The sequence below is a fragment of the Papaver somniferum genome, chromosome 6 (assembly GCF_003573695.1).
Source record: "Papaver somniferum cultivar HN1 chromosome 6, ASM357369v1, whole genome shotgun sequence".
NCBI classification, from domain to species: Eukaryota; Viridiplantae; Streptophyta; class Magnoliopsida; order Ranunculales; family Papaveraceae; genus Papaver; species Papaver somniferum.
In genome coordinates, this window is record NC_039363.1 from 156,157,358 (window position 1) to 156,229,446 (window position 72,089).

The window sequence follows — 72,089 nt, forward strand, 5'->3', positions numbered from 1 at the left end:
ACTACCTTAAAGATGTGATATAATCACTTGCAAAAATGGATGAATTAACCTCAGCTGACTTGTGAATCTCTAGCATTACCTATCTGGCTAAAGCATAAATAATCACAAATTGAACTTAATATTTTCATATAGCCTTGAATACATAACAAAGAATTGTGTTAACTACCATGGATGCTTCACATACAAGGTGATAGTAAATTTCTAGTATTCAGAGATTAAATCATGCTTTTCGTTCAAAACCCCATGAAAAACAAGTAATCAAACCAAGAAATCCTAATTATTAAAGGGTTTCATCTCTGTGCTAGCAGAGATTTTTAGATAGTGAGTAAAATTAAAATAAAACTTAAACCTAATAACAACACATTGCACCGGCTAACCCAGGCTTTAGTTTTCATTCACAACCTTGATTTCCGTTTATACAAAACTATCCCCTAATTGTTCAATTCTACTGACAACCAAAAGTACATATAAAATTAGGGAATAAATGTCGTACCACTTGCTATCACTCACCACGCAAATTCAGAGAACCATGCCTTCATTTATGTGTTTTTGTTTCCAATAGGGTGCTTGCAGGGAATATAAATCAACAATTTCTTCTCTTTTATACTCAAACTAAGCCTCCTACCTATTGCTAGGTTATTGTAAAGACAATGGCAGTATGGATGATTTGACGAGTGAGGGAGAAACAGGTTTAGACATTACAGAATGGAGAAAACAGCTCAATAGAGGGAGGAGATGTCGGGTAGAATAAGGAGCACACAGTAGATAGGAATGGGTTTTGCATAGAAGAAGGGGAAAGTGAATGTGGTCAGTGATTTCTATATGATAGAAATGTATTCGTTAAATATGATAAATAACTTGTGTTAGGTGTTAGAAAGGAATACCTAGCTTAGATGTACAAGAGTATAACTGGCTAGAGTCACATCATGACCACAGGTTCAGCTTTGTTTTACACTTCACGAACGACAGATGTTAATTCTGCAATTCCAAACACATATCGGCTTCCTTCTCTTGCTGCAATCTAATTATTTATTCTCCTACAAATGCAAAACAAACACAAATTATCAGTATTTATAACCACTAATATTATTAATGCCTCGATACGCAAGATGCATAATTTGACTTAAAATAAGACATTAAAACACTTGAGATGTGATAAAGGATAACAAAATGATCTAGAAATATGCATAATTAGGCACCGATCAAAGCACAATAAACGTAAACAGAAAAGTTAAGATATTTTTTGTTTTTGTGAAAAGGTAAGGTTAAGATGTGTTATTAAGGAAAAAAAGATATAATAAAGTCAACGACCCCTATTTTGATATTACAACTCACAACCTTCTAATAAGTGGCTAAATCTCTAATAAAATTAGTTCTGAATCAATTCTCTGATGAGCCCTTCATTTATCAATGTTGACTTAATTGTTTGTGCTTTGTACGCCATGTTCTTCGATCTCTTTCTCACCATACAATCCAACTTATAACAAAGATCATCAGAGGCCTCAGAGGACACATCTTCCTTCCTATGTTTCTTTCTCTTCTATATTTCCAAGCTTCAAGTTGCGCAACATAGATCCCATTGCACCCACCTAACATTGTATCCTCTAAGAAAATAAGACCACATCTTATGTGCATCACTGTTATGGAGTAACATATGACTGACTGTTTCTGGACGTTGGTTGTAGAGAGAGCAACTGACATTCTATAACTCAGAACTTATAAACAACATATTCTCAACTATAAACAGATCCGATCTTGAATTTGAAGGTCCCTGTACTAACTCAATTATAATGTCTATTTTCTTCCAATAATATCGTAACAATAATTTAAAAAAAATGTTCTTGTATCGATTAAGAATAAGGAAAATCTAAAAAACATAGTCAAGGATTGCACCATAATGGTCACATCATGACTTGTTTTTATAGTCAAATCCTGTATATTATACATAACAAGAAAAATAAAATTTGAAATATTTATTTTGAAGCATAATAAAAGATTAATTAAATATAAAAAGAACAAATTTGCATAATTACTAATTTAGATATCTTATATAAGTAATGCATTTACTCTATGTCTCATAGGAATCTGCAGTGTATCGGTAAAGTTCATTGGTTTCTACGCTGGAAATTAAATTTCGTTTCAGTCCTGTTGGCTCCTCTTATTTTTATATATAATTTTTAGACGAAAAGGCCGTGTATGGGCTTTGATTAGGTTTTCTTGATTAAAAAAAAAGCCATATTGCTAAAAAAAGAAAAAAAAAGGAAAGAAAAAATGACTTAGAGAGAGTCAGGCCCTATGTGTCGCACCTGCTGCAGTGCCTCAGGCCCGACTCTGATTATAGGTATAACACTTTGAGCAACTGTCCACATGAAAATATGAACCTAGGAGGGACAAATTGTACCCATATATATTGAAACGGAAACGCCACCTGCACTGCAGGATGTTGCTCGACTAACCAGTTATAGCAAGATTTAGAAGAGAATCCTCCTGTCACTATACACCACAGGTCATCTAGGATGCTATTAGTCCATGTCTCTGCTGCTGAAGTGACCGAATAATTTGCAACTCTAATTTGGAGGGGGGTCAGCTGCTTAATTTCCTTCTATGTGGGGTAAGTGACCTTGGTGAGGCATTTGTTTGAGCATGGAAATGGATTCTTCTATCATGGGTTGCAATGGCCATGGGTAAGTATCAAAATCCAAAAGTTTGGACAACCAACTCACAACCACCTGAGAGTCTTAACTCCACCATTACATGTGTTGTCCGCAGCATAAGTACCTCATTGAGTCCTCCATGAACGACTTCTGATTTTTTATTAACTGTCATCGTAATATCAACTGGAACCGCGTCTGATAAGATGTTTTGACCGGAAGAGTCAGAGAAAGCAATCAACACTTGCAAACCCTGGTGTCCCTCGTGATAGAACCACAATTAGTTTAGAATCAATGTTTATTGATGAATTCGACAATGTTTCAAGGTTTGGATATAGCTCCGATACAAAACATCGTCATGTTTTCTGTGGCTTTGCAAGGCGGACAACAAAAGAGGCCACCTAATGCAGACGACGGTAATTAAATGCGTTTTATATGATTGATTGATTCTCATGATTCAATTTAATCCAATGGTGACCCCAACCGTAAAAAGCATTGCGAGAACTACTATCACACCCATTTTTCAGTTTTTGTTCACCTTTAAACCCACGGGCGGAAAAACTCATGCGCGCACCCATTTTTTTTGAACAAATTTCTCACATGCCCGTATTTTCTAAAATTAAGTTTTTGGGAGATCTTAATTCTTTCGATGGGAAAAAATACCATTTGTTTTGATGGGAAAGATGCCGATAAATATTTGAAAAATAAGAGATCGAGTGTTGAAGAAGAGACCTGAGAGCTCGAGATCGAGATCGAGATCTTTATGTATTTTCTTTTGAATTCTCGTTTGGTAAGTTTCTACTATTTTTTTTTGTTTGTTTTTTTTTTGATTTCATTACTGATTACAGTGACATTATTACAATCGCAGTTTCACTCTAAGAGATTTTTCCTTTTACCTTATTTTCTTTTCTTTTTCATCAATTTTTAGCCGAAATTAGAAGAAGAACAAGAAAAATGAGAGGTATGTATTTATTAATCGTCAATTTTGTATTCCTTTTGTGGTTTTTTTTGCTTATGTCTATTTTCCTATTTGTGAAATAATCATAGATTTTTCTGATAATAGAGAAAAGCCTGAATGAACTTGAAAGTGAAAACCGTTTAATTAGTTGTCAGCGAGTTTCCTTGATCTTAATTTATGCTTTATTTGAAGAAGAAGAAAACGAGACAAGATGGGGAAAATGAAAATTTTTGATTGGTATATAAAATTTTGTCCCGCAAAACTACCACAGACATAGTAATATCCTAAAGAACAACAGTGGGTAAGGATAAACTCCCGATATATATTTCGTGCGAAACTTGTCAAATTTTTAGTGGAGATTATTGATACAATTGATATTTTCATTTATTTTCCTTCTCATGCTATCCTTCATTTGTTGTCCATTGGATTTAATTCTTTCCTTATTGCTCATTTCTTAGGTTTCTGTAGGGAAAGTCATGTTAGTGTTTGAGGTTATAATTTTTGGTATTATTTGTTGTGTACAAATTTGTGCTAGACAACAAATTGGAAAAAAGATTTAGTGATGATAGAGGCAAAAATGGATTATTTTATTTAGAAGCAACGAAAGATCTTTTGCTCTCCAGGAGCTGGAGGAGGAGGAGTATGTACATACGGTGAACATGCTTATTGTTCTTTGTAATTGAGAGAATATTGTAAGTTTATCTTTACATAGTAGCTACAAAATTTCTGCATAACTAGTTATGCTGTTTGCATAACGCAATCATTTTTTTTGTTAACAATGAAATAAAAAATGGTTGCATAATCTATTATGCATCTATAAAAATGATTGCATAACCTATTATGCATCCGAAAAAATGGTTGCGTAAAACATTACATGTCATCTTTTTTTTAGCACTGGAATCAATCAAAAAGTTGTTATGCAACTACACAAATGTTTGAACAACCTATTATGCAGTCGAGAAAATGGATGCATAAGCATTATACGACATCTTTTTTATACCTGTGAAATACAAAATTGTTGCATAATCTTTTGTGCATCGAGAAAATGGATGCATAACTTGATATGCATTCGAAAATATGGCTGCGTAATGCATCACACATCATTTTTTTGTGTATGCACTAAAATCAACCAAAACAATGGCTATGTAACTTGTTATAGATTCATAACTTGTTATGCAGTCGAGAAAATGGTTGCCTAATTCGTTATGCATCTGTTTTTTCTGTTGGATTCAGGCATATACAACGTTTTAGTGGCTGCATAACCAAAATAATAGATGCATGAACAAAAATATGGTTGCATAACCTGTTATGCATCTTTTGTGGTGTATGGATATTGTGTTATGCATCTTTTTTGGAGGCTACATAATGAGTATGTAGTCAGTTTACGAATTTTTTTCCTAAAATGATGATCACCTCAGATTTTTTCGTGAAAAACAAAAATTAGATATTGTTGTTTGTACTCGTTGTCTATATCAAGTCCAAATTTGTGCATCCCTAAAAACGTGCACAATCCGGCTCTTCTTATTGGAGTTTTGTTCGACCAAAACCACTTTCGTTTTTTTTTTCTTTTTAACCTTTCTACTTTTTTTTTTCCAAAGTTAATAATGAAAACTAAACGGATAATACAGTGCATAAAACACATTTCATCATTCATAGTTTCTTTTTTTTCTTTCCCTAAATCATGACCATCATCATAATATTTTTTTTTAAATCATCAGCTAATCATAAAGAAACTAGTCTATGGAACTAGCGAGGCAAATCTTTGTGATATAGAAGTTCAGGGTATTTCTAGCAGAGAAGACTTGTGTCAGATTTATGTTATAGGATAAATTCTGAGATTAGACTGTGGATCTAAACGTAAGCATTTGAACATAAGCATGCCCAAGTGTGTTGCTGGGTATCTGAAGATGAGTGGGGAATAGACGGGTGGGAATCGTTCAATGAGAAATTCATCAACAGTTGGTATCAGAGCACGGTTCCGATTTACTTGGACTGTGCGTATGGACTTACCCGTTTTTGAAAGTTTATTTTATGGATAAAAAATGATGATGATTTTGTTTTGGTATTGTAAATAATCAAAATTGTTTTCAAAGTTTTAAATCGTTGTCTTTACATATCGGTTTTATCTTGATTCAACAAAGTTTTGCTTTATTTAACATCCGCTTATTTTGGGATTGGGGCAAATAAATATAATACCTAGCAAAAATTTAAAATTGTTTGTATTTGTGGTTTTTTAAAATAGAACACTTAACAAGATAAATTTTTAGAAAATAGAATATATATATATTTTTTTTTTGTTTTGAATTTCGGGACGAAATTCATTTTAAAGTGTTAATAGTGTAACACCCGATATTTTAGGTTTTGAATTTCGGGACGAAATTCTCTTTAAGATGTTTAAAGTGTAACACCCGGTATTTTGGGTTTTGAATTTTGGGACGAAATTCTTTTTCAGCGGTAAATAGTGTAAAACCCCGTATTTTCCTTAATATGATTTTCACGCCAAAAAGAAAACGTCCATATTATTTTATTTGGATCTTGATCTAAAATCTAATTACATAATTTTTTATTAGCTTTAAAAATATTTATGGTTGCAAAATTAATATATAATTATAAAGGTGATTTTTAATTGTGGCAAGTGTGCAATGTGGAGTGTGTATATATATAGATATTTATATCTTTGCTAAATTTGTGTCACTACCAATATTTATTAATTAATTGTATGATTCGGTGCATGTAGTTTAATAGTTGGATGTGTTTATAAAATACTGTGTCCCTTATCAAAACTTGAGTGGTAAATAATACTTGGCTAGAGTTTTTATTCACAAATACGTATATAGAAAAGAAAAGGAAAAAAAAACCCTAAAGGAGGCGTCACTTTCTTCTCTCTAACTTTCTTCTTCTCTTTTGTCTCCTAGAACAAAAACCCAAAACACTCATTTTCTCTCTCATTCTCTTTTTGTTTTTCCCATATGCTTTCTTTTACTTCCATAAAACAACAAAGAAAATCAAACTCCTTTTTACCTATCACTTTCACTACATTCTTCTCATGATTTTATTCATATTATACAAGAATATAAAAATTGAAGCATATGATTATTATTCTTGGAAAAAGGAGTTTCACTTGAATAAGGTGTTTGGAAAGATATTTGAGATTGGGGGTTTCTACCTAATATCAAAATTAAAACCTATTTTAGCATTAAAATCATATTGATTTATTAATCTTATTTTATTCTGATAATCATGAATTTTGTTTTAAAGTTATTGTGTTGTTTTTATATGAATGAGTTTATTTATGAAATTTTATATATTGATTACAAATCGTTATTGATTTATTTATTATTCTAAAGTTTTATTTTAAACTTTGGTCTAGGTAGTATTGTTTTTCTCTATTATTATATAATTATATTAATGCATAATAATTGAGATTTGGTTTGTGGAAGTGAATTTATTGTATTAGATTATTAGTATTGAAAATGAGTTTGATGTTTGTACGCGGATAAACTACACTGATTATAATTGGAATATACACATATATATCTCTCTGCCGCTGCTGAAATGTCAGGCCTTTATGGCATCCCACCACTGGTGGCTACCCTGTTCGGGGAACAATAATGGTTTGTTACCGGAATAACTCTGACAACTATATTAAGAATCATTTGAAGAAAGAAAAATAAGACTATTCGGGTAACAGTAGTGGTTTGTTTACCGGAATAACTCTGACAACTAGATTAAGGATCTGGAAATTTAAGTCTCAAGATTGTGAATAAGAAAAGTGGTTTGTTTACCGGAATAACTCTGACAACTAGATTAAGGATCTAGAATTTAAGTCTCAAGATTGTGAATAAGAAAAATGGTTTGTTTACCGGAATAACTTTTGCAATTTTAAATTAAGAAGCTAGAATTAAAGGTTGAAGGTTATGAATAAGAAAAAGGTTAGTTATTTTTGATTGAGAATGGCATAAGTATTATTTTGAATTTGTATGCATGGTTTTAATTACCGTATCGTCTGCATGTTTTTGATTATCGATGCACTCTATTATTTTTGGAGACTTCCTACTGGGTCGTGGTTTGCTCACCCCTTTTTACTCCGTTTCCACAGAAAATAAAGAAAGACTACTCGTAAAAGAAATTACTATATATTATGGGGATTTGGGCTTCGCGTATTTTGAGTTAATCCGGAATGTTCTTTTGTTTTAATTTGGTACTTTTGAGTTTTTAATTATTATTTACAGTTTTGTAATTTTGAAAGTAATATTACGTTTCATTTAATAAATTTCATTTGAGTTGAGTTTTATATTTTATTAAAATTTTTTGGAATGAAAAATATGGTCCTACACGAGTGGCGGTCGGGAAATTTGGACTTGCTAGCTGGATCAGACTCGACCCACAAGGTCGAATCTGTATCCGCTGGAAGTCCGAAAATCCGATTGTCACATTAATCAACCTCAGGTAATTCACATCATTTAAAGTGGAATTCATCATCGCAAAATAAATTATGAAAGTGGGTCTCAAGGAAATGTTCTTAATATGTTAGCAGTCGGTTTTTTACTTTAGTTTTTGAAAATTTTCTCAAACAAAGCTCTTTCTCCTTATAAGATTGTTAATGGCTATTGATTTAAATCACAACATCAGTTAAAAAAAATGAATTTTTTCTCAACAAAGCTATTTCTTTCAGTGAAATGAGTAACGGGTATACAACGTAAGTTCAAAGAGAAATTGATTTTTTTCTCTCAAACAAAGCTCTTTCTTATGGTAATGGATATTAATCTAAATTCCAACCTAAAAATATTTTTTTAACCGTCCACGGAGGAAGAAGGATTCATGTATAAATATTTTTTCTACTAGATTTGTGATTGATGGGTTAATCATCTGTCTCTATGTTTTATTGATGATTGCAGTTGGTTGATCAAACTAAATCCATCAATCACTGATTCTGATTTCGATTGTGAAATCAAAGAGTGGGAAACTTGTATTTAAACGGAAGATGTTTTTATTGGAAACCAAAACCTGGTTTTGACCGAATAAAACTCCTATAAGAAGAGCCGGAATGTGCACTCCGGTTTTGAGGGGGTGCACAAATTTGGACTCGTATAGATTTTCTTAAAAGCTTTCCAACGATATAAAATTTGTAAAAAACCAAGGTGCGGTTTTTTAGATATGTTATATTTAAGTTTCCTTATCAATTATACCCCTAAAAAAATAGGATGCATAACGAGTTATGTAGCGATTTTTAATAATTTCTGATAATTTTAGGTGTCATGGAAACTGAAAAACATCTTGGGCCTGACAACAATTTTTTGGGTCTTAGCCTAATTTCCCCAAAAGCATATCAGTGTTGGGCTTGGATCAATTTGGAGCACGTTCCAAATTCCGCTGCATATAATATGTAACCTGTTATAGGGGCTGAAGGAATCATTAGAGGGGCTGAACCATGATAATAATGTCCTTTTAGTTGGTTAGGGGTTGTCCTATTGGTACTGTAAATCCACTAGATTATCCTTTTATCTTTAAATGGACTAATTTACCCTTCCTTTTTTAGTTAAAAAGGCTTAATTTTCCTCCCCTATTTCTAAACCTAATGAATCAGAAGAAAACCAAATCAGTTTTCTTCATCTTCTCTTCTCCTCCTCCCATCAGCCGTAACCTCCATTAGAACTGAAAATTTCATCGCCTTCGATTAATCGACCATTCGAAAATTAATAATCATTAATTGAAATCTACATTAGAGATGCCGAAGAAGAAGAAAGTTAACGAAGATTGTAGCCATTCTAATCAACCACATCCTATAATAGGTCAAGAAAAAAAATTTCAAACCCCACAACCGTTAAATTCAAGTGTAATGACTTATATGAGGCATGTTTTGAAAAACCCAGTTAGGGTTTCGTTTATTGTGTTCGATTTAAGTTAAATTTCCATCAAAATGTAGGGTTTTAGATGAAAATTGAAATTAAAATTTTTGGGTTCATGTGAGCTACGGTTGATTTTAACTCAATTACGAACCGTAATCAGAGATTTTGATGTTTTTACGGTTGGTAATAGTTCAATTACCAACCGTATGTTCTTAGATCTGAGAATTTTGTTCAGTTATGTATTTTTTTCAACCATAAATTCACTTACGGTTGATGTCGATACCAGAATTACGAACAATAATTCTTCCTGCATGTCTCCAATTTGTTTCACGGTTTCTATTTGTATCTTTCTTATCAACCGTAATTGAGTTACGGTTTGTATGTTTAACATCCTTATCAACCATAAATCTTCCTGTGTCTCAACACTTAAGTTTCAAATAAATATTTACGGTTCAAAAGTTTAGTTGATATACCAACCGTAGTTTACTTACGGTTGGTCTCGATCCTCTACTTACAAACCGTAAGTAGTTACGGTTTATATTTATTGTCACCTTTCAAACCGTAAATCATTTTTTTCACCAATTTTTTTTATTTGTTGTTTTCTATTTTGTTTGTTGAACGCTTCGTAAATCAATCAATTGTATTGCTTGAGTAGGAATCCTGATAGGGTGAAGAATGAGAGAGGGAATAACTTAACTCCGATTGATCATACGCCCATCCCTTGCGGTGACAAGCATTTAGGGGTAGATAATAAAGGTATCCACATGAATAAGAATTAGAAGAATTAATTTGAAATTAGGTTGAGATAACTACCTGTTGATGAATCTGGAGTTGATTTAGAAGGAGTGGAAACTAATTATCAAGAAATTGAATAGGTAGGAATGGAAATTAACCATGAAGGCAAAGGAAAACAAATTGTAGTGGAAGAATCTAATGATGAAGAAGAGGAAGAAAATTCTAATGAATCCGATGATGATGAAGAGGAGAAAGAGGAAGAAAATGATGAAGAGGAGAAAGAGGAAGAAAATGATGAAGAGGGAGAAACAAACAAGGGAAAAGAGATTGTTGTAGCTGCACCTGCAGTGAAAGAAAAGAATCCGAGAAAGGAACCCGCACCGAAAGGGATGCATATTCCTAAAGGGAAAGAGTTGTTGTTGCCACCGAAGAAGAATAGAAGACCTTGGGGCGAGGCCCCAGATAAGTCTTCAATCTTATTTGGTTATACTAATTCCTGGCCGCAAAAGTCTGTGAGACTAGGGTATGATTTTCCTTAAAACATTGAATTTATAACTTATTTCGATTCATTTTGTTAGATTATCTCAGTTTAACAAAATATGTTTGTATTTTTGTATATTTTTTAAAACTATGTAAGGGCGAACAAATTTCTCAAGCGTCAAAGGGCTCAATTTTGGCCATTAGGTGAAGAATGTGCTGTTGTTCGTAATCTAGTGGTTAGTACAGGATTAGGGCCTGGAATTCTGAATAACCAAGTGGAGTATGATAGTATTGTGTCTCTGCCTTCAGGGAACGATATTGGATTGAAACCGATATGTTTTATCTTGGAGAGTTGACAATAATACCGGACGATGTGAAGCAAATTCTTGACCTATAAGTTGAAGGAAAATCTGTGGCAGAAGGTTTCGACAACATCATGTCTTGGACTGACCTTTACAGCCTTGTTGAAGAAACACTTGGGTGGGACAAAGACGAAACCGAGATGGAGTTTTAGTTGGCTGCTGGTTATGACCCAAAAGAACCACATAAGCTACCTATCATCAGAAAGCTATTGTTGAAGAATTTGAAGACGAAGTTTGGAGGAACGCTCGTAAAGGAATTGGCAGGTGAGGTGATAGAGGAAACAAGAGCTATGCGTACAGCCACAACATATTTATTATATTCTCTTGGGACCGTATTCCTTCCTGTTAACTCGGGAAATAGGGTGAATGTTCATTACCTACAATTGTTGAATTATTTGAACAAGACCATAGAGTATTTGTGGGGCATTGCCACCCTAAGAAAGGCCTCGAGGGTTGGAGTTACTGAAATTGCCGGGAATGTCGCACTTCTAATGGTAAGTTTGGTTGCATTTTTATTATATGATAGTTTGTTATATTTATTATTTTGAGTCATGTGCCAATTGTTTAAATTAATTTTTTTTAGGCATGGATGTATGACCACTTTCCGATCCTGAGACATTCTACTGAATAAGAAGAAGATGATTATGTCCCTACAAAAAAGAAGTTCAAGTTCACTGGTAGACAACAAAGGAACAAAGAGGCGAAGCTCGTTCGAGTGAGGTAGGAAATAGATGCTTTCACTGTTGAAGATGTTATCTTTGACCTTTATTTGAGGATCCAAAATGTAGTTGATGTTCGTCAGTTCACACAGACCGCAGGTTACAACAGACCATTGTATCATCCCACAGGTTACGTTATGACCAATCCTCGTCGAACACTACGCCAAATTGGTCATTTTCAAGAAAAATTTATCAAGGAAAACTTAAAATTATACAAGGAAGGATCGGAGAAAAAAGTCCCCACCATTGTACTCAACTACCGCCCAACTCTGACGGTTGATGCTTGGAACAACCGCCATCAAGAAAGATACCAACTCGCAGCGGGAGAGGCAATGGCTTGTAACAACACGAAAGAAGCCACTGATGATTACATTGATTGGTATTATCATTTTGGTCATCCACATGTGATCAATAATGATCCCGAGGCCCAGGTATATATTCAAAAGGATTAAGCACAAAGGAAGGTTGTCGACGAGACCAAAGAGAAAAAAGGGTCTATTTGGTTTGACTTGGAAGAAACTATATTTCATGTCGGTATGTAACTTTGTTATCCTCATGACTTTGGATTTTAAAAATTAATTTATATTATGAAATAATCTCTTAACACTCTTTTTGACATGTGAATAGAAAGAGCGAGGAAAAGCTTTGGCAAATAGTATGACTTCATGTATCCGTGGTAATGGTGTGATTAGAGCTCCTCAACAAAGGACCTTACAAGAGAAAACAAGGAACATGCATGATCCAACCAAGACAGAATTATATGAGGGGTTGGTCACGGAAGAAAGAGGCTTAAAGAGGAGCAGAAACACTCTTGGAGGTGCGAGTACTAGCCATAGTCAACCGTCACCTAGAAGCGAAGAGACAAATTTTAAAGAGGAGGTGCATGGTGTGGGTACTAGCCAAAGAGGTGGTCGTGGTCGTGGTGGTCTTCGTGATGGTCCTCGCACTCGTGGTGGTGGTAGCACCAACAAAAGAGGTCGTGCTGGACGTCGTGGTTAGTTATGGTTGTATGTCATTCGATAGGAGAACACCCATTTTATTTCTTTTGTTTGTGTGGTTAGTTATGAATTTGAACTTATGGATATTATGACGAACTAATAGTTGTGTGTTGGTTATGGATTTTATCTTATGGATATTATCTATGAATTTGGACTTATGGATATTATGATGAACTAATAGTTTTGTGTTACTTATGGATTTGAAGACATACAGAGAAAATTACGGTTCATAACTAAAATTTAAAATGAACCGTAAATAGAGTTACGGTTGGTAACGATTTTAGTTTACCAACCGTAAATAACCCTGGAACCCAGAGTTTATAGACGTCACCAATTACGGATCATAACTAAAATTTAAAATGAACCGTAATTAGAGCTACGGTTGGTAACTATTTTTGTTTACCAACCGTAAATAACCCTGGAATCAGAGTTTAAAGAGGTCACAAATAACGATTGGTGTGGAATTTTTTTAATAAACCGTAACTCTGTAGCCAAATTATTTTGCAGAGTTATGGTTGGTAATCTTATCCAACCAAGTAACCGTAACTCTGGAATTGAAATTTCTGCAGATTTACGGTTCGTATGTTGTAACTTCATACCAGCCGTAACTCTGTAGAAATTTCATAGAGAATAGTTACGGTTCGTCCCGATATTCGAGTTACCAACCATAACTGTGTTTTTCAAAAAAAAAATAAAAAATGTTTTGCATGACATGTCCTTGTTTGATTTGAAAATACAGACGTTTTATTTTCAAAAATTATATCCGTTACATAGTACAATTTTTTTCTGTTATATATATGGCTAATGCTATCCCGCGCGGCACCTTAGGATAACATTATAAGCTAGCAAGTTTATATCCGTCTGATCATGAGATAATACCATCTCATATATGGATGCAACAGACAGATAAAAATTAATTGCAAAAAAATCCTTAAACATTCATAAACTTAAAGAAAACTTTCTCCTTGGATCTTTGTTCTTCCCATCTTTTTTCAACAACTTGAATTCGAACCAAAAAACTGAACCTTTGAAAACGGAAAATTATCATTACAACTTGATTTGGTAGGTGAATCGAGATTGAAATCATTTTAATCTTCAATCACCACATGCAACACTAATGCGCAAAATTTATTTTTCGTCAATCTTACTTATACATATCAACATGGGTATTTTTATCTTCCTTCACTATCATTAAAAAATTAGGATATGATAATTCATGTTAGATAATCATGCCCTAATTAAAGATCTCCTACAATTGTAATGCTTAATTGAATTTACAAGTTTTAATGCCAATGATCAATTTGTGGTGCTGATTTTGTTTAAGAGAAGAATTCTATATATCCGCTCCTCTAAACCTAGCTAATTTTTTTGATCTTGTCTGTTATGTGTATCACTGGGTATGTGTTAAGACTATATTGCTCAGAAGTTAATTTCCAATTAACTAATTGGTTGCAAAGGTGGTGTATTATTTATGGCTAGTGTTGTTAGCATGTAAAAGAATCTGAGATCAGACAAGACAATGGAGTATGTTACAGGACCTGCAATTAGAGTTAAAATAATTGAAAGGAGTTGTTTACAATTAGTTATTTACTTAACAGCTGGCTCTTTAATCTAAAACATAATCTAGTGCTTGATAAGTTAATCCAACGGTGTGAAGGTTGTTAGCTTACAATTGAATTATGCGTGACCGTGAGGGACATCACAACCATATATATATATATATATATATATATATATATGATTATCCACCTTACTTAGAATTTACACCTCCACATGAATAATTTCCTACTAAACTATCTTAAACTAGATTATGGCTCAAGTTCCTGATTTTACTTTAGAGGAAGATTTATATATTTGTTGCAACTATGTTCTATGCTATCCAAAAATAGGAAAAGAACGACGTCGAGATGGTTTTGTGAGTACAAGTTATTTGAGAACCATTTATGAAATTTTTTGTTCCGAAACAGGTAAACCTTATAACCGCGATGGAATTATGTTGTTCGATATGAAGCTATTCAGGATAAAGTTAAAAAATTTATGGCATTAGTTCGTATTATGGGTCAAATACGACTAAGGGGTGAAATTGACGCTGAAGTTTTAAAGAGATCTATTCAAGAATGGAGACAATGGAAAAGGTCAAAATTTTCAATACTTACCTCATTTCAACATCCTTGAAGACTTCTATCGCACTCGTAAACCTGAATATTAGTATTATTTTAAGTCGCATGAATGAATGAGTTGAAATGTCATTTATATTTGTAATGGTTTAATGGTTATAATATTGGTTTAGTATTGAAAATGGTTTAGTAATGAAGATGGTTTAATGGTTGTAAACTCTATTTCTTAGTTTTTAGTTCTAGTTACGGTTCGTAACTAGATAATAGTTACCAATTGTAAATAACCCTGAGAGCTGAAATAAGTTTCTTATGTTAGTTAGATTCATAATTAGATTATCATTACCAACCGTAAATAACCCTGGGAGAAGGAATAAGTTTTTTTATATTAGTTACGGTTCGTAACGGAATGAACATTACCAACCGTAAATAACCATGAAAGATGAAATTGTTATCAAATTAGATCAACCTGCTTGGATTTTTTGTTAAGAACAATATAACATTATAAAATGAACAAAATACTTCATTCATAACGTGAATCAAATGTATAGATATGATATTGTCACTTTTAATCACATCACATTTAGTCAAAATACCAAAATACAAAATATATAATGTAATTCACCATCCTTCACAACATTTACGCATCCTCATCATCAGTCATAACTATGAACTGGGTTGGCCTCGACAATAGTATGGTATCCACAATTCAATTCTTTCCTCAAATCAATTGCACCAAGTCTTGGGGAGTTCAACGTCACAATCAAATCCCATCCTCAATGGAGGTAATGAGCTTCCTTCTTTCAATCGGAGGCCGATGTAATGATTTCCTTGCATGTGCCCAATGATAACTGTTTTTTTTGTTGACAAATCTTCGTCAAACGGTATTCTTGTTGGTGCAAATGTATGGCTCATATCTCTGGAGATTATATGAATGACGCAATTGAATGTGTTGGCAAGTAGTTGGTCACATATTGGCATGTGCATCCAATATTCGCTTGTCAAACATTTATTGCCGACTAACCTCGATTCCCATTCTGCAAATCTCTCGTTTAACACCGCATCAGTTTCGTCTCTTTCAACTCTCATCATTGGCTTATAGAAGTCGCGGTAACCACGTAGTTCTAATAGGCATTTTTGCCTTACATAAGTAACTTGGTCACAATCCCACTCTTTCGCGTCTTCAAAGGGTCCAAGTTGATCCACGAAGACGTGGTAACCGCAATTCCCATAGCCATGAACATCATCCGTGGCCTTGATATAATTACGAATAAAGTTGGGGAAAAAAATAAGGTAACTTTCATAGAAAATGTAATAGTTCGGGAGATATCTACCATTCTCATCTCTAGGTGGTGGTTTAGGCACTCCTTTTATACGAATCGTCTACTTCTCCTTCTCATCACTCGACGGAATTTTTTCAACCATCGGACTCTTTACATTGTTCCTTTCTAATTGTTTAACACCAACTTTACCAACAAGTCTTTTTATTGAACTATCTTGGGAGGAAACCTCGGAACCGACATTGGAAACTTTACCTTTAAATCCATCATCTTTTTTTCCACTTTCTTTGCAACCATTTCCTTTAACAACAAATTTTATTCTTTGTGGTTGTTTGGAGCGAAATACCGAACCTTTTCCTTTAACGTCGATTTTGCTTGTTGCACTTTATTGAGTAGGAAGCTCGATACATTTCTCTTTTACATTTCGACGGGTTGATTCTCCTTTATCCGCTTGACCTCTTTTTCGTTTGTTTCTACCTTGAACTTCCTCTTCCATCTCATCCTCCGCTTCATATTCTTTTCTCAACCATTCATAACCAGAAGGATCTCGTTTCTTTGATTCTTCCGCCAATTCCATTGCTTTTATATTTCCCGCGTACCTCTTTTTTTTTCATAGGAGGCCTCCCCTTTCTCTTCCCCTTTGGTAGTTCCTTGATATCATACCTAGTTTGTGGATATACGAAATTACTCAAGTTACTCAACCATATTTCCCTTAGCCCCGTCTTGGTGTAGCATATTTTTCGGCTAGCGCTTTTCCAATTTCGGTATCGGCAAACGTTCCTCCAAAATATTGATCAAATATTGTTTCATGGAATGATATTTGTTGGCAACAGGGATCAACATCTTGAATCGGGATCACTTTTTCTTGGTATGTGGCTATAACATGCCGAAATGGGAGTCTCAAACTTGTCATGTTTGGACAAACACACTCTTCTTCATAATTCCTCAATTCAAAATGTTGTACTTCATACATTATCTTATCAATTGCGCGGTGCGAAACTTTAATGTAATTGCCCTTATCCATGAATTGTCTAACCATTTAGTGTGTCTTTTACTTTGAATTTTTTCAAAAGACTCCGTAACTCTATCGTGATCGCGGCGGAAATACACATCCATGGCTTCGAATACCGTAACTAACCCACCATTAGAACTATGAAGTTTCTTCTTCAACCGGTTGTGAGATGACTCCGCGGTACTTGTAGCTTGGTTGTCAAAGTGCCTATATTGGTTAGTGAACGCCACTACAAACTTCTATTTGTGTGGATCCAACCAATTATCCAACAAATACTTCACAACACTTCGATAACTTCTTTTCCAATGAGCTACTAACATACGAGCTCTATCCTCATATTCATCCACTGTGATAGAATGTGTCAAGGCTCCCCATTCCGGTTTGAAACTATCCCATTTTAGTTCCGCCAACTTGTCATCCTTATTAAATTTCTCTTTGGCTTCCTCTTGTTGATGTAACGGTAGTTTCTTTATTCTCCCCATTTCGTTTTTTTTTGTTGTTGGACGGACAATGCGCATGCACTTAGTTTCAATACTATTTCACAAGTGGAACGTGTAAAGAAGGTTATGAGCGTTCGGGAAAACCCTCTTTATTGCATTCAACAAAGCTTGTTCCTTATCGGTAATAATCACCTTTGGAGTATATCCCTATACGTAGAATAACTTCACTTGTTTTAGTGACCATACATAACTCTCTTCAAGCTCATTTTTCAAGAAGCAAAACCCTACACTAAAGTACAATTAGTAGAAGTTTGCCCGACAATGTTCAACAACGACATATCAATTGTTGGTTTTGTATGTGCAATCCATTAGAAGCACTTGATGAGAGCACCGTGCCAACTTTACAAACTCGGGATGAGCCAATAAAAGATGTTTTATTTGTCTTTTTTCATCTTCATCGTGGAATACCGAGTAATTATGCTTCTCCCCCAAATGCCTTAATTGTTGCATTTCGTTCCTTTGTTCCCATTTCTTATTCTTCAAATTTGTTCTTGCGTTGTAGATGTTAGACAAAGTAGAAGAATTTTGTGGGTTTCTTTGCTTTAAGTGAGCGAGGATATCGATGGATTTCATCGATTTTGGGTCATTGAATCAACGATCATCTCTTCTTCTTCAGTAAGGCGTCCAACATAAGGGTGTGTTAGCAAACTCTCCGGTATAAGGTGGTTATGACTACCGCATACACTTTCTCCAAAAACCACTTTTTTGCTGCGTTCCTTATAAATTGAAGCTTGAAAGGGCATCGGGTCTTCTTAGTAAAAGTAGTATTCTTCCTCTTTGTTTTTGCTTCATGCACGATACCTTTTTTTGCGTGACTTTTATGTTCTTCACTACACTCGCAAACCATTCGAAAGCTGTTGTCATTAGTGGAACCATTACAAACTATGGTACACATAATCAACTTGCCTTGTTCTCTAGCCCACTGCTTTGCATCATCTGTCTCCTCCTATGCCTCCTCGGTAAAATAGTGAAAGCTACAATCTACGGTGAGAACTTCATTTGCTAAAGGTTGTTCATCCATTAGGGGAGGTACATCCACGACCTGGACAAAGATATACCCACATTAGTGTAAACGAGGCAACAAGACAAAACATATAGAGTTACGGTTGCTAATGAAAGCGGGGACAAACCGTAAATATGTTACGGTCCAAGATTATAACCAAATACGAACCGTAAGGAACTTACGGTTGATCCCGACTTTCAACATACCAACCGTAAATACATGAAACAGATCGTAATTACACATTTCCAACCGTAACAATCATTTGAAAACATACAACGTCATTTACGGTTCAAAACTAAAATCATAAATGAACCATAAATAGAGTTATGGTTGGTATCGATTTTCAGCTTACCAACTGTAAATAGTGTAGTAAATAATCCCATGCACATGATATGTTACAGTTGGTAACAACTGAACGACATAAACAACCGTAACTAAGTTACGGTTCATCTCGAGCATTTGATTACCAACCGTAACTGGTTTTACGATTGGGTTTTCCCCAAATTTAACCAGTTATGTTTGGTAGTTCATCTTTTACGAGCCATAGCTAATATTTACGGTTGGTTACGTGCAAAATTTCAACCGTAATTAGCTCTGAAAATGTAATTTTTTTGAATTTTTTACGTACTTTAGATAATTTTGAGCAACAAAAAGCTAATTGGAACTAATTTAAAAGTATACCTGGTCATTTTCAGGTATTGGATCTTCACTTTGTTTGTTAATTTCTTCAATTGATTGAGATTGACCTTCACTTTGGGTTAAAACATCTCTACCATCTAACAAATACTCCATATCCGGGTCTCCATCAAGAGGTATATAATATTTGTTTTCTCTATCATATATGAGATTCACCCATCTCAAATTTGTCACTGGAATCACTCATTTTGGTTGAGTGAATCAAAATCTAGGGTTTCACAAATATCACAAAAGTTTTTCTTTTCTTCTCCTCTAATTTTTCTTCTTCTTTTTTTAAACTCTAAAATCTGATTTTGTTTTGATTTAGAGTAAATATAAGTGAAAATTAATCATTAACACTGAAAAGACGAGGGTACCCAAATACACCACAATCTTTTTATTTGATCACAACCTATTCAATTTATACCGTGTATAAACCTCTTGGAGATACAACCACTCAAGGAATATTTCAACACATTGTCCACTTGAAATAGGTTTAGTCCGGACTGGACTAATGTGAGAATATCAAAGTCAAGTGGAAAAATCCAATATACTTTGTGTGATCATCTATGGATATGAAATCGAGACAATACTACAACAAAGTGTTCAATTAATAACCGAAATATTATAAGATAAATATCAAGTGCCTAGTTAACGTACAAGTGTATTTACTTTAATCATAATAAAAAAACAAGGAAACCGCAAATGCAGAAAAACCCCGGGACCTAGTCCAGTTTTGAATACTCAATGAATTAAGACGCTACAAAAAGGTAAACTTGCAAATTCGTGTAGACAATACTAGGTAAACTAAAATCCTAGTTACTCAGCTTCAGCAATATTCTTGTTTTTATACTATCTAGCAGAACCGAAGTTCTCAATAGATATTTGTTTTGATAATATCTAGCAGAACCGAAGTTCTCAATAGATATTTGATACTAGATATCCTAGCGGAACATCCGTTCTCTTTAGGACTTAAATCTAATATATCTTCTCAAAGGTTCACAATAACTTTTCTACCAATCTTTCGACTAGAAAGACAAGATTCCTTTGGATCGTATTCCAAATAGTTTAGGATAAACTGTTTGGTAACAACACTCACTTTATAATCACAATACCGAAATATATGATATAAGCACAGTTAAGGATCTTTTATTTTTAAGACCTGTTACCAGATCATTACAAGATCAAACAAGACAATGATTACCGAAATAATCAGTCTTGATTACAAGGTTTATAATGAAATCACAAACTACTTGTTGATCTTGTTTATTGAAAATAAACAACCTCTTAATCCCGGAAAATCAAGTCACAGAAAGTTACACCAAGATCAAAACACAAGAACAAAAGTCTTCAAATCTTCAAAGTCTTCAATCTTCGATTTAATCTTCAAAGTAACAACCTGCATCAACAAACTTGATTCCTTATTGATTTGTCGCACAGAACAGAGTCTGTTAACAATGGAAAATCAATAAATCTATCTTACGGATCTAGAAAAACTTAGATCCGTAGAAATGTTAAATCTTTGATCTAGTTTGAGCATTATATCAGAAAAGAAGGTTCTCAAGAATAAACAAACTAGGTGCAATCAAAGATTCAACAACCGTTAGTCAACCAAATCAATAATCGAAAACTAAAATAACAATGCAATCATCTAGTTTCCCATCAACGGTACTAATAGAGCTTCTCAATCCCAAAGAAGTCTTTAAACCGAGCGTCCGTAAGAGATTTCGCCTAATTATGTTACTTTCCTCTCCGAATAGGCTGCTCCACCAGTAACAACACAACTAGGTAGTTTTGCTGGCTCTGAGGATTAGTTTGTTCGAAATGAAAACTTCAATATTTATAGACCAAGGAAGTTTGGGAACCAAGGAATTTCCAAAACCGAAAATATTCTCAAGATATGCAATATATTACCAAATTCGGTTTCTATAATTCCTGGAAATGCACTGTCCAAATATTGACCGAAATCTCATAGAAAATCTCCAATTAGTAAATGCACATTATTAATTTTTATTTTCCAAATATAAAATTAAAAACCTTAATTAAAAGATTCTCAATTTATTTTCGATCCGGGATTCTCCTTTAGCTATTAAGGAATATCTTTGAACAATAAAAGATAAGCGTTACTGCACATGTTCAAAGTATGTCGACATCTTTATATTTCCATATTAACCAAATATATTTTTCGGTATCTCTAAGAACTCTAGGAAATCCGAAAAGGTAATTTTGGTTAAGTTTTTGTGATATAACCGAGTACACCTCTCACTAGGATCGGTCACCAATCACTAGGATCTGTTGCACCTCTCACTAGGATCGGTTACCATATGTTGCATCTCTCACTAGGATCGGTTACCATATGTTACACCTCTTACTAGGATCGGTTCCCACATAGATATGGTATCTAACTTGTATTTGGTGCACATGTTCATAGGATCGGTTCCCCAATAACAAAAAAACTTATTGCACCTCTTACAAGGATCGATTCCCCTCTTGTGATCGGTTCCACTAATAAAAGTCATACCAATTACAACAAATCGATTATACCATCGCAGGTAATTAGTTAAGATCGATTTCACTAATAAAAGTCATACCAATACAAAAGTCAGGCTTTATGAATAGTTTTACCAAGAACATTAGCAAGTCATAAGTGGTTATACTAAACACACATATTGGTAATTCAAAAGATTTGCAATAAATAACAATACCAATAAGCCTAGCGATTTCCCTTTCGGTTCATAAAACAAGTTTATGAATTGTACTTCCTTTAAACTAATGTAAAAACATTGTTTCCTAGGACGAAATCTTCACCTCATACCCATACATAATGACAATAGCATTGAAACGATTATGTCGATGTCTTATATACGAAGTTCAAAAGATAAGCATTATACTTCGTATTGTAATTTCCTTAATATATACTACGTCTAACTAGAGTATAATCATTCACAGCTTCGCATGTTATGTTTTCAATCTAAAAGATTTGAAAGACACAAGATAGAAAAGGAACAAGTCAAGTCATAGTTACTAACCTCAAGCTGAAGGAACATGTCTTTGTTGTCTTCAATCCATCTTCAGATCTTTGTGAGTAACTGGAGCTCAATACTTTTATCGTTTCTAGTCTAACCTATCGAAGTTGACTCTAGTTTACTTATTAAGCGACTCAAGTTTTGGAACTAAATATGACAACCAATCTTGACATACCAATGCTTGGTGGGTTCAACCGAGCAGTGCTCTAACAAACACTAAACTAGATTATCAATATTAAACTAGATTATCAATACTAAACTATGTAAGGGTTAATTAGTCATTATCAATTTCTTTTGATAAGAGGCACTTGAAATTACCATGTAATGACCCTTTTTGTCATATTAGGTTCAGCCCCTCCAATGATTCCTTCAGCCCCTATATAATATACATGTACTGTGTTGCAGCTGCAAGTGTGACTCTGTATGATTGATAGCATGATTTCTTTCACCGTTGTAACATCTCATCTGTTAAAATTGTAATGAATAAACAATTGTAATTAAACATTATGAGCATTTATAGATCCAAATAGTTATGTTTAGTGTATCTGGAAAAGATTAGTTTCAAAAAAATGGCAAATCTCTCTACATCAGTTTACCGACTCAACTAGCTGCACTGCTTGGATTTTAATCTAAATCAGATAGCCTTTCTTTACAGAGTAATAAGAAATAAAAGGAAATGGAATTTGTTGTAATTGATTTTTATCTGCACGATAGCATCTCCGGTCGGCTCTAACAAAAGAACAAAACATCCAGATGAAGATCACCGAACCTTCCTAAGTATCAATATGTTGTTATTAGAAGTCATATTCTGTATTTGTTTTGCTATAAACCGAATCTGGGTCGATCAATCTGCGCGATGCTTCCCACAACCTGCTTTCAATTCCTAACTTTCTGAGCTCCATCAAACCCTTTTCAACTGCCATAAACAACATGAAAAGCATAAGACAGTGAACCCAGTAGCGTCCAACAATCTTAAACGGGATCTTTTCCCTAGAAATGAATGTATGGATGATATGCACAATAGTAGACACGCCTGCTTCAGATGCACGGAGATGATCCAAAGACCTAGTAACAGATAGGTTTGGTTAATAGAACTGGAAGTATTGATATAGAATGTGAATCTACCATCAACTGCATCATGTGAGGTAGGTGTCCGAGTGCTTAGGCTGGTCCAAGATTGCAAACGGTCATCTACAATGTCCTCTTCTAATCCATGATTTTTCACCCTTCTCCAAAAATACACAAGCCAAGCCTACAAGAAGAAAGGAAACAGCAGTAGAAACACATCACCAAATAAATCACTTGAGATAGTAGCAAACTATAGTGAGAAATTTGTGCAAACACTTCCATGCATGGTATGCTAACTTAAGAAAGGCACTCATATAGGACAACACAGATTATAGACAATTTTTTCTACACTGCGCGGAAAAATATGATATATGTTACCTGCTTAAATTGTACATCTTCAGTCTCGTCCTGACTCAACTCTGAGAGCAATTACAAGAAAGGTACATCAGCCACAAGAACAAGAAAATGGACAAATTAACTAGGTTTTTTTTTCTTTGAAGGGAGACAAATTAACTAGGTTAGTGGAGATAGTTTAACCTAATTGGCTACACTTCAACTAATTAACCTAATTGGTTACAACAACAACAACTAGCCTTTGGTCCCAAACAAGTTGGGGTAGGATAGAAATGAAACCCATGTCAAAGTTACCAAACTAAGCTACATTTGTAACAAGAAAAAGAGATCTTCATCAACAAATCAACTTACCGAATGCGTCTAGCAGATTATGACTCTCAGTTGGTACTTTTAGATCATCTGCATTAGTTGTGAAAGTAATGTTATATCCAAATATCAGACCTAGATACTATTTCAAATGTATGAGACTGCAAACCGTAGGTAAAAGATTCATCATTCTAACATATATATTGCATATATCAACTTACCGTCATATTACATGTAAGGGTTATAGCACATTGGAGAGAATGTAAATTAGTAATTACAAATTTGTTCGAACATGTAGAAGAGCGATTCTCACCAGGGACATTCGCGCCATACTTCATCAAATTTGGTCGTCGATGTTGAGCCATCGCAAGTTTTACCGCATCCTCTACCTTCAAAGCAGAAATGGAAGTATGCCGAGCCACTACTTAACTACTTGTACCAGATATTACAAATTAGCACAGGGAGAAATGTAAGTACATAGACATGAATATAGACCTTCAGTGAAGCTAGTTCTCGAAGGCCCTTTTCAACTGACAGCATGCTCTCGATATTCCCGTCTCCAGAAAGATCATTGAAGTCAAGTGGGTCTTTACCCCTTTCCCCAGCGTCAGTTTTATCTGGTTAACACAACATTAAGAAACATGATATAATGTCTCAATCCTCATGCAAAGAGACGAAAAACATTACGCACAAACTTAATGTACTCAAAGCAGGGAGGGAGCCAGAAGGTTTTTGGGTAGGTCACTTAAAACAAATTACAAATCTTTGTTCTCCTTCGATATTTGTTTCACTGTTAATGGACCTTTGGAAATTACGAGTACAAGCAAGGGAGCTCCTGATGAGTGTAAAGAGAAGAGAAAGAAATCAAAGTACAAAATAATCACACTGACTGAATTGTAGGTGCCTCTAGTGAGATGGTAAAAGTCTCTGGGAGTTGATCCGTGATTAGTGTTCAAAACCCACACTCACCTTTATTTCAAGTATCGCATCCTACATTTAAGAAAAAAGAATTGCAACATACCGGAAAAAAACAACAACAAAATTTTCTGTCCTTTTTATCGATTGCATGCTCTAACTACTAATATTGGCAGCACTCTTTGCATGCACAACATGATATTTAGTTATCTGTGATAAGCTAATGAAGTTATTCTAATTTGAATTGTTGAGGAAAGAATAGCTTCTATGCGAAAGGTAATAACGGCAACTTACAAATACAGGCAAGGGACCTGGTGGAACCCCGTACCTTACCAATTAAAAATTGTGTCCATAATTAGCTTAATGAATTTTAGTTTGGCATCTTTACACAAAATCCCTGCTCAGGAGCATCATAGTGTTGCAGTTTATGAACACAGGAATGTACATATATATATGTATTCAATACCAATAAATTCTGACCTCTTGTACTTTCTTCTTTTGCTTTCTGTCCAGCAGATAATACAACCTCAAGAGGAAGGGGAGCTAAGGATGACCAATACTCATGTTTTGATTCAGCTATTTCCGCATGCACTCCTACAAGGAATGAGGCAAGTTATGTGGGCAGCTTCATAATGAAACTGTGAAAACATTTTCATTGCCAAGAATGTGAATGAACGTTTTTTTTCTTTTCTTTTGTGAAGATAAATGTTCTCACTCAGTACCTCATTGTCGCAGAAAACAGTGTGTACTAAAGAGTGTAATGTTATCATTTATTGATCGGAAACTGAACCATAAACTGTTTACAAAAGAGCAAATTGCATGTTTCATCGCTAAATTGATCTTGATGGATAATACAGTTGTAAAACTAAAAGATGGATAAGTTTTTGGCGATGGTGATCAAAACGTCTGGAGAGAATCTCAACAAAATACTATGTCTATTTTCACCTCCATATGGGCTTACAAGCCACTGTAATGGGAGTCGTGTATCATAGTTCAAATAAATTGTACTCACAAATTCTGCATCTATCTATAATATATAAAACTATTACAACACTTTGTTTAGCAAGAAAAATAGATGCCATTTACATTACCATGTTGGACACATAATTTCCAATATCGAGCGAGCCAACACCTCTTAAGAACTACCTCTTCCTGACATAACAACATAGAGCAGTAAATTAGAAAAATGAGGATGAAGATACAGGTGGTAATTATAACTTATTGTGGGAACCAACCAACCATTTCTTCCGTGGTCAATCTCAATCGCTTTGTCATCGTTCGCAGAGATTTAATTTCACATTCAGCTTCGTGGAGTTGCTCCATAGTAGTCTGATTCGGGGTTAAATTTAAAAGGTGTTAAATTTGTTAGCCGTCACATAAAAGGTATTACTGCAGAAACCAATATACCAGTTAGCTAAAATTTTCAATACCTCTGCTTCCTCCCGAAGGGAAACTAACTCTTCATTTCTAACACCATGTGTTTGGGCTTCAGCAGCTTTTAAAGCAGCCTGTTGCAGAAAACATAATAATTAGTAGATTACTAGACTGATAAAGATATATTTTACGTGTCTCGGATGATTCTGTTAACTTATTTTGCTAAGTTATGATTTTCGAAATCGATTCACTCTGCTCACTTACAGAAGTAAAAACCTAGATGAGCACTTTGTAACATGACTGACAAGCCAAAGTTTTTGAAATGATACATTTCCTTAATGAAATCTGTTCTGTTACCAACTGGACTCTTGACCCCTAAGCAACACTGTCGGGAACTTAAAGAGCATCAACGGATAATCAAATGAGAAAACATAAATCATTGTGTGTAAATATTGTATTTTCTCAACAAGTTGCATCAATATTTTAAGTTGGTTGATCAATTGCTAATGAAAATACCGTCTTTGACATAGATGTTGTACACACACAGCAGAAAAACAATTCTCACTCTTTATATGAAATGCATATGCAGGTGATTTTGAGCTAAGGAAAGTAAAAACATACACAAGCCATATAAGCAACATATTCTTTTACTTTCGTCTTTAACTGTTTATTAACTCATCAGAATCTACTAATAAGATACGACAGACTTTTGGTGTTTGATGTCATTGTTCGGACCTAAATCAAATAAAGTCACATATGAGCATTGGACAGGAGGCATCAAGTGTGTGACCATGTAATTTGGCAAGGCTACACCTAGTATAGATTTAAGTTATCAACTTATCGCGTATCTTCCGTCGGTAAAAAAACGTATCATATGTCTGCCATATATAAGTTGCCATATAGACATGTGGATTGGTTATTCTGCCTAGTTCTCTTTGTTGCAGAGCTGCCAAAACCAAATAAAGTCACATATGAGCATTGGACAGAAGAGGCATCAAGAGAGTTATCAACTTATCGCGTATCTTCCATCGGTAAAAAAACGTATCATATGTCTGCCATATGTAAGTTTCCATATAGACATGTGGATTGGTTATTGTGCCTACTTCTCTTTGTTGCAGAGCTGCCTCCTTCCTGAATAACAGAACGAACAAGAGGATAAGATTTACTAGCACATTTAAAAATGGATTACATATCATACAAACTTCAAAACTTGCCTGCTTAGAAGACGGGCTTCAAGGGATACACCTTCTCCAAGATTAGCAACCTAAGAGATTTGAATATATGTTACACCTAATTACAGTTGAATTACAAAAACTACAACAGGGCCTTATTGAAAATTGAATATGAAATCATTTCTTTCTTAATTTCCCAAGGTAAGAAATTGGGTTTTACCCTTGGATGGCAAAGGTATATTTCGGGTTTATTACATCACCTAAGAGCAATGCACCCTAAAAGTTGCATCATGGTGTTCAAATGCAATTTCTAACTGAAAATATTATTCCAAACTAGTTTAAATTTTATGTTATAATGGAAAAAAGAAAGAAAAGAAACACAACATAGATAACCAAAAAAAAAAAACAAATTGGGTTGTAATGTGCAGTTGCGTCGACTATATGGAACAAATATATAAATAAGAACACTGTCGTTTTTTTTCTTCTAATAATGAGAAACCTGAAAAGCGACCAAAAAAAAAATGATTAAAAACGAAAATTGCATCTGCTACATAATATTTTATCCCCTACCCAATGAATGTTTTCATGTGGGTTAAAAACCAATTTCCTCAGACAAGGTGGAAAAACTGTGGCCAATCATAAACTGAGACTGTTCCGGTTGAGAAATAATGGAGCCAGTTGCATCCCCCTTACCAAAATTCAAGTATAAAGGGTATACTCATGCATCCACGGTTTTACACTATAATTCTTGAAAAACGATGTTTTATGTAATGGTGTATGTGTGCTGTGTGCGGCTTACAGAGTAAATATCAGTACAAACATGTAACATAAATTATCTACTAGGTAAGAAAGCAACCTGTTTTTCAAGTTGCTTAGCTCTGGCCTCTGCTTCTTTGAATCTCTCCTCAGCAAGTCTAAGCTGGGATAGCATAAAACATACATATTAGTATAAAGATAAATCCATTTTATTTAACTAGGGTGCTGGATTTGATCATCAATCTCTTCAAATCTATCTAGTACCAATCCAGCACTGGTATAACAACATTACTGGTGTGAATATTGCCATTGCAGCACTGTCCAGTTACCCTTCAAACAACCGAGTACTTGAAAAAGGAGTAATACGTCTACACATGTCAAACCTTTTCGAGTATGCCTTCATTTTCTTCTTGTAGCATATCAAGCTGTTACAGGAAGGAGAAACATCATTAAAGCATCACAAACAAAAGCTATTATAGTTAAGAAAAAAAAATGCCAAAATAGACAAGTAACCACAAACAAATCATATGCTAATTACTCCACACAATCGAATAGCAGGTTTATCATCAAAAGAACACCCTTCTTAATCATAGCTGATAGCTTACCTCATCTTGCAGAGCAGAAGAAGAACGTGTTGTTGTTTCCCGTCCACTCAAACTTGCCAAATCAACAAACGACCTTCATATCAACAAAGAAACAAGAAAAGTTGAATGCAAGTAAACGAAATAAGTTGTGTTCGGAAGGTCCATCAGATCATGGACAAAATAATGCAAAAATAGAATACAAACAATTATTGATTTTTGATTTATGTATTGCTCTCTTCATACAGCTTATACAATATTGTAAATCATTTAACTGATCTAAAGCTTAAATATACCTTTTCCGACCATCACGAGGAGTCTCTCCAGGAGTTACTGGTGGCTTTAGTGATATCGGTCCACTTGCTGGTCCTGTTGAAACTGTCCTAACAGCAAATGATGATCGCACTGATGATATGGAACGAGCAGATGGAGGTTGTTCAACAGAGTTACGACCTAACTAATTGTAACAAAATAAAATTTTCAGAAAATTATATTCCTTAAACGGTGTGATTGAGCAATAAATGTTCACACAATGGGCAGTCTGGTAGATATTCACACTTCAGCACCTTCAAAGCAAAGTAAAAATTATCCAGATCTCACCTTCTCAAGGACAGAATCATTTTCTTCCTCTAGCATATCAAGCTGCATTTCAGAGATGATCCTAATAAGCAGATATTTTGTTTGAAACGTTCCAAAGTATCCAAGAAGTTATAAAGCTTAAGCATAATACAAATAAACATTTATCTGACCTAGACTAATCATTTTACATAAGGCGATAATTAAGTAATTAACACATCTGTTGAGCATGAAGTTTCATTAGAACCTACCTCATCTTGAAGATCAGAAGAGGAACGGTTCCCACTTTCTCGGACACTCATGTTCCCCGAATCTGCAGACATCCTAAATATCAACAGAAACATATTGAGCAGAATTCATTATCTCGGAAACATGAAAAGTGAAAGAAACACAGACAAAGCATGGCCCTCTTGAAGGTTCTAATTCTGACTGTCATTAACGTTGATCAAGTTAACTAACTAGTGGATAAGATTTTGGTTTTGACAGTGTTAGACATGTCAATGGCATAAATTGAAGTTAGTGTAACTTTTTACAATAGCTATTATCTATGATCCGCCCCAAATATCAGACAACTAAAGTGAAACACCAACATGGGCCTTGAAGTCTAAGTTTGTCATTCTCTAATTGTAAGATCTAACATCAATGTCCATTACTTAGATGGTGTTATTTATATATTCAGGCTACATTCTTTAAAATGGAAAGTAAAACAAAACGATTTTCATGAAGATGAGTCTATAATTTAAACAAGTCCAAAGCTTGACCATACCTTCGAGGAGTATCCCCTGTAAGTGAAGAAGTTGGAGGCCTTAGGGATATTGGTACACTGGGACGTACGACTGGCACAGTCCTTACTGCTAGAGCTGGACGCATAGCTGATGCAGAACGAACAGCTTGAGGTTGTTCACTACCAGTCCGACCTAACTATATTGAAAGAAGATATAGGTTGCATCAAGATTTATCCTAATAATAGCACACACAGTTTTATAATCCCCGGTTTACAGAAAATATAAGCCCCTCTGTAGCCTCTCAATTCGAGTGTATGTCACTTTTAGTTGTCAATAAAATGCCAGCTAGAGATAGATAACTATTGTTGCCTACTTAATTCGATGATGAAGCAGAAGGATAACTATACTTTTTTAGCCAATATTGGTACTAGCTGACATATATGCGCAATTTTGTATACATTTATCCTTGGGGTGTAAATGGAATTGGTCTGTAACTCTACATTATGTTTGAGTTGGTCAGCTATTGCACGATTATTAGTAATCAAGAATGAGCAATTTCTTAAAAGTCTATAATGTTTGTGACGTACCGCAGGGGTTCGAGAACGCATGGACCTTCCTGAAAGTCCAAGGGTTGAAGTAGTACTGGAAGGGTTATAGTCAATTGACAAGTCGTCGTCATCGTCGTCATCATCAGCATGTTGATGTGCCATTACTTGTGCAAGTCTTTGAGCTGCAGCTTTAGTTGCATTGTTTGGTGTTTTGCGAAAATTTCCAATGCCTGTGGAACCTGTCCGAACATGTCGATTCATTGGAGACATCATTGGAGATGAAGGTGTACCTTCAGATGCATTACTCGAAATACTTTTTTGCCTTACATATGGGCGATTCATTGCGCTAAACCCCAGATAAAGATCAATAAATAATCCCAAGTGAAAATCTCAAAATCCTTGGATCAGAGTTGAAATTGGTTTCATTTCTCATAAACCTAACAGAAATTCTCAAAGACCCCAAAATCCGTTGTTTGGAATTCATTTCAGATGAAAATATCTGCTTAAACTTAATAAAATCATTAGCATTGATATTCTAGCGGTGACGTTCCAAATAATCAAAGAAACAGGAAAAAAGAGCCAAGCTCTGATTTGGTTTGAGAATTTTTGGTTCGTCTGTTTCTTGTTTTTCTCCGCCAAAACTTGTGGCAGGGACACAACTAGAAACACAGAAAGAACGAAAACTACGTGATAAATAAAAACTTTGGAAATTTCTAGAGAACCGGTCCGTAAAAGAACCCACAAGTCCTCGATCTTCACCACTAGTCTAGAACCTATATGCTAGTTTCTTTCTCCACCAGTTTTTCTCCATCAGTGGGTGCTTATTGGCCTAGGGTTTTAGTTGATCCTCCTAGATATTCAAGGTAAGATCAAACAACATAGTTATCTTCTTCTTATTTTCTTTTTGTGTATCAATTGATTATCATATCTTAGGGTTTTTCTATATCCATTGATTTGATTATCATATCTTAGGTTTTTTCTTTAATGAATTCTTCGCTCATTGGAAATGAGTTCATTGCTTCACTATTGGCTAATCAATTCATCTTTATATTTTGTGGTTATTGATTACGTTAGGTTATGATTTTGTGAAATTAGGGTTAAATGATATAGTTGGTCGACTTAGGAGGCCTTCTAAAGGTAGGTAGATTATGTCAGTAATCGCTTTCTCTCTTTACCATTGCAAATTTTTTTATCAATTTCGTCAAATTTTATCAAACATCCATTTATAAATTACTCTGAGTTTATCACGCATTGAACAAATTAGAATGATATCTGGTTCTCTATAACTAGGTCAAAAGATGCTCGAATTTGCAAGGCATGATGGTGTTATGCAATGCCAGTTTAGATAGTTTTTGTTATGAACCCTAATTTCGAGCACAGGAGATTTGGTTTTCACACAATCTGGTCAACATAAACTACAAAATTGAAAGATCTTTTTACACGGTGAAAGTTGTGCATCTGAAACTTTTGGTGACAGATAACAGTTTTATGTATAGAGCTGCCTGCAATACTCTCTGGGTTCTTGGTGTATTTCATTTTGTCATGACTGGTTACTGCATCTTTCTCCCTTATTGCTACTACATTACTTAAACTTTGGGGTTTCAGAAATCAAATATTTTGGTTTTGCAATACAAACAACCTTAATTATGAACTTCCTAAACAAGAAACTGAATAGATTGAGTAAGAGTTTTTTTGCTAAAAGAAAATACTGTAGTCGAAAATTGGAGTTTCCTGTGCATTCTATTGTCCACTTTAGCCTGCTCATATTCGGTTGTATTGGCATGTCTTTTTCTTTTTTGGCACTACCAATTGGCTTCACTGGGGCTCATTTGTGAATATCTCCTGCAATTTGGCATCTTGCAGCCAGTCTTGCTTCTGAGCTATCCCATCATTTTCTTTGAGGCTTTTTTCTTTGTCTTGTTTTCATGCCGGCATTCGCACTTGACTGACAAACATCTGGCAAATGATCTCTTCTTCAAGGTCTCGTCTTGTGCGAATGAAAGCCACAAAGGATTCACGGAGTATGTTCACATAGGAGCATCATTGTGGCCCTGACTCATGCCTTTATTCGACAACGACAAAAGTTTCAATATCATTCCACCGTGTACTATTCTCTTTCTGTTTTTCTCGTTACAAGGCATTTCTAAATGCCGTTTTAAGTAAAAAATAGTGGAAGACCACCTTTCTGTATGTGTTACTACTTATTAGTTACAATATATTACACATTAAAACTCACGGGTCTTTACTTTCTGTAAGTTGAAGTTAGTTTAATTCTGCAAGCAAACTATGTGCTCATTTTATGCAATAAACCAAGTGATCAAAGAAGAATAGCAGTGAGTGTCATCTGATTTCCTTTCATGCAGACCCTCCTTATATGTGCTTATTTTAGCAATAAGTAAGTTCTTTGTGATATATTTTTTATTAAAACTAACTCTGTTTTACAATCCAGGTTTTTGCAGATATTCATCCAACGGAAGCAATAAGAGCTTGGAACCCTGAATTAGGTTAACAGGGACGAGATTATTGCAATTCTCTCCATTGCTGCTGGTGCTCATATCTAGTCGAAAGTATGTTCTTGCCAATTTACTCTCTGAATTTTCTTTAGAAAAACATTATAAACCTAGGATAAATTCTGCTACATATAAATGAACTATGATGGATGACTATTTTGTCTTTTGGATGAATTATGATAGGATAAATAAATTTTGTATTTTGGACTCGTGGATGATGAGCGGTGGTGTACTCGTTGATGTGCAAATACTCTCTCTCACTGCTTTTTTTTTCTTTTAATGAATATGTGTTGTCTGTTATGCTTTATAGGCTTAATAATGCAAAAGTTCGAGTTAGTTTGTACTGAACTTAAGCAAATGGTATTGGTGCCTGTGTTGTTAGTTTCATTGTTGGTGGACTTAGTTTTTGTTTGCTTTTTTATGTGCATAGGGAAATGTTCTAGCATTTGTTTCTTCATCGACCACCCATTGTGGCAGCAGTCATCTAGTACTAGCTGATTGAAAAAAATTGCCCTAATCAATTTTTACCCTATATTAATTGCAACAGAGCTGTAAAGACAATTTGAGGAGCTAACGAAAAATTTAGTTATCTATATAAAGGTATCAGTCTAGTCTTCTTTGAATTTTACATATTTTGTACAATAAATTTAAAATGAACCAAAACGAAACAAAAGAATATCAAAGAGAGGTAGATAATAATAGGAGAGAGAGAAATCAATGTTGATCAAACAACAACTATTACTATTACTAGTAGTAGTAATAGTTGTGTTTGCTTCAATGCCTCTTTTACTCTTTAACATGATTAATCAACTTGTACATAAAACTGAACCAAAGATTTCCGCGACCTGCGGAACAAATAGTTGTAAAGTCGTACCCATTTTTGTGAGTTTATATCTTTTTCCTGTGTGTTAATCTCAAATCTCCTTGTATTTCCAATAGTCTTAATCTTAATCTTATACTAATATAAAGAAAGGAGGTGTTTTCCCCAGTTTACAGTGAACTTCCTGAAATACCCCTTCTGTGTTGTTTTATTTCCTTCACTTTTTCGTCAATTTCAACAAATCCTAGGTATTTGCTATTTTTTCTCTCAAATAACCCATTGAACAAAAAAAAAGAAAAAAAATCTATGAAGAATTCAAACCCCAATTCCATCAGATCGAGTTGCTGCTTCTAAAATTCTTTCCCAACTGATCATACCGAACATATCCTTACACAAAAATAACACTGTGGTTGAAGCTGATTCGAGGTTGAAGAATAATTACTCAATTTCATTGGTAATAGCTCAAACTCAATTGCAGAATCCCTGAATCGAGTAATACAGAGACAATGTAACGATTAACATTCCAATCCTCTAATTCAACTCTTAGGATTTATGCTGAAATCTCATGTTTCAATTTTTTCAGCCAGAGATTTTAATTTTCTCAGACCGATATTGAACTTCAAATTTGCTTCCCTTCAGTCTTTCTAATGAAATTTTCTAACCTAACTTTACTTCAAAATTTGGTTTATCAACACATTCTGAGACTAATTTACATGCTAACTGGAATTTGGTATGAAAATGTTGCATGTATTTTGATCTTCTCATCACACAACTTTTACTAAGTTTATTAGTTTTTGCTGTTTGTGGAAATGTCAAACAGATTGTGTATTCTTTTCAATCGGTTTATTTCCTTCAACACTTGAATTTAATAAGTTTACTACCGTCTATTTACATAGCCTGATGTGCCTATGTACTTAGGAAGCGAAACAGAAGCTGGAACTTGGAACTGCGAGGTTTGAGGTAAGGATTGTGTTGGTCATCTTTGGTTTGCTATCTTAATTCCCCAATCCACTACATAGCGGGAGGTATATTATATGTAGGGTTGAAGTCAATTTTGCAATGTAAGTGGAAATAAGCTAAACTTATGAGGTTTGGGAGATCATTTAGTTTGAAACAACTTTAGACTGTCCGACCCAAACTCCAAATCGGCTTGAGACCTTTCGACTTAAAACAGTGCTCACGAGTTTAACTCACTTCATAAAATAGGCTAATGGGTTTAATTCACTTTATACAACAACATAGCACTGTATGACTGTTTTCCCGCTAACTTATAGTTCTACCTACACAACGATATTTTGACTGTATGTTTGTAGCTGGGATTTTAACTTATAACTATTAGACAATACACCGTGTTGGGAAAATTGGCACCCCGAACGCAGCGGAAATCAGGATCACAAAGGGCAATTGGTGATTTGAACCAAACATGAGAGAAATAATAAGAGAGACAAAAGATGAACAAGCACACAACCACAACACAAGATTTACGTGGTTCACCTTTACAGGCTACATCCACGGCCAACACCACCAGAAAATTTCCATTAAATCAAAGACCATTACATGCTCTTTATGCAACCTAAGACAAGACCAAAGAGTTAATATGATATACCCGAGAACACCATTGAAGAAACCATAGAAACCAACTCTCTAAACCAGCCTCCTATCTTCTCTTCTACACCATCTTCATAGTCGTTAGTAACAGAGGAGAAACATGGAAACATTAGAAACTAGGTTTAGGGCAAAGCCCCAAACCCTAAACACTAGAACACCAAAATCCTCTCTCTAGTTTTTCTCTCACACCGATATTGACCTTCACGGTAGCACACGATCCTCCCTAACAAAGAGACAAAATCCTAAGCACAAGGATTTACCACTCTTCTAGGTTAGATATCATAAACACCTATAATTCTAGTCCTATATATAAAGAACACAAGTCTCCAACTAGGAAACTAACTCTTTCCTAAACTCTATGAAATCTAGAATAAGAAACCCATCTCAATATGGAAGAGGCCCAAAACAGGAAATCACACTTAATTTCCTAACAATCTGCACCTCGGATTATGCTATCAAGCATGAGACGATCACAGGAAATTACCTCCATCTTCCACCAGAGTTGTACACCATGTCTATATATCCGTAGAATTAGTTTTGAAGCTCAAACCCGAACTTCCATCTTCATGGAACCATCTCTTCGACCAAAAACACCATGACGTTGATAAAAGTCTTCAAATCATCTCATTCGTGAAGAACGCTTATGAAACTAGCCACGTTTCACAAACACCATGAAAATCTTTAATCACCATCAACGAATCCTTGTACAGACTCCACCATTGACCACCAAGAGAACCAACCAGAAAAATCACCATTAGCTCCACGTAATCAGTAAGCTAATAACATATTGAACTCTAATCCATAAAGGAAGAGTTAGTTTCAATATCATACTCCAGCACATGTCATGATTACCGTGTATCTGAAATAAATCATCAAATATCTCCACTGTGATTACATGCTTAATCCTTTAAGCGATTCTCAAAGTCATCACCAATCCGACATACTTTTACCACCATCACACCCAACATACTCGCTCAGAATATATACCGTGTGAATGCCCATATTACCGTGGTACATACTTCCGAGATCGGGCATATTCTTGATATTACGTGCAAGCCATCAAGAATACTTTAACATAGACTTAAGAACATAAATCTAAAACATCTCGTGCATAACTTCGAAGAATTGGTGGTCATTCTTCTACATGAGACCTCACAACCCTCATCCTTTCTTCAAACTTTGTAACCCATTCTTTATAGTGTAAGATTACTAACACTCTTCAAGAAGTAAATATGTATTCCACCTCATTCAGTCTTATTCTGCATCCCATACTACATCATAAAAATAAACGAAGAACATACACTTCTACCAAGTTGAACCTCCGATTTGTAAATCACATCACAAATCCATCTTTGTGTAATCACTGGTTGAAACATTATTTTCAAAACATATTTCTCCACCCGAACAATAAACCATCGTTCAATTCCTGGTTCAATCACACCAGCCCATCCTTGGCTCTGATACCAATTGTTGGGAAAATTGGCACCCCGAGCGCAGCGGAAATCAGGATCACAAAGGGAAATTGGTGATTTGAACCAAACATGAGAGAAATAATAAGAGAGATATAAGATGAACAAGCACAAAACCACAACACAAGTTTTACGTGGTTCACCTTTACAGGCTATATCCACCGGCCAACACCATTAGAAAACTTCCATTAAATCGAAGACCATTACATACTCCTTATGCAACCCAAGACAAGACCAAAGAGTTAATATGACATACCCGAGAACACCATTTAAGAAACCATCGAAACCAACTCTCTAGACCATTCTCCAAACCAGCCTCCTGTCTTCTCTTCTACACCGTCTTCATAGTCGCTAGTAACAGAGGTGAAACATGGAAACACTAGAAACTATTTAGGGCAAAGTCGCAAACCCTAAACACTAGAACACCAAAATCTTCTCTCTAGTTTTTCTCTCACACCGATATTGACCTTCACGGTAGCACACGATCCTCCATAACAAAGAGACCAATTGTTGGCAAAATTGGCACCCCGAGCACAGTGGAACACATGAGGGCAATTGGCGATTGAACCAAACATTGGAGAAATAATAAGAGAGACAGAAGATAAACAAGAACACATAACCACAATACAAGATATACGTGGTTCACCTTTACAAGCTACGTCCACGGCCAACACCACCACAAAAAATTCCATTAAATCAAAGACCATTACATGCTCTTTCCGCAACCGAAGACAAGACCCAAGAGTTAACAAGACATACCCGAGAACACCATCAAAGAAACCAACTCTATAACCATTCCTCGAACCAGCCTCATGTCTTCTCTTCTACACCGTCTTCATAGCTGCTGCTAACAGAGGAGAAACATGGAAACACTAAAAACTAGGTTTAGGGCAAGCCCCAAACCCTAAACCCCAGAACACCAAAATCCTCTCTCTAGTTTTTCTCTCACACCGATATTGACCTTCACGGTAGCACACGATCCTCCCTAACAAAGAGACCAAAATCCTAAGCACAAGGATTTACCATTCTTCTAGGTTAGATATCATAAACACCTATAATTCTAGTCCTATATATAGAGAACACAAGTCTCCAATAAGGAAACTAACTCTTTCCTAAACTCTATGAAATCTAGAATAGGAAACCCATCTCAATATGGAAGAAGTCCAAAATAGGAAATCACACTTAATTTCCTAACACACCGTTCTGTAAATGCCCTATAGTACCAGTGCCACTAAATTTATGTTCTTAGCTTAGTGTGGAAAAACAGAGGTTTTTAAAGCCAATTTTCAAGAGTTCTTAACTTTGTGTGTTCAACTGTTCTGTGAACTTTTTTTTTTCTAAATCATGAATTAAAATCTAAAATAAGTGTCATCCTCATTCTCTAATCTTCCTAAGAAGTTTGGTTTTTCTTCAAAGTAAATGACTACCCCCTGTTTAGTAATACTCCCTTCTTTACCATGTTGCCAGCTGAAAAGTTTGTCTCCCTGTGAGAATGTCTAAATGTAATAGAGGGTATTAGTCTTCTTATCTTCTCGGTGTTTAAAAAAGCGTTTCATAGCGGGAATCAGAGCGTGCTTTTTTGCGCTTTGAATAAGAAACGCACTGAAACGTGCGCTCCAGAAAGTAGAAACAGCAGGGATACTTTTTTTTCTTTCTAAAAGGCTATTCAGATATTGTCTTTATACATGAGCTATGGAAGCTAGATGTCAAAAGAGAGTATGGCATCTACTGATCACATAAAAATGTGTACAGCTTGTAAGAAGCTAGCTGTCCAAGGTGTAGCAACCTGTTACAATTAATATTAAGCCAACTGTCTAGTTATGGAAAAGAAAAATGAAAAACAAGAAACAGTTGTCATCAAATTGAAGACATTTCTTACTCTCCTTAAGACTACTTTCCCTCTTCTTGTGCGTACTTCTTAGTTTTCATGTAGAACAAAAACATACATACATATGTATTATGTATTACGAGGCAGCGCTTCGGTAACGCTTTTTAATGGCGCTTTACGCTTTACTAAGAGAGCGCATCGCTTTACGCTTTCGCTATTTTAAACACTTTATCTTCTCCTATCTACTCTGCACCATCCATGGTACCTTATTATTTGAAAAAGCAACTAAAACTTCCATTGAATCCAGACTAAAACAAACTTGTTGAAATAGTTTTCTAATAGCCCATTCACCTGCCACTATTAATGTCATTACTTCTGCTAAGTAGTTTGTTGCTAGTCCTATCCCTCCTGAAACTGCTCCAATACATTCTCCTGAATGAGCTCTAGCCACAAAACCCAATCCTGCCAGTCCTGGATTTCCCTTTGATGCACCATCACAACAAATTAACACTTGATTGACAGCAGGCAATTTGAAGAATCATTGCTTTACAGTTGTACATGATGCTTTGATTTCAGAAATTCCAAAAGAAAGCAGTACTTGCAGATCATAAACTCTCCCCCACATTTCTCCTTTCATTCTGATACTACTTTCCTTGGTAATCCTCATAATCTTTTGTTTAAAAAACTAAATATTAGGTGTCACAACATCTTATATTATGGCACACATCCTTAGAAACCACACTTCTACCATTATGTTAAAAGAGCATATATACCACACTTCCTTTATAGCAGGGCTTTGTCCTTTATTCAGAATTTCCACAAATCCCATTGGCTTAGAACATTTAAAGATTTTACTCATCCAATGCGATATCTGCTCACTGAATTCACATGACCATAAAAGATGTTCCATTGTGTCTTGATTGTTACCACATGATGAGTGCCAAATATTGTATATATCTATCCCTTTTTGTTGGCATTTAACTCATCTTTTATGCATTAATTCTACATTTTATCCCATATTCTGTATTTTCATTGTTTTCAAGAATAAATATTTTTATTAATTAATTTTGCATTTTTAGGTAGTAAATAAAGTTCGGATGAGTCGCGGAGCGAAAAGAGCAGAAAAGTAGTGAAAAGCCGGGAGAAATTACGCAAGGAAACCGCGAAGAATGGTGCGCACAACCTCATTTTCTACACACAAAAGCGCCTCCGTTCTCAGCCATCAGATCATTTCTCAGAAGCATCCGACGGTCGCTCCTTGCTGAGCATCAAAATCTGATGTCTCTGCCGAGCACCACAGCGCTGAAATTCCAAGCCTTCAGATTAGATGGTAGTTGAATCCAACGGTCGCTACCTTGCTGTTCATCGAAGTTTGATATCTCCGCCTTACACTACAGTACCTAACTCCATCAAGTACCGTTCATTTTGTTGTATCATATAATCCAACGGTCTCTCATCGCTTGCCTCCGCATCACCGTCCGATCTACTACCAGCTCCATATCCCACGGCTCATCCTCGCTGTTCATCCGACTCGATGGATCCGCCTAACACCCTAGCAACCGAGCCTATACCACCTACCCAAACACTCCCTTTCTCCCATTCTATCGAGCCATACCCTCTCCACCATCTTCTCCACAGAACCACCGTACACCACCACCTTCTCCACCTCTGCCACCAACTCACTGCCACCACCACACCTCCACCATCATCACCCTATCACCCAACAACTAATACCCTCTACTCCCATCTCCCTAGTCCATCTAATTTCTCAATTTTTGCACATTCTCTTTCAGAAACCCTAGGCGTGCAAAATTGATAAATTGGGTTGAGCTAGAGTGAAATTGAAGGCATGGAGTGATACAGGGGAGTCAGAGAAGGGATGGGTCGGCATCAATTGGACTTTTAGGTGAGCTAATTTTAACTGTTGTAATTTGGGGAAGAACAAACCCTAATTTTGGGGGAATTAGGTAATTTAGGGAATTTGGGTCTGTGACTATAAATAGCACCATGGGTTGTGTGTAATTTTCATGTTGGGATTAGCCCACATCCAGGACTCTCATGTCCTGTTAACTGTTAACTTTAGTTCAATTTTCAATTTTCAGTCACTGCTTAATTTCAGTTCACAGTTGTGTTGTTCTTGTTCATTGTTCCATGTTTTAAATCTTTGTAGTTCAGTTTCATGTTCATGTTGTATTCCTGTTATGCTTGTCTCCTGTTATTTATAGTTTTGTTCATTGTTAGTCAGTTAGTCCTGTTAACTTGTGTTGTTGCTCACTGTTAGTATCAATGTTCCTGTCATGTTTGTTTTACTGTCATTTGAAGGAATGCTAGGCTAGGTATCTGTGAAGCAATGTGCTGATTGTGCAATGGCAAGAAATCAGTGCTCATAGCAAGCTGATGTTCTTGCCATTCTCCTTGTATGCTTAGGTTGAAGTGTTGATTGTGCATTGGGAGAAGCTAGTGCTTATAGCAAGCTAGTTTTCAACCCATTCTATAGGAATGCCTGTATTCTTGCCTTAGTATTGCTTCTTGTCAGTTTCTTTATCACCCCTGCCCTTGGCTTAGGCCTTGGTTCATTTTTGTTCTTTGCTTTTGCCATGTGTTGCCCTGTTTGTGTTTCCTTTTGTTTATTTTGTTAGCCATCTTCTTTATTGCATTATCTTTCACTTCATTGTCATCTTTGCTTGCTGTTATCTTGGTTTGTTTTATCATTTTTCCATTGCTTTTCCCACTGTTCTGTTTTCCTTCCTTCCAGTGCCTTGCAGACTGCTGCTGCTACTTGCACTGCTTGTGCAGATGCTGTGCAGACTTGCAGTGCTGCTGTTGCTGCCACTTCTTCTTCTGTCTCTTGTGCTGCTGTGCACTGCTTGTGCAGCTGCAGCTGCCTTCCCTACTGCTGTTGTTGTTGTCTGCTGCAGCTCCTTTGCTGCATTCTATTGCTGTGCAGCACTTTTCTTTCACTGCATTGCACTGCTGCTGTGCATTGTTTGCCTCCCTTGCTGCTGCTGCCCCTGTGCTGTCCTGTTGCATTGCTGCTGATTGCTTTGCTTTCCAAAGCTCAATTCAAACTGAAGCCCAATTCAGTCAACTGTGGGCTTAACCAAAGCCCAGTTGTTCAACCCAAAAGCCCAAAACAAGGTTTAAGACCTAAAGCCCATAGTCCATATTTCTGAGCCCAAGCTCAGTTCAGCCCAACAGTTCCAAAGGGTATTCAAAGACCATTGATATTCAAGACCCCTTTGGTATTCAAAGCCCATTAGCAAATTTAGAACCCAAAATAGCTAGACATTCCAAAACACACCCGATCTCTGTGGATCGACCCGTACTTGCACATTTGCCACTTTCGACACCGTGCACTTGCGGTATTACTGTAGGCCCGTTTTCATCGCATCATTTTTATACACTAGTCCGGACCTGCCAAGTTTTTGGCGCCGCTGCCGGGGACTACCAAGTTTTTGGCGCCGTTGCCGGGGACTATCAAGTTTTTGGCGCCGTTGCCGGGGACTATCAAGTTTTTGGCGCCGTTGCCGGGGACTACCACCACATAGGTAGCATTTTGATACCGCGGAAAACCTTTTTTCCTAACAGTTTCTTCAGTGGCACATGCTCCTCTTAAGATTTTCCATAAATTGCTAGAAGTATAAGGATGAATGCATGGTTGCCATACCTGTCTAGCCCAAGGAACTTTTGAGTGCTTCTTCCTTATCATTTGAGCTGCATTAGTTACTGTAAAGGAGCCTGTCATATCCATTCTTTTATCCTTCCCCTGTCTCAAAACTGTAATTCACTATTGTCAAAAAAATTCAGGATAGGTGCTGGTATATTCCATTCTTCATTCTATATTAAATCCTTCACCTTTAGATCAACATTTTGCAGAATGTAAGTATCATCAGCATGTCTTTCAGTAAGAGCATATTCTTTAACCAATTTGTCAATCCAGACTGAGATACATTTTCCATCTCCTACCAACCATCTACTTCCTTCATACATCTCAGACATCACTCACTTAAGACCAAACCATATGGAAGATTGTTTGTAATATTTGATCCATTCACCATTTCTGTCCTTGTATTTTTCCCTCATAAATATGGTCCATTCTTCATCTTCGTTTTCTATTTTCCATAGTAATTTCATTAACAATGCTTTATTCATAACTTCCAATCTTCTCAGCCCCAAACCTCCTTCATCCATAGGAGCATTTACTTCATCCCATTTTACAGTCACCAGCTTTTTCATATTTGGGTCTCCAGACCACAAAAAATTCTTGATAATCTTTTCACACACCATTATTATTGACTTTGGCCATTTGTACACTGACATTGTGTATATAGTCATGCTGCATAAGACAAACTTAACAAGAGTTAGCCTTGCAGAGAAAGCTAGTAGTTTACCTATCCATCCAGCCAACATCTTTTGCATCAATTCAACCATCCCCCATACTTGTTGCGATTTTACTCTTCCAGGATTTAATATCACACCCAAATACTTATCTGGAAAAGAAGACAATTCTATTTGTAAAAATTCTGCTATCCCCTGTTTCTTTGATAGGGAAGTACCACCTACAAAGCATTTACCTTTTGTCTTGTTTATTTCCTGACCAGATGCACTTTGATATTTCATTAAGAGCTCCATCAAATTCTTTAATGTCCTCTTGTTTCCATTGCAAAATATGAAAATATCATCAACAAACATCAAGTGTGTTGGCTGACTTCCTCCTCTGCATACCATTGGTTGTAATTTATTAGTCTGCGCTAGCTTAGTGATATTTCTACTCAGCACTTCGTCAGCTAGTACAAACAATATTGGTGACAGAGGATCAGCTTGCCTCAAACCCCTTACCACATCAAAAAATCCACATGGGCAACCATTAACAAGGACAAATATTCTGGCAGATTCAAATATTTTCTTCAACCACTGAATTCCAACCTCTGAAAAACCAAATCTTCTTAAAACCTCAAAGAGAAAATTCCAGCTCAAGGAATCATATGCTTGAGTTATGTCAATTTTGAGGCCTACATTCCCACCCCTTCTTTTAATTTCAAGCTCATTGACCAACTCAGATGCTAAAACCACTTTTTCATGTATATTTCTTCCTTTGATAAAAGCTCCTTGTTGACATGACACCAATCTCCCAATAATTTTACCAATTCTGTCAGTAATGATTCTTGTAATGATTTTAAAGTTGAAATTTGCTAGACCAATTGGTCTGAAATGCTCAGCTTTCTTTGCACCTTGTATTTTAGACAGAAGGAACAAGAAATTTGAATTAAAGCCTCTTGGTATGGACCTATGTCTCCAACAATATTGTATGGCATCAACCAAGTCTTGTCCAACCACATTCCAAGCAAATTTGTAGAAACTCCATGGGAATCCATCAGGACCAGGAGCATTGTTTGCATCCATCCCAAATGCAGCATTTTTAATTTCTTCATAATAAGGAACATCATCCAAAAAATCATTGTCTTCATCTGTTAATAATTTTGGGATTACCTCAAAAATGCTTTCATTAAACATTACATTCTTCTTCTCAAACTTTTTCTTAAAATGAGTAACCAACATATCTGAAATTTGTTCTAGATTGGTGACAACATTACCCTCAGCATCCTCCAATTCTGCAATACAATTATAGGATTTTCTAACTCTCATGGTTGTGTGAAAGAAAGCTGTATTCGCACCTCCTTCCTTGACCCACTTAACTCTAGCTTTTTCTCTCATTAGTTCATTATATTGTTTAGAAGCTAATTCCTGCTTACCCCTTGTTGTTACCAATTTATTCAGTAACTCAATATTTTCAAGATCTGCATCTGACTCCAATGTAGCAGCCAAAACGTCATCTTCTGTAGTTTTTACTTTAAATCTTAGATCTCCAAATACCTCCCAGTTCCATTGCTGAATTCCAGATCTGGGAGCTTGTATTATATTGCAAGATTCAAGGAAGTCCTTGAATTCCTGCGTAGATATTCTAAGTGGATTTCTACCACCCTTTTTTTCTTCACAAGTAAGAACAACATTAAAATCACCAATTACAAGCCAGGGCAACTTCATCTCATTCATAAATAATAACTCTTCTCATAATGTTCTTCTGTCTATAGTAAGACGTGCAGCATTAATACCAGTAACTAAAACTTCTCCAGCTTGAATTGTTATGGCCTGTCTTGCATTAAAAATTACAGCTGGAGTTGATAAAAATTATTCCAAAAAACCCAAATATTTCCTTTTAAGTTTGCACAAGAATTATGAATAACCATACTGCTCATACCAGGTAGTCTTAACTGTTTTATAAAACTACTTGAAACTCTTACTTTAGGTTTTGCAATCCACAACAATGAAGGATTAAATTGTTTAACTAAATTCTTAATTTTGTCTTTGGCCTAAATTCTTCTCAAGTCTCTGACATTCCAATATGCTACTCTCATTGAAATTGTGATATTTGAGAAGTGTTAGTACTCCCCATTCCATTACTTATTTTTGCTGAATTATTAGCCTGCATTTTAGTAGTAACATTAGAGACTACCTTTTTAAGTTTATTAGGCTTAGTAATTACCTTTGAAAAAGTCTGATCCTGATTTTCCGCCACCTCAATTAGAGCATTAAATTTATTAGGAGATGCAATTTTACTCACATTTGAACCCTCCATTAGATTATTCAATTTTCTTTCTTTAGATGTTTTCCAACATCTTTCCAAACTTCTAGAGCACCAACTTCAGAATTAATATTTGTTAGAGCTTGAATAGTGACCTCTTCATCAGCTTCTACCACTTCAGTTGAATGTAAAAGAGGAATACTCTTACCCACTTCCAACAACTTGTCACCAGATAAAATAGGAAACTCCAATGGTGAATTCAGGATGCCAGCAAAACCATTGTTCTTAGGAGATTCTATGACATCATTAATTTTTTCATTTAAGTCAACCTCCTCCTGATTAATACTTGTTTCTGCATTAGTATTATCAAGAAAACATATATCAAATTTAACAGAATTTTCCTTATACCCTTTCTTTGGAGTATATCTCCACTGCTGTTGTTGCACATGATGACCCTTCATCATGTTTTGTTCCTTCCTCTTGCTTCTACATTCAGCTACATAGTGCCTAATCACCTTACAATGGTTACAATATTTAGGAAGTTTAACAAAACGTATATCATGCTCAAATTTACCATACTTAGATTCAACCCGTACCTTATTAGGTATTGTTTTTGCTAAGTCAATTTCCACTAAAAGACTCGCATAAAAACCAGCTTGTTTTTTCAGTGTAGTTTCATCAATTTTAATTGGTCCTCCAAATGATCTTCCCATAGCCATTAGGATATTTTCTTTCAAATACTCAGTACTTAGACCTGGAAATGTCACCAGACATAAGCATTAGAATTTTTTTTGTAATTCAGGTCTAAAGTCTTTCTCCCAATATCTGATACTTAACTCCTGATTTTCAACCACCCAGGGACCTTCATAGTTTAACTTCATATCATCTCCATTGTCCAACTTAATAATGAAAAAACCTTTTCCAATTGGTATAAGTTGAACACCACCTTTTAACTGCCATTGTTTTCTCAGATTTGCCTCAGCTATTGTAAATTTAAGATGAACTTAATCCAATCGACCAATCAAACTAAATCTCCATTTGTTTAAACTCTCATCAATTACTTCATCCAGAATAAAAATTGAAGTACTCGCTATATTGATACCAAAAGATTTTTCCGATCTAAGATTTTTTGTAAGTTCAAAATCCAAAGAATTTGAATTATCTGACATATTTAACGGCGGATTCAAATACTAAACTTAATCATTGATATAAAAATCACTTGAAAAACTTTAATAACAATCAACAATTGATTCTCACCTGAATTAATGAGGAAGAATGAAGATCGAGAGAAGAAAAAAATTCTCCGATTTTGGTCGCCGAGTTGCAGAGCTCAACTCAGATGGTATTTTTAACAAAAAATCAACTGTTCTGTGAACTGTTTAATGCCTTCCACTCGTTGATTAATATGAAAAATCTTTAATAAGTAAGGACGCTAACATAGAAATATAAAAAGCCTAAACCTTAATAAATCAGGAGGAAACCAAAATAAACCATTGTTGTCTGAATATTTGTTGAAAATCTGGACACGTTTCAGTTTACAGCTCAACCTCGATTTAAGAATGATTTCCTTATAAAATCTTCACAAGCTAACATAAGTTATCAGAGGTGATGGATAAATAGTTGTTGGCTCAACATAGACAATGACATATGGTAACTACAGGGAACTTTCGAAGGTTTATAACAATCAAACATTTTGATTCTACTTCAGCGTCGTCTCCTTGACCGCTCTTTTGGGGGTCGTTAATTCGTTCATACTCTTAGAAGATATGAATTATCTGAAAAACGTCTGCTGGTAAGGATAATTGTTTTTAACTTATTTTGTCTGAATGAGAAAAGTTACCACCAATCAGAAGGCAGCTAGGAAGTTAAGAAGCTAGATTCAGCTTCTTAGACTCACCGACTCAATGACTAAATGTCAATAGCAGAATGAATGCACGGGGATCCTGAACTTCTTCGATCACTATGAATTTACCTTCTTCTGTAGGTGAAGTATGAAAAAAACACTTCACGTACTGTATCGCATGTTATAGTAATCTTATTTTTGATAAGAGTAGAAAACCCAGAGACTGATGGATGCATTTTCTGTTAAGTCTTGAAATGTAGATGTCAATTTTTACGCAGAGTGTTAATTTTGAATAAAAGTGGCTCCGAAGCTTATCTTGGTTTGAAGTTGTATTTAAAGATTTTAGCTGCTTGAGCAATAAACAGGTTCACACTAATAATCCCCGCTAATCATGTCATGGGTCAATTGGATTTCTTTTTTTTTTTTGATAATAAACAGCTTTATACACAAATTAACTGGCTCAATTGGATTTCTGTAACCCTACAAAAATATTTTGCAGGTCTTGAAACGGAACGGCAATCGCATCACACATACAAACACTTTTTTTATGTAAACGCATATCTCAATTGAATATTTATCGAATAAAACGTTCGATTTGTTTTTGTTACACAAACATGAATCAAAGTAAATGGATTCGGATAGGAACTTACCTGCGGAAGATCCGAAAACCCCAGGATCGAATGATTGTTATTACGAGCCTCTTCTTTGAGAATCCTTCTTCGTTCTTTGATGGCTGTAAGGCCTTGAATATACTCTACTAGAGAATATACTGCTAGTTCACACCCTAGTCTCATAGAGAAGTAATGGAAGAGAAATAGTTTATGTGTAAACCCTAAGTTTTGCGGTAGTATACCATACGCTTAAGAAGAATAACATATACTCTATATATATGCCGTTTAGGGAAGTGGAAGTAGTCGTCCGAGTACTTCTCAGTCAAAACTGACTGGAGAAACTGATTCTCCCACGTCTCCCACGTTCAACTATTCAACCCAATATATGCGGGTATACAAGATGGATTTGGTCATGGGTCGAGATACCTAACCTGACCGACCAAATACTAACATCTCCCACTTGCACGCATATAATATAGTACTCTCTTCGTCACATTACCAAACTCTTCATACTGGATATAGGGCGTGCGACCTCACGAGCATTAAAAAAATGGTAGGAGCACAATGATTAAGTCTTTATCAAACTAACCAAAGTACATCACTTACTAACTTCTCGTTTTCACCTCAGATAATTTGACTACACCCGGTGCAATACTCTTAATCCCTCGAAGAAGCAGTATTGTACCCACACATATAAATTGTATTCATGATTTTTGACAGACGAAAAAACGTTGGACAACAATGAATCACAACTCATGGTGTATTATCAAATTTTCTTCCAAGAAATCCATATCAATCCAATTCAACTTAATAGCTTTCCTAAACATGTATCATATTACGGAAATATGCATCGTATTAGAAAACATGCTAAAGTAGCATCATTAAGTATCTGATTCATGACATAAACCCAAGTCAAAGGGATAAAAGAATTGGATATTAATCCAGTGGCTCACACAGCAATGAAGCAGGGAATCATTCATTGCTCCCACATTTGGTCGACTTAGCACATACAGTATGCGTATGCTATGGTGTTCTCCCACTTAAGTGGGCATGTCTTGCGTTAAAAATATACACCATACAAATCTTAGTCTAGTCGCTAAAAAGTGCCTAACCTGAATTTCTAAACCCAGTCATACACATAGAGACTATTTAGAAAATCACATCTGGCTTTATAACAGGCTTCATTAAGTGGTGGTCAAACTTAATGATTAATCTCTTTGAGATCTCATCTTAGACATACTAAGGCGCCTTTTACAATTTAGAAAGAATCAAAAGATTGTTACAAAAACAAGTAGTTTTTGAAATACAAATTCCCAAAAACTTCTTTTCTCTTGTCTCATCTTGCTCGCTATACTAAGCGCCAAGGCGAATCACCTGTGTGAGTAGGACGATTCTTGCCCGCAGACAACTTCAAATATATGTACACATGAATAGTATATTTGAATTCTATAAAACGTATTTAATCAAGAAAACAATCATTACTCATTCATTCACTCAAAAATAATAATAATGTCATCGAACAATAATCAAATGTTCTACATATCAAATCCTAGTCAATCCCATGTTCTCTACATGAGATTGGAAAACAACTGTCGGCATTGGCTTGGTCAAAGGGTCAGCCAACATCTTGTTCGTGGAGATATGTCTAAGAACAACCTTTCTTTGTGCAACTATATTACGAATGAAATGGAATCGCCTACCAATATGTTTGGTTTTTCCATGGTATTTGGGATCCTTCACATATGCAAGAGCTGATGTGCTATCACTATGAAGCACCACCGCATCCTTTGCATTTTCTGAGACACCAAGGCTCTTAAGAAATCTCCTTAACCATACAGCTTCTTGGACAGCTGCTGAAAGTGCAACATACTCTGCTCCCATAGTGGAAAGAGAAACACACTTCTGTTTATTACTACACCAAGTGATTGCACCACCCCTAGTTTAAACACATAACCTGAAGTAGACTTGTACTCATCTTTATCGTTGCCCCAATCAGCATCGCTAAATCCTTTAAGTATAATATCATCACCATAGTAACAAAGGGGAAGATCAGCAGTCCCTTTAAGATAACGAAATATCCTTTTGACCGCTTTCCAATGATCCGGTCCAGGGTTACTTTGGTAACGGCTTACCATACCCACTGCAAAACTTATGTCAGGTCTAGTACACAACATAACATACATTAGACTCCCAACTGCGGATGCATAAGGTACTTTGGACATATAATTCTTTTCTTCTTCATTCTTTGGGCATTGATCTTTACTTAGTACCATAGTTTTATCCATAGGAGTGTCAATGGGTTTGCAATCATGCATTCGAAAACGTTCAAGATCTTCTTTATGTAAGTCTCTTGTGACAAACTAAGAATCTTTCTTGAGCGATCTCGTGTGATCTTAACACCTAATACATAATTAACTTCACCCATGTTCGTCATTTCAAAATTAGAGGACAACCACTTCTTAGTGGCGACAACACCTTCAAGATCATTACCAGCTAATAGTATATCGTCGACGTACAATGCTAGGATAAGAATACTTTCCTTGGATCGTTTAATGTACACACAATGGTCTTCCTCAATCATCTCATAACCAGCAGAGGTGATAGACTGATGGAAACGCATATACCATTGTCTAGACGATTGCTTAAGGCCATAAATAGAAGACGACAAACTTTGCTCTCTTGTCATTTGACCTCAAAACCCTTGGGTTGAGACATGTAAATCTCTTCGTCCAGTTCTCCATTGAGAAATGCAGATTTAACATCCATTTGGTACAATCCTAAATCCAAATGTGCGACTATAGCAAGCATGAGACGAATTGAGGAAAACTTCACCACAGGGGAAAAAGTTTCCTCATAGTCAATACCCTCTTGTTGGATATATCCCTTCGCTACTAGGCGAGCCTTGTAGTTGTCAATTGAACCATCTGCCTTGCGTTTAATTTTGAAGACCCATTTGTTTCCAATAGTCTTTCTCCCAGGCGGAAGGTCAACATAATCCCAAACATCATTGTCTTTCATTGATATTATTTCATTCTGCATGCCAACAATCCATTTGCCGCTAGCAGGTGATGAAACCGCTTCTTCGTAAGAAGTAGGTTCATCCTCAACACTCGCATCACACATTAATATTCCCCCTTCAATCTCAAAACGACGACGGGGTACTTTTTGACGCTTACTTCTGCGTGTCTCAAGGTCTTGGGGCTCTAGTGTGATACTCCCACTAGGATGAAGATCACTCTCACTATCTTCAGCGGGTATAGGTTGAGAAACTAATTCCATACCCTCGCTAGAAGATAGTAAGATGTCAACATTCTCTTCTATTTCAAAGAGTTCTAAGTCCTTGTTAATGTCACTGATGCGAGGAAAATCATCTTCAATGAAAACAATGTCTCTGGACTCTACTTCAGTCATTCCTCCACTTGGATGTTCACCATATATCACATAACCTTTTGAGCACTCAGAATATCTTATAAAGACAAGATTTCTTGCTCTAGGTCCTAGTTTCCCGTACACATGGGAAGTGTTGTGAACAAAACCTGCCGAACCCCATGGGCGCAAATTCCCTAAATTGGGTTTTTCGCCTTTCCATAGTTCTTATGGTGTAGTAGGAACTGACTGTGATGGGACACGGTTTAAAATGTAGGCCGCAGTCATAATAGCATCCCCCAAAAAGATATTGGGAGGTTGGCTTGCGCCATCATGGATCTTACCATATCCAATAATGTTTTATTCCTTCTCTCTGCAACACCATTTTGCTGCGGAGTATAGGGACTAGTAAGCTGCCTAGTTATACCCTTTGTCTCACAAAATTCTTTGAACATATCTGATAAGTATTCACGTCCACGGTCAGTACGGAGAGTCTTCAAACTCTTCTCAGATTGATTTTCAACCTCTGGTACAAAGCGCTTGAAACAATCCAAGACTTCGTAGCGGTGAGCGATCAAATATACATAACCAAATCGCGTATAATCATCAATAAATGTAAGAAAATAGGAATAACCATGCCTAGCTTTAACATTCATAGGTCCACAGATGTCAGAATGTACCAACTCAAGAGGTTGAGTAGCATGTTTAGCCTTACCAAAAGGGTTTCTACAAGTTTTTCCTTCTAGACAAGGTTCACAAAAGGGTAAGGAAACTTTAGCGAGTGAGCCAAGATGGCCTTCTCGAGCTAACCTTGTCATCTATCTTGCCCAATGTGGCCTAGTCTAGCATGCCAAGTCATACAATCATCAACAACACTACTACTAGCATTAGTTACTAAAACATCAGAAGAAAAAGAATTAAACAAATCTAATTTAAAGAAGTTATTACTTAAATAACCATGTCCAAACAAAATACCATCATAAATGATGTCCAATCTACTGTCTTCAATTTTAAAAGAATATCCAAAACTAAGAAGTGCAATAACTGAAAGTAAATTATGATGAATTCCAGGTACATAAAGTACATCATGAAGTGTTAAAATGCGTCCAGAGCGCATATGAAGTTGATAAGTTCCAACTCCCACAGCTTCCTCACTTGAGTCATTGCCCATGTAGACTCTTTGTGTACCACGTGAAAGACGTCGATAATTTACGAACCCCGCTCGATCTCGAGTTACATGTCTTGTTGCTCCCGTATCTACAATCCATTAAGGGAGAGAGTGAGCAACCAATACATGTGTGCAAACACAAATGTTTACGAAGTTGGGTGAAAAGGGTACCTTTTTAGGCTCAGTGCACTCACGGCCAAAATGTCCCTTTTTACTACAGTTGTAGCATTTCATCTTGGACTTATCCTTTTTACCAGCTCACTTGCCACGACGGCGCTTAGATGTCTTTTCTGCCTTGCTGACATCTTTTCAGCTATCGTTCTTGTGCTTACCCTGTGGTTTGCGCTCACCTTGAGCATACAAGGAAGCCACACGTGTCGCCTCTTGGCGCTCAGCCTCAAGCTCAACGTGTCGAGAAATATCAGAAAAATTCTTGATGCCTTCATTATGAGTCAAAATTTGCTTCATATGCACCCAAGAATCAGGCAATGACCTTATCACAACTAAAACTTGTTGTTCATCAGTAAGAACATTCCTAGCAGATTTTAAATCATGGATCATAGACGACATCGTCCTAAGATGTTCGGTCATAGAATGCTTGAGATCTTTTCTGTAGACCTCGAATTTCATCACTAAGCTGCGAAGTTTAGTAGTGGACGTACCACCAAAATCAAATTTTAGCTGATCCCACATTTGCTTGGATGTTGGATAATTCTCATATTCTCCAATAAGATCATCATTCATGCTACTCAACATAGCATAGCGTGCATGACGATCTTTCTTAACCCAAGCTTCGTAGGCTTCAAGGTCACGACGGGCTTGTACAGAATTACCTTCTTGAGGTTGTACCATTTCATTTGTTAACAGTTCCGTTTGATCTTTGGAGTCGAACAGGTATTGAATTTTCCTATTCCACATGTCATAGTTCTTCCCATCTAGTTTATATCCCTTGGTGAGATCAGCAATCAAATTCTCGGTAGTCATTTCTACACGTATTTTGCACAAAGATTGACATTATTATTATGTGTACATACGAAATACTGTCTCAAAATCTAATTAATAAAAATAACATTTACATACAAATTTAGGATCGAAAATTTCGGTAGGCTCATAATCATCACCCAAAAATGTACTTCAACACGAAATTTATCAATTAATTTGGACAAGTAATTATTGGTAAAACACATAGTTTAAACCAACTGAACCACGAAGTGTCATTTAACAAACATGTTACGAACACATAAGAAACAACATGTGATCATGGTTGTCAAAACAATCATACATCTTAAGCATACATGTCATTAATACGAACATGTGATCATACCATACAACTTAAATTATGATTAATGTATATATATCTATATGTATATTTAAAATAAGCCTGAAAGCAAAAATGTAACTTTAAGTTCAGAATGTCATATTACTGATCAACTTATGAACATAACAAGACTCTCCAGTTTCCGGAACACCGAAAACAAACAACACACACTTATTGATTAACCAACGGACACTAAGCCCATTCAGGCTACATAAGCCCACATATTGGATTAACCAATGGACACTAAGCCCATTTAGGCCACTAGCCCACTTAGGACTCATCTGCTTCATACTCGGGTATAAACACACACAGGAGTTTCAGAAAGTAAAAAAAAATCATGGTTCACACAAACAACAAAATGTGATGACCCTTTTTCACAAACCAAAAGAAGACAACAGAAACATGGGATTGGAAATAAAGATACAAAATCATCAGGTCTAATTATTTCACTAGGTACCCATTCATGAGGATGATTTTCAACTAATAAAAATCCTACCGGCATAAAAACGATCAAACACAATACGCAATTGTTTTCTTGTTTGATTGATTCTGAAGAAAAACAATAAACCGAGCAGTCATTTATACAGACTATGGAACCATGGATTTATTATAACAAATATATAATCCCTCTTGATACATTTTCTAAGTACTGGATGCTAAGTCCATTACTTATTGTATCCTATTTCTCGGGTATTGAAAGCTCATGGGAGTTTCATAAAACATACAGATCCAAACAGACGTAAACCTGATGACATGGGAACAAACCACATATACACATAGATATATAGATCAATCATGGTGTTAAGAATATGGACCGAGCATATTAATCACATGTCTTCATACAGAACAAAAACAAACACCACGAGTGCATCAAGATTCCATGAAAACATGTTACATTTTTGTATATGATTAACGAATCAAAACAACAAACCAACATGGATTTAACATATAAACATGTTTGATGTTCGCAATCATAACAGAAAAATGATTCATTAATCATACTACCACAGCACAACCTCATGTAGGTATAAAACAGATTATTATCACCATTACAATCATGATAATCAACATATTCATATCAATCAACGTATGAAAAATAAAAACAGATTATCAATCACAGAACAAATCAAAGAAACTCAAAACGGCGAATCAAGCAATACAAAACAGCTCATGATGCCACTGTTACACAAACATGAATCAAAGTAAATGGATTCGGATAGGAACTTACCTGCGGAAGATCCGAAAACCCCAGGATCGAATGATTGCTGTTACGAGCCTCTTCTTTGAGAATCCTTCTTCGTTCTTTGATTACTGTAAGGCCTTGAATATACTCTACTAGGGAATATAATGCTAGTTCACACCCTAGTCTCCTAGAGAATTAATGGAAGAGAAATAGTTTATGTGTAAACCCTAAGTTTTGCGGCAGTATACCATACGCTTAAAAAGAATAACATATACTCTATATATATGACGTTTAGGGAAGTGGAAGAGTACTTCTCAGTCAAAACTGACTGGAGAAACTGATTCTCCCATTCTCCCACATTCAACTATTCAACCCAATATATGCGGGTATACAAGATGGATTTGGTCATGAGTCAAGATACCTAACCTGACCGACCAAATACTAACAGTTTTGAAACAGAAAGACAGGTACATCGCGTATGCGTTTAGACTAGTAATAGATAAAATAAGTGATGCTTAATATGATTAATCTATTTAGCAGATTGGATACCTAGATAGTAAGTGCTTCAACTGAAGGGTCAGCTATTTCGGCGAGAAATTTTTTCCATTAATCCTTAGTCATTATCGGTTCATGCATGTCTTTACTAGGACCATAAATTTTCCATCTCCAGATCTTTTTAGTTTTTCAAAACCTCATACATAAGAAGAGGCCTGCTATTACCTGCACGCCCAGGTAGCTAGGCGAAGAAAGCTAGCAATATCAGCTCAACCCCGATGCAAGTGGGATTCAAAACTCAAACCTCTTGTACAACCACTTGATGGATTATTTTAACAGATTGTTTGTTTGCTTAAATAAATACCAAAAATTTTGAATGTGTATTTTTTTTATTTATTTTTTTCTTCCATTTGAAATTCTCGATCACTACGTCGGGTCCCTACAACTTTACTCTGCTTCTCCTACATTTTAATTTATTAATGTGACCTTGTTTCTTTCAGATTTTTGTGACTTAAAACAGTGAATATGGACCATGGTGTTGAAGTATTGCCCTCTATAAGAACGAAGGAAAAGGATGAATGGAAAAGTAGGCAGGTATGCAAAACTTGAGATCATATAATAGTTTCACTAGTTTATTCTGATCCTAAATGTAATTGGAGACAGCTTAACAAAAGACGTGCACTTAAGGCTTACTTCATTGGCTCCTTGAGATGGATCAAACTCAAACTAGAATAACTAGCATGTCCGTAGTATTTATTTGACTCGCACCTCAACCTTGTTGTACTTTCTTCGTGGAAGAAATTTTGGTTGTTTTTCTTTTGCTGATCACACATGTTTCAAATTGGAAACTGCAGTTAGTGTTTTCTGTAAACTTGAAACTCTTATTGTTATGATGGTTCCTTATCTTTGTTCATTATGTTGATGTTATAAATGTTCAAATTCTAACTAGAAATTCTAATATCACCATCTTCAACCAGATTCCGTCAAGGATGCCCTCTAGAATTGCTCAAATTCGCCTTGTAAATGGGCATCCAGAGGTTTATGAACCCTGTGATGATTCCTTTGCTCTAGTTGATGCACTCTTGGCTGATCGAAAAAATCTTTTAGAGCATCAACCCATGTTTTGCATGGAAGTTGGTTGTGGTAGTGGTTACGTCATTACATCTCTAGCGATCATGCTAATGCAGGAGGACAGTGCTGCAAGTGTCAGCTATTTTGCTATGGATATTAATCCACATGCTGTGAGAGTTACAAGTGAAACTTTGAAGGCTCATACAGTCCTTGCAGAGGTACTATGTGATAATATTGCATCGTCGGGGCTGGAAAAAAGGCCGTGGGGGAAGGTTGATGTGATGGTTGTGAACCCACCATATGTACCAACTCCAGAAGATGAAGTAGGTCGTGATGGAATTGCTTCTGCTTGGGCTGGAGGGGAAAATGGACGGACTGTTATTGACAAAATACTACCTGTTGCCGACAAACTCTTGTCCAACAAGGGTTGGTTGTACATGGTTACACTAGCAGCCAACAATCCTTCACAGATATGCCTTGTCATGAAAGAAAAAGGTTATGCATCTCGTATAATAGTTCAGAGATCAACAGAGGAAGAGAGCCTCCATGTTATCAAGTTCTGGAGGGATCCTGATCTTCAAGTGGAAGAGCCAAAGGATCGATCAGTGGCCACAATGCAAAGAACATCATCTGCTGGATTGATGGATTCTGTTTTCCTTCAATTTCCCCGTATGCCTTTTTGGAGGAACGATAACAGTAGCACTTCATAGGAGATCCTGGTGATATTTCATTTTACTTGTATTGGTTGTTAGCAGGATTGACAGGATGGGGGATGCACATTTTTAATTCCCTCGTCTGTAATGGTGCAGCTCGTGGGGTTTAGGTGGGGTTTAATGTCAGACAACATTTTGTTATTTAATTAGCTTTTAGGTTAGTTTTTAATACCCGGCTACTAGTTTAGGGTCTAGTATGATTATTTGGGGACAATGAATTTCTTCAACCAATCTAGAGAAAAGAATATGGGATGTCTAAACTATGGTAAAATACTAAATTACCCTTTAAAGAAACCTTGATCACTCTAACACAAATACAAAGTCATAATCACTCAATTAACAAATACAAAAATCATTAATCAAAACTCATTTTTTTTTCAATTTCCACCAATATCAAAACTAAAACCTAATCAATCACAAACAACAATTGAGTTCTAATTTTTTTCTTGGGTTTTCAAAAAAAAATCGAAAACAAACAATTCAAGTGATTGTGTTAAATCCCTTTAATCCATTTCTTTTAAGAAGGACTCAACAATGATTTAACTCTAAATCTCTGAAATTTACTCATAATTTTTTTCGAAAATCAACCCAGAATCGGTTTATGCGTGCACTAGATTAGTCTGATTGTAGTTGATGTTACACGAAATCGGTTTTTATTATACACTTACATAAACCGATTCTCGGCCCAAGTTTGGATTTGTAGAGAAATCAAAAATCGGTTTTTATATGTCTCATATATAAACCTATTATGGAAAGGTAGCTGTTTCCCATTATTCCAAATTCACAATCGGACTATTCGTGCGTTTATACGATCCGATTGTTACCATTAACGACTATTTATTTTTTTTTTGAAATTATAGTCGTTGATCCCTTATGTATATAAAGAGGAAAGTCTATTCTCTATCATACACTACCTTATTCAAAGAAATATTTCTCCATTGTTTATTTTTCCATTCGAAGATGTCAAATCCATCATCATCAACTACCAACTCATTCGAACACATTCTTTGAAGATGCAAATGAACTACTCCATCATCGTCAACTACCAATTCAATTGAAGACATAATTAAGAGAACCAAACGAACTACCACATCATCGTCAAGTGTTGCGATGGAAGAAAAATACGTACTCAAGGCAAAGAAACGAGGTGAAGACTGATTCCAACTAAGGTAAATATTGAAGGATGTCGAGGAAGAGACCCAACGGGTTAAAAATTATTACATAGTCAAGGATCTTCCCAAAGAACATCAACATGTGAAGAAATTTTGGATCAACTTTCATCGGGTCCTTTCGTTCCAAAGTTGGGAGATAAGCGCAAAAAACCACGCTATCAATATGATGCATCCCACGTTTGTTCTAGGACGATTCAGTTTAAGAAATTATGCACCAAGTACAAAAAGTTTCTCGCTAGGCACAGAGGTGACAGGTTTGCGGCACATGATGCTTATACCAAGTGGAGGAGAGAGCCGTTTTATCATTTCGAAGCCGCATTGATAGTTGAAGCTCACACTAAGAAATAGAAAAATTTCATTTTATACGGTTACAAGATCAGTATGGTAGTCTAGTACCATGTTAGTTTAAATTTATGAGTTTATGCAAAGTGGAAATAGACCACAATCGGATCATGTCAGACCATATGTAATCTGATTAAGGAATTAAAAGTTGTTTGTTTTTCTGTAACTTATTTCATCTAGAATCGGATTACATCGTCGTCTACATAGACCGATTCTGAATGAATTCCCAGGAAAGTTTTGTTCAGAATCGGTTTATAGTAATTCCAGAGTAAACCGATTTCTCATTATTATTCAGAATCAGTTTATTGTAATTCCAGCATAAACTGATTCTGAAAAAGATGCAGCTTACTACCTTCAAAATCGGACCTTAACAACGTATGAGAAGACCGATTATGTTATAAATTTCATGAATTCAACGTACCCAAAAAAGACAAATCACTTTCATTCATTAATCTTGGTTCAGTTTGCAACATAAAACATATGAAAGTGACAAAATATAAGCATCTGATAGTTCATGTTCTTAACAAAAGGAAAAGACTCATTCCAACACTTCGAGACCCTTCATTTGATCCGGCCCGACCAATTCCTCCCACCGTTTCATGTTGGGATCGTAGTTTTTTATCCATTCCTTGGTGAGCTCTCAGTCCTCATGAACCTTACACACCGGTGGTAATGGACAATCTTCACTAGTCTAAGACCAATACAATGAGTGTTGTTATGGTTGAATAAAACAATTTTCCGATCCTTAAGCGATTCATCTCAAATGGTGGATTTCGGTGCGTATGTAAAATATGTTCCCTCACCAAATAGATGAACAACGCAACTCCACATTTTCTCCAAGAGATGACCACATATAGGCATTCTCATCCAATACTCTCGGGTATTTGGTCCATTCCCCTTTGGCCCTTATACTCTAGCAACCATTTTATCAAATTCCACTTCTTTGTCTTTTCTTGTTTTTCCTTCCTTCATCATCGATATGTAAAATTCCTTGTCTTCTTGTAGGCATTCATCTTTCTAAATTATTGGCATTGGGTTAAGTTATCATCATCCGCGAAACTTATATGGCCTATTTGTTTCAACGCAACGTGATAACCACAATTTCCATTTGCATACACGTCGTCGGTAGATAACACATAGGATTTAATGATTTAGGGAAGTTTTGAATAATATACTCCTCGAATATGGTGTAACACGTTTGATGGGGTCTTCCTCGTTCATATATAGGCGTGATTCGATCACCAAGAACATCCCTTAGAGTCACCATAGAACCCATTTGTCTTGCTTGTCCCTTTCATGCACGTATCCTTGATACTCGTGTTGTACTCGCTTGACTCTCTTGATAAGGAACAATGAGATCGATTGGCTCCTCGTGTATTGTATGCGCTTGACTTTCTTGAGAAATATCGATTGGATCCTCATGTTATGAAGGAGCAATAGGATCATTTTAAAGGACTATACATGTGCTACTTGTCCCGCTTTCTCCCTTATTTGGTTTATACCTTTTCCTCTTAACCAGTGCCTCTTCATGCTCATTTTGGGAAGGAACGGTTGGATCATTTTTCTTTGCTTGTGAGATACTTGTCCCACTTTCCCCCTTCTTTGGTCGACCCCTTTTCTTTGGAACCGACGCCTCTTCATATTTAGCATCTTCATATTCATGTTGAAGGTTTCTTTTGTTACTCATAAGGGGTTTCTTTGGGTACTCATTGCAACCTTAAACTTTTTCATTTCTCCCTTCCTATCAATGTTGGTAGGTGGTCTACCCGTCGGCGGTATCACTGTTGGTTCTCTAACCGGTACCATATGTGGGTTAGCAGCTAGTTTCAAGTCGTACATCAAAACTTGTCGTTCCAAGCCATCCCTTCTTTGCGAATTTCTCGATGATTTCTCTTCCAATATCCGTGTCCAAAAAGGATTTGAGTGGTTCTTCGGTTGGGGGTGTCTTGAAAGTTAGTTTCTTCTAAAATGGATCAATGATATCAAACGGAATTCCTTGTTTATACCTCGAAATCATGTGACGACACGGAAATCCCAAGGCCGTCATCGTCATACATGAACATACAATGCTCCTTCTCCCCATCTCGTTATCCACATAATCCTTCATCAAAGAAATGATTGCCCAGTGAGACACCTTATAATTTAAATTTCTAATTAACCGATGGTAATCCTTGTGGCTGGTGATGATTTCACTACACCATTTTCTTGGATTAGTAACTCAAATTCGTAACAGGAAAATGTTGTTAGAAATCTTGTCAGATTTCGTAATTGTCCTGTAGCTGTTACAAATTCGTAACTGGATATGGTCCGTGCGTGCCATCCGTGTGCGTGGGTGGTCACACCTTCATTTTCTCCCTTGGTCACGCATGAGGGTAGCCATTAGTCCCCTTGGTCACATATGACTCGGTCATTCAGCCCCTCCATTTTTCTCTCGACTTATCCGCTTCTTCTCTTTCCTCTTTCCTCATCTCTGCAGAAGATGGTTCTCTATTAGGGTTTCAGTTTGGATTTGAAGCTGCTTGTAGAAGAAAGTTCATCTGTTAGGTTTTCAGTTTGAGGGTTTCGATTTGAAGTTTCGATTTGAAGATGCTTGTAGAAGATAGTTCATCTGTTAGGGTTTCAGTTTGAGGGTTTCGATTTGAAGCAAAAGACGTAAGTAATCTCGATTTGGGTTTCGATCTGTTCGTTTAAAGATTTCGATCTGTTCTTTCAGATGTTATTTGGATATAAGCATTGCGTGGAAACAGATATATGTATAAGTCCTTATTCCTTGAACCAAAGTATGCGTACTTTGTTGATCAGGAAAACCGGAACAAGAGCTGTGAGCTCAGTCCGCGAACTGGCGGAGGTTCTCATCCCGAGAATATCTGCTGGAGTTTGTGAACTCCTTCCGGGAACTTAAGCCCGCGAACTTGAGTTGGTTATATCTAAAGACGATTATTTGTGAACTTATATTTATATAAACTAAGGAATGCAAATTGCAAATCGTGGCTATAAAGTTCATGAATCAATTCGGGTGAATCAAATCGTTTTTGCTTCGATTGTGTCTTGTGTCGTTACAAAAGATTTATGCAATTGAACAACTCTCTAACTAGTTCATTTGAGTCATTTGAACTATTTATGGTGAAGAAGAATATGGTTGATATGAAAGTGCTCATATGGATAACCATTTGGTTAACTACTGTTGAACCAACAAATGTACATGTTTGGGTACGGTTAAACAAACCTAAAATCGTGCATTTCATTTTTGTGTAACAAGCTAAGTTTTCGATCTAACGGTTGAAAGATATTAGCTTGAATCTAATCAGGTTTTCATCTAACGGTGAATATTGAATGCTTTGTTACCAAGCTAACATTGATTGCAAACCCTGATTTGAAAGACTATATAAAGGAGAACTCTAGCAACTGGAAAACCTAATCCCCACACCTCCTGTGTGATACTAGTTGTATTAACTAGAGTCGATTCTCCTTTAACCTTAGGTTTCTTCTTGTAAACCAGGTTAACGACTTAAAGACTTCATTGGGATTGTGAAGCCAGTACGATACTACTTTCTCGTAGTTGTGTGATTTGATCTTGCATATTCTATCGTGTTGAGTCCAATCGTACCGATTGGTTTGAGATTAATATCTCCGATAGGCAAGATATAAAGGTAATCATAAACATCTTTGTCTCATCGTTTGTGATTCCACAATATCTTCTTTCGCCGCGTCGATTAAGATTATTGTGAGGTGATTGATAATACTAGGCTGTTCTTCGGGAATATAAGTCTGGGTTATCAATTGGTTTATGTTCACCTTGATTTATCAAAAAACGGAACAAAAACTTGTGGGTATTTCTGTGGGAGACAGACTTATCTATTACCGTATACTTTTCTGTGTGATACTTATTTGTTTGTTAAAGTCTTTGACTTTGGGTCGTAGCAACTCTTAGTTGTGAGTGAGATCAGCTAAGGGAATCAAGTGCGTAGTATCCTACTGGGATCAGAGACGTAAGGAGAGCAACTGTACCTTGGATCAGTGTGAGATTGGTTGGGGTTCAACTACAGTTCAGACCGAAGTTAGTTTGTTGTAGGCTAGTGTTTGTAGCGCCTTAATACAATGTGTGTTCAATCTGGACTAGGTCCCGGGGTTTTTCTGCATTTGCGGTTTCCTCGTTAACAAAATTCTGGTGTCTGTGTTATTTCTTTTCCACATTATATTTTGTTATATAATTGAAATATCACAGGTTGTGCGTTAGAATCAATCAATTGGAAATCCGACCTTTGGCTGTTGATTGAAATTGATTGATACTTGAACATTGGTCTTTGGTACCGTTCAAGTGACTTCTCTTGTATTCAATTAGACTCGCAGATTACTATTTGCTTGAGTAAGAATTGAATCGAGAAAGAGAGATATAACTCTTTTATATACTTTATTAAAATTGAGTCTAGTTGATTCTCTTGAAAGTATATTAGAGTTATTCCATACAGATTGCTAATCGAAATATTGGGTGTGGTTGTTGTACCCCCGCTTTTTCACAAGGTACATTTGCGCTCCTTACGTCTCTGATCCCAGCGGGATACTACACACTTGATTCCCTTAGCTGATCTCACCCACAACTAAGAGTTGCTACGACCCAAAGTCGAAGACTTTAATAAACAAATCTGTATCACGCAAAAAAGTCTACGGTAATAGATAAATCTGTCTCCCACAGAAATACCTGCGATTTTTTGTTCCGTCTTTTGATAAATCAAGGTGAACAGGAACCAATTGATAACCGGACTTATATTCCCGAACACAGCCTAGAATTATCAATCACCTCACAATAATCTTAATCGACTAGGGAAAGAAGATATTGCGGAATCATAAACGATGAGATGAAGATGTTTGTGACTTCTTTTATATCTTTCCTATCGAAGAAATCAATTTCAAGCCAATCTTACGATTTTACTTAGTACGATAAAAACAGCAAGATCGGATCACACAACTACAAGAAAAGTAGTATCGGTCTGTCTTCACAATCCCAATGAAGTCTTCAAGTCGTTAACCTACAGGGTCTCCTTAGAAACCTAAGGTTAAAAGAGAATCGACTCTAGATAATACAACTAGTATCACACAGGAGGTGTGGGGATTATGATTCTCAGTTGCTAGAGTTCTCCTTTATATAGTCTTTCCACTAAGGGTTTGCAATCAATGTTAGCTTAGTAACAAAGCATTCAATGTTCACCGTTAGATGAAAACCTGATTAGATTCAAGCTAATATATTTCAACCGTCAGATCGAAACTTAGCTTGTTATACACAAATGAAATGCACGTTTTATTTAGGTTTGTGTAACCGTACCCAAACATGTACACTTAGTTGGTTCAACAGTAGTTAACCAAATGGTTATCCATATGAGCACTTCCCATATCAACCATATTCTTCTTTACCGTAACTAGTTCAAATGACTCAAATGAACTAGCTAGAGAGTTGTCCAATTTCTTAGATATTATATAAGTATACAAGACACAATCGAATCAAAAACGATTTGATTCACTCGAATAGATTCATGAACTTTATAGCCACGGTTTGCAAACTTGCATTCCTTAGTTTATATAAGTTTAAGTTCACGAATAATATCGTTTTTAGAAAATAACCAACTTAAGTACGCATATTGGTACACGGACTTAAGTACCCGGAATAAGTTTTTTTTCAGTTCACAAACTGCAGCAGAAATTAACTGGATGTGAACTTCCGACAGTACGCGAACTCTAGTTCCGGTTTTCCTGAGCAGAAAAGTACGCATACTTTGGTTCAAGGAATAAGGACTTACACACGTATGAGTTACCACACAATGTTTATATCCAACCATGGTTATATAATCTAAACTCTCATTTCAATCATTGAAACATTCTTAGAGGACGTTATATAGTTGTTGTTCACACAATATTTTTCGTCAAAGCAATTTTCAAGTAATTAAAACTTAATATGACTTTCGTCACTAGTAAAGATGAACTTGGCCAAAGTGAAAGCTTACCAACCCATATGTCGAGAAATAGATAAGAGAGATAAACTCGAATGAAATAGCAAATGTGTATAATCAAAGTCTATATAGCAAAATGACTTTTTTCTCAAGATAGGAGATAGTGTAGATAGACTTTTGAGTGATAGATAAGTTCGAGTCTCCACATAACTTTTAGTCGATGAAGTTCCACCAGTTCCTTGAGTAGTTCTTCGTCTTTGTATGATGATCGCCATGGATTCTTGATCTCAACTATAATTTCTATCCTAGTCCGAGACTTAGCTATAAGTATACTAGAAATCAAGACTTATAGTTTTGATCACTAACATTGAAAAACATGCTTGAGATAGCAACGCATGCGAGTTCGACCGAGCAGTTTTTTAACAATCTCCCCATTTGTCAGTTTTAATGACAAAACTATCAATACATATGGAATACAAAAATAGATAAATAAACTTTTGTAGCTTCTCTTCCACATGCCTGATCTTCTTGGTTCTTCAACATTAGTCGAATTCGTCACTTCCAAGTACTCCAATGATCCCAAAGGTTGTAAGTTTAGTATCATCGTTGTTGAAAATCCGTAGCTATAACACTGAGAAAAAAAGAATTATCAATCATTGTTACACAATATCGTATTATTATCACACAGCATCAAAGTTCAATTGCATCACAACTTCGACAACAATACTATGGTGATATGTATCACTCCCCCTTAGTCAATACTCCATCTCACATGGAAACCACTCCCACTTACATAATGATCCGAAAACCATATGTATTTGTAGTGTGGACTACACATTAATTTTCCCCCTTTTTGTCAATAAAATTGGCAAAGGTACGAAAATTAGTGGGATCCTAATGAAGCTTCCATAGAGACATTTCATGACCAAAAGAAAGTACAAATCAACTTTTTAGATGCAATCATATAGCCGAATCTAAATGCTTTCATCAAGGAGTTCATAAAGATACAAGATAACCCCTATAATATTCCACAGCCGCACTGCATTCCCCACAAAGATTTGGCAATTAAGCACAATTTCAATTAAGAACTCTCCCCCATAAAATGTCATTCCCGAACGAACGACAAGAGCGACCTTACTTTCATAAGAAAAGAAGGATTTCTTTGGACATAACAAATCACATACGAATATGAATTTGAATCCAAAAAATACTCAATTAAATTAACCACAAGTAGACCCATGATTAATCTAATTGGAAATGCTCAACATAAGAGAACTTACGGAGCCGCACAATATATACATAAAATATGGATCAGGGAAGATCAATACTGCGGAATAGACAAGGATTCATTCTATTTTCCATCACTATTTGCACAATGACATACAATATATATAATCCTCATAAACAAAATTTCATCCTATCTTCCATCAATATTTGCATAATGACATATAATAGGCTTAAAACTTTTGTAATGTCAAAAGTTCATTCATTCTTTTATCAATACATGCATATCGACTTATGAAAGACTTAACTTTTGACAAGGTATACATATCCCATAAAAAATTTGCAATATAAAAAACCATAAAGATTAGTACTGCAAAAATCATCTTCCAAACAACTTTTAGAATTTAAACAAATAAACCTAAAAAAATGAAGATGAAAACGTTGGACATAGCTATGTGTAAACACAACTATGGCTATTCCGAAAACTAGTTATTCTTCCTAAAAACACAAGAATAAAATTCTCATAAGAAGATTTACTAGACAAAATTAAAAACACAATTTACTTATCATCTTCATCATCGGAAACACTCCCAGATGCTTGAATCATGCTCAATTCTTCCTTGAGCTCGTGAAACTTAGTTGCAACCGACGACAATTGTTCTTGTACGCACTTCACCCTTGAATTAACCTTACACACACCCTTGTGAATTTTTTGAAAAAGACTCAAGGTGGTAGGATCACAAGCACCGTCAAGGGAATCATCTCTTTGTCTTTTGCACACATTGTCCCTTATACGTTTGAAAGTACATGGACGAACAGGTTTGGGAACCCCAAGAGAATTGCCAATTGAATCAAAACCACGTTCAAGGAAAATTTAACTAATCAAGCAAGGGTAACCTAACTTCTTGTTGGGTGAATTCATCGAAGTCATTTGAAAAATGATGAAACCACAAGTATCGAGACTTGGAGCACCCAATACAAGGAAATATACCAATTCCGCAAACTCGCGACTCCACCGAGAATTCTCAATTGTGGAAGGACAAATATTAGAGATATCAAGTTTTCCGAAAGCCATCAAGGCCACACTAAGAACATTAGTAGGGAATTTCCCTTGATTCCACGCAACCTTCTTACCACAAAGACTAAGAGAGATGTCTTCATGCGATGGTCTTTCATCACTTGGCCTAGGTAGACGAACATTTCCCAACGGAATTTTGGTAATCTTCGAAATCAACTCTCTATTAACAAGAAACATTTCTCTATTTATCATGGTTTTGAATTCCATTTTTTCTAGATCAACATCATGAATGTTGGCATAGAAAATTCTTGTGAGAGTATCAAATCCTTGACCAAGACCATCAAAAATGTTTTCAAGAGTTAATTTTTCAAAGCAAACTAAATCCTCTTTATGTCCACCAGATAAATCCAATTTCTTTTCTAAAATAAAAGCCATAGATTATCATGTCCCATGTATTTGTCATGTCCCTGTTGGTGGGTACCATCGTGATAAGAGGTGCCTTTAGTATTAGTTAGTAGTTGTAATGCATGTGTGTCGCACATGCCTTCAGGTTGTGCCCTATTTAGTTGAGAGTCTGTAATCCCATTTCGTCATCGAAATAGAAATTGTTGTTTGGTTTTGTTCTTCCGCCTCTCTAAGGTTTTATCTTTCAATTTCTGTAGTGTAGATCCTACAGGATTGAGCCTGATTATTCATTTGTAGTGTAGATCACTACAAGTGGTATCAGAGACGGTCTTTCCTTGGATTGATCATGGATGATTTTAGTGCTGTAATGAGTGCAAATTGTGAACTAATTAATCTTCGATTGGATTACTGGATTGAATTTGGAAATAATTCGCCAAATCGGAACCAGAATCTCCTAAATTTGTTGGATCTCATCAATCATGCAGAGAGGAAGATAGAGCTTCACACTAGAAAATTAAAACAGGTACCAACATCGGAGGAAACTTCAATCGAAGTCGCTGAGGTTGCAGAAATAACGAAGATGGTGGATGTAATTGACAGCGAAGAACTTGTTGAAGACTCAATTAACACAGAGTTGGTCACTGATTTCAGCCGAAATTCCCCATTGGAAGATGAAGATGATGATTCTCATGAATAGAGTTACTTCCTCAATTTTTCTTTGCTGAAGACGAAGCTGATAATGCTCTCAATTGCGAATTGCTCATTCCTTCGCTTTTCTTCAATGAAGAGGAAGATTTGTCTGGCTAGGTGAATTTTCAATCTAAAGAAGTTATCAGTTCTGAGGTTAATTGTGAGAAACTCGAATGCTCGACAGAATTGGTCATTAGTCACAGTAAACTAATTGGTAAGAATTGTTTTACTCTTCTCTTGGATCATTCTCGTAGCATATTTGATCCTGGTAAGTATGTAGTGGTACCACATAATTGTTTGGGAAAATTGATTCTTAGCCTTGGGTTTAAATCAGATATGGAGTTTACAGATTTAATAATATCCTTGTTTGTTAATACTGCTGACATTCATATTGATGGGAAGTTGTTTGTTAAAATGGCCGAGAGTATAACTTGTAATTTAGGCAGTGACAGAGCTGATTTTTGCTTACAACTTGAACAAGTATTTGATCGTGGAAAATTCCTTAAAGCTATTGAAAGGTATCCTTATTGTGTTAGCAACAGTTTTAAGCTCAATTTAGATATGCTTACTTCTTGCTTGGTTAATTTTAATGGGTCAATCCTAACTCTACTAAATGATCATGATGGGAAATATGTTAATGAGATTATTTATGAACATGGATACTGGTCAGGATTGATGCTTAGTGACGCAGTTGCTTGTATACTAACCAAAGGTGGTGTTGCTGGTATTGTTTGGATACTGTTTATAAAAATGCCTGAAAGCTGTGTAGCTTGGAGTTCGATCTGCGGCAGATATGAATTTTTCTGGCAACTTAAAAGGGGTAAGGAAAATTTGATGTTTCTAGATTACGAAGAAGGTAAACCCTTCACTGCTGGAGCTTATTTTTTGGGAATGGCAGACACTAAGGTACATGACTTCAACATACTGAATCATATTTCTGATGATGTACTTGGACAGTTTGTAAGGTAGAAGTTTAGTATGCATAATAACTTACATCAAATATTATCCTACTCAATCAAGTTTATCATGGTATATTAATTCATACACTTAACTCTAATTACTTCAATTTGTGCTTTCTCACCTGGTACTAGTCATGCTCGACTGATATTTGATCGTGGTAAAGTAATTGAACTTGTTGGGGTGTGTTCTTCGTTTGTCAGAAATATTTTCAAATTCTTCATTAATCCTTGTTTGATTTTTCATAACGGATTGAATTTCATGGATACTTACAGTGCCAAAACTGTGTATGAGCTGAATTTGGAACTTGGGTTCCATTTCGAAGTGGTAATTGAGTCTGCGATTGTGGTTCTGTGTGTTAAAACTGGTGTCATTCATGATAGTAGTAACCTATTGGAGAGAACGCCACAAAAAGATGGTGTGCGGAGTTTGACTAATGACGATACCTGTTATTATTTTCTTTGAGACCTTACTCGTTCCTTATTTGATCGTGGTAAATGTCAAGCTATATCCAATTCTTCTTATAAGGGAAATTTTTTTCTTCAATGGAATTATAGGCTTGGGTGCCAGTCACATTTTTCGTTTCTGATTTCAATTAAATTTGTGATGGCTAATGATCGTAACGATGAATTCAGCTATAGTCTAACAAAATTTTACTCATTTGTACTTGTGTGTTCGATTTTGATGGTTTATGGCAATGAGAATTTTGCTTCTGAACCTGTTTATCATGATATCTTTCAAGTGCAACTTCAAGCTTCTCCCTGTCATGTGTTGCTTCCCTTGGATACTTCTGGGGTTTGTTTTATTCAACTGCTTAGGGAAGTTTCCTCTTCAGCACTGAGAGGTTATCCCAAGTCTGGTTCCTGTGGACAATTACTGGAAATGGTTTCAGCTCAACTGTGTGGATTAGTATATCGACCGCTATAAGGTCATAGTCGGACCAGATTTTTTCACAGTCAGTAGAAATTCATGTCTCAACTGCTGAAGAAACTCAGGTCTTACTCCCGGTGATTCAAATTCTATATGTATTAATGTTGGTGGAATTCTTGAGGTGGAAATTCAAATTGCTTTCAACCAGTTTAAGGAGTATGAGAAATTGTAGTGTGTGTTGATGCATATAGGTGTTGGTTAGATTGGTTGTTTAGTGATATAATGGTGTGGATGCCAGCTAATGATGGTGCTGCTACTACTTTCTGTCGTGGATTCTCTGCGGAGCAACCTGGAAGTTCTTTGAATTATGTAATATTGATTAGAGCAACTTATATACCAGCTGGTAAACTATTCTCACACAAGTTGTTGGTCGTGTTGAATGATGATTGGATTAGACTTCAAGCCTGTTCTCTTGTATTGATTCTCATTATTGTTAGAAGTTGTTTATGGTTTTCAAGGATGGGTTTCTTCGTATACAGTAGAATGCCTCTATCTTTGATGTATGAGAGTCTTGTTATTCGAGAGGCAGTTGTGAAGTTGAAGTTCTATGAGAGAATAATGAGAATACAAATCATGCTCGCAATAATTCACATTCCAGTTGTGATGTTCCTGGTGGTCTGCTCGAAGTGGGAACTCAAGATGTTTCTGTGGGGCTTATGGGGTGCAGGAAATATTAGTGAGATCACTGTAACTAGTATGGGAATTCACTTCTGCATGGGAAAGGTTGACTGCGAACAAGTGAATTTAGCCAAGGACGACAAGTTAATGGTGCTACAGAGGAGACAAGGAGAAGCTGAAGATGCTTAAATATTTCAAGCAGTTCGCCTTCTAATCAGGTATGATAATTTTATGAATGTCTGCATTAGTCGTGTAACATCACTATGCTCAGCTCCAAGTGCTTCTGGGTGTACTTACAAAGACGAAGAAAAGGATATTTCCACCCATGCCTTGGCTGAAATGCGGAAACTTGACAATCTGGGATCTACGGAGGTGTTGTTATCATTAGTTCACATACTTGCAACTCTACCTGATGAGATTGCATCGCTCACCGGAAAACAGGCTACTCAGCTTGATGGTATAAGCTACTTATTCATGGAACTCAACTAAAGGACACATGTTCTAGTTTTGATGATAAAAGTGGACAGACTTGTGGCAGTCAGCGAATCTCTATGTTTGAAAGAAAGTGAAGTTCACTGGTTAATTTTAAAGGAGTAACTGACATCGTAGATATTCAACAGTGGCAGAGAAAACATAGGACTGGTGAACCTAGCATTGAAGTGTTCAAGGGCCTCACATGGGGTTTTATTAGCCGTGTGGTTCTGGTCTTGTAATAAGTCTCTCACCCGCACTCAAGCTAACTTTTTAACTCATATCCTGGAGGACAAGGATATTTTAAAGGGGTGGGTAATTGTCATGTCCCATGTATTTGTCATGTCCCTGTTGGTGGGTACCATCGTGTTAAGGGGTTCCTTTAGTATTAGTTGGTAGTTGTAATGCATGTGTGTCGCACATGCCTTCAGGTTGTACCCTATTTAATTAAGAGTCTGTAATCCCATTTCATCATCGAAATAGAAATTGTTGTTTAGTTTTGTTTTTCCGCCTCTATGAGGTTTTATCTTTCAATTTCTGTAGTGTAGATCCTACAGGATTGAGCCTGATTATTTATTTGTAGTGTATATCACTACATAGATGAAATCCTTTCAAAAACATTAGCATAAGAATCATTGACAAACCTATTCCTAAGAGAATTTTGGTCCAACGGAAGATTCATGCTAGAAGAACTCAAGTTTTTTGAAATTCTTTTTGAAACCTTGAAATTCATCATGTGATCTAGAAATTGGAATGAACCAAGAGGAAATTAATTACTTGGAATGAACCTTGAACACCCTTTATTTTAATCTTTCTCCAAAGAAGTTTTAATGGAGGAAACACAAGAACCCTAGAAAGTTCATGTACGCGGACTGGTGGGATGAAGAAGAAGGTGCGCGTACTTCCTCTTTATATGCCCCACTAATGGGCTTGAACCATTTATGAACAGTGAGCCACAAAAAGAATAAGGGATTTTCTTTGAAGTTCGCACATCAAG

At 35.9% G+C, this 72,089-nt stretch overlaps 3 protein-coding genes across 7 annotated transcripts; 1 reads left to right on the forward strand and 2 right to left on the reverse strand.

The window, feature by feature from the left end:
* Positions 1 to 22,846: 22,846 nt before the first annotated feature.
* Positions 22,847 to 31,104, reverse strand: LOC113289874 (coiled-coil domain-containing protein SCD2-like). Of its 3 annotated transcripts, XM_026539292.1 has the most exons (20): positions 30,777 to 31,104; positions 30,231 to 30,385; positions 29,716 to 29,788; positions 29,489 to 29,530; positions 29,185 to 29,345; positions 28,913 to 28,985; positions 28,691 to 28,732; positions 28,408 to 28,470; positions 27,594 to 27,643; positions 27,483 to 27,510; positions 26,436 to 26,513; positions 26,245 to 26,334; positions 26,097 to 26,157; positions 25,486 to 25,599; positions 24,586 to 24,707; positions 24,404 to 24,479; positions 24,136 to 24,183; positions 23,809 to 23,849; positions 23,488 to 23,614; positions 22,847 to 23,278 (listed from the first exon to the last, which is right to left on the reverse strand). In XM_026539292.1, the coding sequence occupies exons 1-20, from the start codon at positions 31,077 to 31,079 to the stop codon at positions 23,157 to 23,159; spliced, it is 1,869 nt and encodes a 622-aa protein (XP_026395077.1). In that variant the 5' UTR covers positions 31,080 to 31,104; the 3' UTR covers positions 22,847 to 23,156. The 3 variants fall into 3 exon arrangements, with proteins under 3 accessions (XP_026395077.1, XP_026395079.1, XP_026395080.1); XM_026539294.1 differs by lacking the exon at positions 29,489 to 29,530; XM_026539295.1 differs by lacking the exon at positions 25,486 to 25,599.
* A 235-nt stretch (positions 31,105 to 31,339) lies between these two features.
* Positions 31,340 to 57,466, forward strand: LOC113289876 (hemK methyltransferase family member 2-like). 3 transcript variants are annotated; one of them, XM_026539296.1, is made up of 7 exons: positions 31,340 to 31,600; positions 32,718 to 33,070; positions 33,187 to 33,304; positions 33,795 to 33,847; positions 34,986 to 35,027; positions 56,040 to 56,133; positions 56,517 to 57,466. In XM_026539296.1, the coding sequence occupies exons 6-7, from the start codon at positions 56,065 to 56,067 to the stop codon at positions 57,318 to 57,320; spliced, it is 873 nt and encodes a 290-aa protein (XP_026395081.1). In that variant the 5' UTR covers positions 31,340 to 31,600; positions 32,718 to 33,070; positions 33,187 to 33,304; positions 33,795 to 33,847; positions 34,986 to 35,027; positions 56,040 to 56,064; the 3' UTR covers positions 57,321 to 57,466. The 3 variants fall into 3 exon arrangements, with proteins under 3 accessions (XP_026395081.1, XP_026395082.1, XP_026395084.1); XM_026539297.1 differs by lacking the exon at positions 33,795 to 33,847 and having other exon boundaries at positions 32,718 to 33,304; XM_026539299.1 differs by lacking the exons at positions 32,718 to 33,070; positions 33,795 to 33,847.
* On the reverse strand, positions 52,293 to 55,326 carry LOC113289877. The gene is made up of 3 exons (XM_026539300.1): positions 55,090 to 55,326; positions 52,715 to 53,529; positions 52,293 to 52,632 (listed from the first exon to the last, which is right to left on the reverse strand). Exon 2 carries the CDS (start codon positions 53,525 to 53,527, stop codon positions 52,853 to 52,855), a length of 675 nt encoding a protein of 224 aa, XP_026395085.1. The 5' UTR covers positions 53,528 to 53,529; positions 55,090 to 55,326; the 3' UTR covers positions 52,293 to 52,632; positions 52,715 to 52,852.
* Positions 57,467 to 72,089: the final 14,623 nt, after the last annotated feature.

Coding starts and splice junctions, on each gene's coding strand:
- LOC113289874 (XM_026539292.1), bottom strand. CDS start 31,079: ATGAATCGCCCATATGTAAGGCAAAAAAGTATTTCGAGTAATGCATCT. Junction 27,644..28,407: donor CTAAGCAACTTGAAAAACAG/GTTGCTTTCTTA, acceptor CAAATCTCTTAG/GTTGCTAATCTTGGAGAAGG. Junction 23,279..23,487: donor CTCACATGATGCAGTTGATG/GTAGATTCACAT, acceptor TGTTTATGGCAG/TTGAAAAGGGTTTGATGGAG.
- LOC113289877 (XM_026539300.1), bottom strand. CDS start 53,527: ATGACTACCGAGAATTTGATTGCTGATCTCACCAAGGGATATAAACTA.
- LOC113289876 (XM_026539297.1), top strand. CDS start 56,065: ATGGACCATGGTGTTGAAGTATTGCCCTCTATAAGAACGAAGGAAAAG. Junction 56,134..56,516: donor ATGAATGGAAAAGTAGGCAG/GTATGCAAAACT, acceptor ATCTTCAACCAG/ATTCCGTCAAGGATGCCCTC.